Source organism: Mytilus californianus, unplaced genomic scaffold (assembly GCF_021869535.1).
Source record: "Mytilus californianus isolate M0D057914Y unplaced genomic scaffold, xbMytCali1.0.p SCAF_13, whole genome shotgun sequence".
Lineage (NCBI taxonomy): Eukaryota > Metazoa > Mollusca > Bivalvia > Mytilida > Mytilidae > Mytilus > Mytilus californianus.
Window position 1 is genome coordinate 26,901,621 of NW_026262615.1, and position 72,089 is coordinate 26,973,709.

General features: G+C 32.3%; 2 protein-coding genes across 6 annotated transcripts; one reads left to right on the forward strand and one right to left on the reverse strand.

Annotated features, from left to right (window-relative positions):
- Window positions 1-1,633: 1,633 nt before the first annotated feature.
- Window positions 1,634-35,110, reverse strand: LOC127723449 (uncharacterized). Of its 3 annotated transcripts, none has more exons than XM_052230082.1 (11): window positions 34,960-35,110; window positions 27,747-27,842; window positions 25,253-25,305; window positions 23,574-23,640; window positions 16,159-16,226; window positions 14,680-14,719; window positions 11,980-12,696; window positions 11,292-11,416; window positions 10,305-10,370; window positions 9,456-9,570; window positions 1,634-5,009 (listed from the first exon to the last, which is right to left on the reverse strand). In XM_052230082.1, exons 2-11 carry the CDS (start codon window positions 27,814-27,816, stop codon window positions 4,237-4,239), a joined length of 2,094 nt encoding a protein of 697 aa, XP_052086042.1. In that variant the 5' UTR covers window positions 27,817-27,842; window positions 34,960-35,110; the 3' UTR covers window positions 1,634-4,236. The 3 variants fall into 3 exon arrangements, with proteins under 3 accessions (XP_052086042.1, XP_052086043.1, XP_052086044.1); XM_052230083.1 differs by lacking the exon at window positions 34,960-35,110 and adding an exon at window positions 34,876-34,912; XM_052230084.1 differs by lacking the exon at window positions 34,960-35,110 and adding an exon at window positions 34,816-34,882.
- Window positions 35,111-35,284: 174 nt separating this feature from the next.
- On the forward strand, window positions 35,285-50,782 carry LOC127723450 (uncharacterized). Of its 3 annotated transcripts, none has more exons than XM_052230088.1 (8): window positions 35,285-35,364; window positions 41,315-41,584; window positions 43,026-43,165; window positions 44,758-44,862; window positions 45,659-45,766; window positions 46,804-46,936; window positions 47,838-47,913; window positions 49,566-50,782. In XM_052230088.1, the coding sequence occupies exons 2-8, from the start codon at window positions 41,325-41,327 to the stop codon at window positions 50,388-50,390; spliced, it is 1,647 nt and encodes a 548-aa protein (XP_052086048.1). In that variant the 5' UTR covers window positions 35,285-35,364; window positions 41,315-41,324; the 3' UTR covers window positions 50,391-50,782. The 3 variants fall into 3 exon arrangements, with proteins under 3 accessions (XP_052086048.1, XP_052086047.1, XP_052086046.1); XM_052230087.1 differs by having other exon boundaries at window positions 35,289-35,343; XM_052230086.1 differs by lacking the exon at window positions 35,285-35,364 and adding an exon at window positions 39,680-40,145.
- Window positions 50,783-72,089: the final 21,307 nt, after the last annotated feature.

The window sequence follows — 72,089 nt, forward strand, 5'->3', positions numbered from 1 at the left end:
GTCATCTTGCTTTTCTTTTGCCAAGTTGCTCGTCCTGCCATTTTTTTTTTAGTTGTAATCTCGGTCCTGCCTTTTTATTTTTAACTTTATTCGGTCCTGCATTTTTTTTATTAGTTTATCCTGACTTTTTATACATAATTTGTCATCTTGCTTTTCTTTTGCCAAGTTGCTCGTCCTGCCATTTTTTTAAAACTTCTGTCCTGCCTTTTTTCAAATTTCATCCTAGCCCCCATAAAAATCAAATGGTAGCTCCCTTAAATAATAATCAAAATAAGAACTTTGAATTGAACTTTAATCTATGTCAGTCAAGCATATGAATCACCTGTGGGGTCAGGGCCAAATAATTTAAATGGAAATGAAATGTACCAATGATAAAACAACTGCATACCAAATATCATTGACTTCCAGTGGTTCAACTTAAAAATGACCTAATCACACTATTCAATAATTGTTGATTGCCACTAGAAACACTAGGCCTAAGTCTCACCTCTGCAATTTTGTCTTGCTTACTTTTATCCAGGGGCTAGCCTTCTATTAATTATGCACTTCCATTGAGATTGAGTTGATATAATATTTTAACAACCTAGACATGCTTTAAGTAAACTGATAATTTTATTGATGATCAGATGTTAGACATTTTATCTGGATGCTGAATTTCTCGATTAATTGAACCTATATTACCAGTAAATTAGATAAACCAATTCTCGATTTCTATGATTAATAATGGGTTGAGGGTTATCAGGCCATAACCATGGAAAGTGTAACAATGACCTTAATCTTAACTTATCAATCAGCTCTCAAGAAGATTTTTATACATATTTTTCTACTGGACGAAATGTAACCTTGTTCACTCTCAGAAAGCTATTAGGACTAAACTTTCAATAAATAATTCTTGCTATGTTCCAAAAGGCAGCCTGTCTGTACATTATTCTCTTTATGTTAGTTTAGAACTTCCAAAGATACTTCAATTAATATATACTGATTAGACCCGTTACAGCCATCTTTATATTGTATCAAGTTTTAACAGGTTATAAGTATGTCTGTCAAGATTGTTTTAAATTGATTTACACTCAAATTCATACAAGTGGTAACTAATTTACTTGCAACTTGTCAGTTCTATCAAAAATTTTCTGAAGCTAATTAAACATTTGATAGGTTTTGAAATCAGTATTGCCTTGATGAATCAGTTCGATTAAAGTGACTTTGCTCAAGATTTACCCCAGTTCCATCTGTATTATGAGCGATGTTGGTATTTTTTCAATCAGTTTATCATCAATTTACAATAGAACTGACCCATTGCAAAAAAAGTTAACATTGATATGAATACACTTGTACTGGTTCCATAGAGAGTCAAATTTATAATAATAACCAGATGTGGGAACTGAGGGACAGACATTATGAAACAATTACATTAATTACATATGGTGGCTTTCTGGATTCAGGAGTAAATCAGGACTCATTTTCCCTTATATATCAGATCAAATATATTCTGTGTTAAAAAAATCCAATCATATTGCTTATTTTGCCAAATCGTTTTTAATTCAATCATTTTGCCCCAATTCAATTTTTAACAATGAAATTGGCTGGAATAAAGTGAGCTAAATATTGTAAGATATATATAACAACTTGTGTCTACATATTAAATTTTTATTATAAACAATATTGTAAACAATTAATTTCCTTCAAATGAAAAAAAAATTGTTGCATAACATATTATGGCAATACACTGATAACATAATTTTATAAATAAAAAAAAAATGTATTTAATTTTACATCAATGACCCTCATTTATAATCTTAAAGACTTGGACCTTTATGCAAAATTTTCAAGACCAACTTGCATATATTGAATATTCGTCACATTGACCAAAACTTTAGTTTTCAGTAAAGTACCAATCAAGTAGTAAAATATCACTGATCTATTGGTAACACAAATATACAATGTCTGAAACAGAACAAAAGTGGCTCAATAAATTCACAACATTACAATGAATATTAATTTGTTCACAAAAACCATTCATCTATAACTTTTCAAGTACAAAAATGTGACATAAGAATTTAAATTAGAAAAAGAGAAAAAAAAAGTTGGGTTTAAAAAAAAAATTTGGAAAGATTTTTGATTGGCATTATAAAACCCATTTTCATTGTTCTGGCGAATCTCAACCCTTTCCTTATGAAAATTTGTAGAGAAAACCAGAAAAATTATTCAGAGTTCAGTACTCAAATTACAGCATTCCAAGTATCTCTAATATGAAATGCAAAGTATATAAACAGGAAATTTTGACAGTTAGACCAGGTTAAAGGTTATGTCATCCATTGGGGGTTAAAAAAGATAGGAACTGGAAGATTTTAATATATTTGTGTTTAATTCCATCAAAAAATCTGACATCTTTATTTATAACACTCCTTTAATACCAATAGACAATTGTTAAGGTCTGTTAACCTTTAAACTACACATCTGTGATCAGTTTCAAACAAGAATGTGTCCATAGTACACAGACGCCCCACTTGCACTATCATTTTCTATGTTCAGTGGACCGTGAAATTGGGGTCAAACCTCTAATATGGCATTAAAATTAGAAAGATCATATCATAGGGAACATGTGTACTAAGTTTCAAATTGAATGGACTTCAACTTCATCAAAAACTACCTTGACCAAAAACTGAATGGACGAATGGACGAAAAAAAGGACGCACAGACCAAAAAACATAATGCCCCTATGTGGGGTATAAAAATCTGATGACTAAAGACCATCGTAAGTATAATGAATTGTTCATGACTTATGACCAACACGATCAACTTTAGTCATAAGATTTTTTGTGATCACTGTTAATGTTTTAACGTTAAAATGATCCTCTCATATAAACTTAAGGATGTTCGCTCCTCTTGTTTTTGAATTTTTGCCAGATATTTGGAATCCCTGGTTTTATCCATGCAGTTCCTTTAGAAATTTTGCCCACTCACCACTACTTTTTTTTTCATAAATTCTATTACATTTAGTTTAAAAGGCCATATTTGAAAATCTTATAAAATCATTGTTATTTTTTCGTAGTTTTTTGAAAGAAAAAGGGTGCCAATGTTAAATATATAAAAAATCTAGAGAGAATCATTTCCCGCCAAATTTTTAATGGCTTATATCTCGAAAACAAGGACACAGACCCTTCATTAGTTTTTGCTTTTTAAGTTCTATTATTTATATATACTATCAATTTAAAACAGTCTTTTAAAAAGCTTGTTATTTCAAACAGAGGAGCGAACATCCTTAATATAAACATTCTCAGGGTGAACCAGTATTTGGTAAGAGGGGATAGAAATGATAATCTACTCATCAATTCACTGTTGCATTTTGGATAAAAATTTTCAAAAGTGTACATTACCATTGTGATTGGCTATTTATGTTATAAGCCAGGGTTCTCATTAAGGATTTTTGAAGGCAAGTCTTGGGACTCAAATTTTGGCCATGGCAAGTCCAACTGTGAGAAGATGAAATTTTATTGCTATATAATTTATTATTCTGTCTCCACGACAAACTAGAGCATGGAAATGACATCAAATTTAGATTATTTTGAAAATTTTAGTTATTAAATGATGATATTTGTGCTCATTTGATACAACATTTTACAATCTTGATGCATCTTTGGACACACTAGTTCTGAAAATGATGAGTCCAGACAGATTTTCCAGAACTCATGTACTCTCCTTTGTGAGAACCCCGATCAACAGTACAAATGATGTGTTGTAGATTATGAAACAGTTAACTACAAATCTTTCATTCCTTAACACATTATTTTTGTACTTAATAATCTCTTTTACAAATGTTTTAATATAAATAATGCTGTAAAGCCAAAAAAACAAAATGAAAAAACATCTCATTTCATTTATACAAAAATATGTATTAGATTTCTATAAAATAAAAGTCTCTTATTGAAAATCTATCTTGTAAAATGAGAGGTTAAATGTACCTGCCAACCTTTGGAGCTAGTACCAATTATTTTGTCCTGACTAATAAATTCATGAATGGTTGGACTCATTTAAATTAATGCTATCAAATAATATTGATTAAATTGTAAAAAGAAAGTACAAAAACAATTCTACAAAATTTCGATCCAATCACCCCCTCAATAATTTACTTAAGGGGATATCTTCCCCTTAAGAGTATTTAAAATCTGACACTAATTATGTTACAATTGCATCAGATCCCCTCAAAAGTTCAAAAGCTAAATTATAAATTTTTCATCACTTTTTCCTATATACATGATTAATTTGAGTCACATGGATTCCTTTCGGCACATTCAATGAATTATTCAGCACCTCCTGAGTATGAAAACTTCCAATAGGAGCAACTCTAGTTTTAACATCATTCAGATTCAAGGGTACATCGTCTGGTTCATCTAAATCAAATGAATGCTTTTCTTTATGAGAATTGTATGGTTTGGTGGAAGATTTAAAGTATTTCTGATGATGCTGTTCAACTGGTTTTTCTGGTCTCTTATAGTCCTTTGAGTAGAAGTATCTAGTGTTTTGACTATTAGAACTAGGTTCATGACCTTGAGATGTAGCTCCATGACTTCTGCTTGTAGAATCCACACCAGTGGAATGACCACTTGCAAAGTTTTCTTTGTTAGATTTGGAATAATTTTTTTGTGACCTTGGCTCTTGAGGTTGACTTGACTTATAATAAGATGCAGGGTCAAAGTTTGTGGACGACATATCTTTGTAGTAAGTCTTTTTCATGTCTTCCATTGGAGTCTTGGCAAATGGACTTTTGCCTATATCATCATACCACGAAGTGTTATCTTGACCTTTTGAACTTTGACCTTCATCAGTAAGATTATCATAGTTAGAGTATGCATCATCTTGTGAAAATTGGTCATCGTCTATGTTATTCACTTCCATCTTGCTCATCTCCATGGCAACTCGAAGCATTTCTTCTTCATCCTGGTGCGACTGTGGAGCAAGGTGATCAAAAAGGTGAATGTTGTCGTCTGCATGCTCTTGTTTCCTTTTTTCTATAAAAAGAATGAACAAATCATATAAATTCAATGTACTGTCAATCAAAGTATATTTAAGTAATTTAGTGTGGTGAACTACATTTAACTTAGTGTGGTGACCTACATTTAATTTAGTGTGGTGACCTACATTTAATTTAGTGTGGTGACCTACATTTAATTTCATCCTTTCACTGAATGATGTTGCTCATGCTAATATAAGGAAGGTGTGTTGCCTGTGAGAGAGTACAAAGTCTGTATAACTAGAATTGCTATCATTCTTTTTGGTAATCAGATGTGCTAATTTGCAGGAAATAATTTCTCTTTTTAAAATGTTTTAAGATAAACCCTGAAAAAAGCAAAAATTAGGAAGGATTATTGTGCATATATCAAAGAAAATAAATAGTTAGTGATTTTGGATTTACTGGTATATTGGCTCAGTGTTGAAGGCCGTACTTTGACCTATAATTGTTTACTTTTTACAAATTGTGACTTGGATGGAGAGTTGTCTCATTGGCACTCATACCACATCTTCTTATATCTATTTTATATTGACTTTCCTACTGTAATGCATCACTTCATCCTCTACAATAAAATACCAATATTTTACTAATCTGCTTCTATAGGATGTCCTTATATCAATGGCTTTGACTCATCAGTATATTTGAACAGGAGTAACATGATGGTTGTCTTTAACTGAGCAGGAACTGCAGACTCTTCCAGAGCACCTGGAGTGTAACCCGTATTTGATGGGGTCAGTGTTGCTCAATCTTTAGTTTTCTATGTACTGTAGATTCATTTATTTTCCTGGTTATCAATTTTTGTGGATTAAGGATAAAGGAGAGTTTCATGGATATTTGTTTTTTGTGATTTTTCCAAAGTGTACATACATGCCTATAGAAAATTTGTACTTCGTTAAACATTTAAATTTATGATTAGACTATAACCACGAAATCCACGAATAAAAATGAAACAAGAATGTGTCCATAGTACATGGATGCCCCACTCACACTATCATTTCTATGTTCAGTGGACCGTGAAATTGGCGTCAAAACTCTAATTTGGCATTAAAATTAGAAGGTCATATCATTGGAAACATGTGTACTAAGTTTCAAGTTGATTGAACTTCAACTTCATCAAATACTACCTGGACCAAAAACTTGAACCTGAAGCGGGACAGATGGACAAATGGACGGACGGATGGACAAACGAACGGAGGCACAGACAGAAAAACAAAAGGATTTTCTTTTTCTTTTTAATCTTTTCTGTTGGCCAAAGTGTTGCCTTTGCCTTGAAAGGTTTTGATTGCATATTTTTTTCTTCTTATCTGTCTTTTTGAAGCATGGGTCTTCAAAGACAATAAACTATAAGGTAAGGCACATATGTGGTGACATATCTAAACTTTTCATTGAAAGTTTACCTTAGAAACAAGAGGCTTCAAGGAGCCTGAATTGCTGTCCTGGATAAATTTAAAACAATTTAACAAGAATATTTGTGTTAAATGGGAACTGTGTGGGCTGAAATCATCATTAAGAGTAATAATTCCTATAAAGATTGGACCAACGGTTTCAGCCATGTAAATTTATTTGTAGATCTTGTATTGTAATCCTTTTTTCTCATTAAAATTTCTCTCTTTCTTCTACAGGTTTTACCAAAATCACAAAGTGTGACTATGTTAAAAATTATTTTCAAGAGACAAAACTCACACAATGAGTTGAATTACCATTTTTAGCCATATTATCTATTTTTAGATTTTGTCAAAATGAGTAATTTTGCTGTTTGAAGTTCCTCTCTATCTATTAAAGTTCAAGATTAGAGACATAACGCCAAATAATAGTAAAAATTATCATTGATGGCAATAACTTCTATAAGGACTCGACTTACAATTTAGGCAAAACTTGCAAGATTTTTGTTGAATGAAAAATATGAAAAATGTTGTAGGGTGCTAATATAGTTATTTCAATATATTATTAACAGCAGGGGGCCTTGGTTGCCTAGTAATCTAAGAAGTACATCTACTGTATCACTAGCCGTTCAACATTGAGATTGTGAGTTAGGACCACGCACTTGGCAGGTGCCTTTAACTCCTTAATTGACTAGGATTATCAGTTCTCCAGCCAACAATGGATGGTTCTCTCCACCAATAAAAGCCGACCGCAAGATTTTTTCACATGCATGTCTTAACAGGTTCTTGATTCAAAGATTTCTGCTAATTTCATGCAATACATGACATTTAAGTCATATAAATTCTGTTTGTCCTGCAAATCAATTGACATATTCAGTTGATTTCAAATATGCTAAAAAAAAAAAAAAGGACAAACAAATGTAAGTGTTACTGACAGGGTTCTCACTCTTTTTCTAAAACACAAAATTCCAGGCTTTAACCAGGATTTTTCTCAAGGACATTCATCTATTTTCCAGCATTGTATCAGAGACAGAAGTTACTTTTGACTATAGGACATTTATGCTAGGAACAAACAATCTGCCTTTCGTACAAAGAATCATATGTCTTATGTCATTGTCAGTAACTTAGTGCTTCTACAATAGACGAAAAATCCTACTTCAAACAAATTATACAAAAGAATAAAATGCTCCGCTGGGACGCAGCTTGATATGACCGCAGAGTTCCAACCCTGAACAGTTGGGGCAAGTATGGACACAACATTCAAGCTTGATACAGCACTGAATTTGGATTGTAATTAAATATTTGACACAGCATAGGTTTCTCACACAGAATGAAAGTGGTCTAAGAACTTAGAAATTTTTAATTTACCTATTCAAACCATATCATTATTATTTGCTTTTATATATAAATCAGAAATAACCAATTTAAAATGGAAAATTTTAAAGAAAAAAAAGGAAAAAAAAATCCCCCCCCCCAATCTTTTGAACCCCCTTATGATTCATCACCCCCAAACTCAATCCCAGCTTTCCCTTTGTGGTATGGTACCTTGCAGTACAATTTCAGAGAGATCCATACACTTGAACACAAGTTATTGTCTGAAACTAAAAAAATGCTTGTTTTTTGGCCCCTTTTTGGCCCCAAATTCCTAAACGTTTAGGGCAATTACCCCCAAACTCAAACCCAGCTTTCCCTTTGTGATACGGAACCTTGCAGTACAATTTCATAAAGATCCATACACTTACACACAAGTTATTGTCCGGAAACTGGAAAAAATGCTTGTTTTTTTGCCCCTAATTCCTAAAATTTGGAGGCAATTACCCCCAAAATCAATCCCAGCCTTCCCTTTGTGGTATGGTACCTTGCAGTACAATTTCAGAGAGATCCATACATTTGAACACAAGTTATTGTCTGGAAACTAGAAAAATTCTTATTTTTGGCCCCTTTTTGATCCCTTATTCCTATTCTTTTTGGGCAATTACCCCCAAACTCAATTCCAGCTTTCCTTTTGTGATATGGAACCTTGTAGTACAATTTCATAAAGATCCATACACTTAAACACAAGTAATTGTCATGAAACTAGAAAAATGCTTGTTTTTTGCCCCTTTTTGGCCCCTAATTCCTAAAATTTGGAGGCAATTACCCCCAAAATCAATCCCAGCATTCCCTTTGTGATATGGAACTTTGTGATACAATGTCAGAGAGATCCATACACTTACACACAAGTTATTGTCATGAAACTAGAAAACTGCTTGTTTTTTGCCCCTTTTTGGCCCCTAATTCCTAAAATTTGGAGGCAATTACCCCCAAAATAAATCCCAGCATTCCCTTTGTGATATGGAACCTTGTGGTACAATGTAAGAGATCCATACACTTACACACAAGTTATGTCTGGAAGTTATAAAAATGCTTATTTTTGGCCCCTAATTCCTTAACTGTGGGTACCATAACCCCCAAAATCCCCACCTTCCTTTTGTGGTATTGAACCTTATGGTAAAATTTCATTGAGATCCATTCACTTAAACTTAAGTTAGAGTGCGAAAACTAATGTGTTCTCGGACGACAACGACGCCAACGTCATACCAATATACGACCACAAAAATTTTTTTGCGGTCGTATAAAAATACCACAGAGTCAAATTTAAGGGGCTGGTGGGCCCGGGCCCCTTTCTGTATAATTGGAGGCAGAATTATGAGGGAAATTATTCGCATTTTAATACGCTTATTTCAAATACAAGAATTTTTCTAGGATGTTTGTAACTTTTCTGAATTTCAAGGACATTTCCATGCCTGAAACAACTGAAATAATATTCCTGGCTTTTTCCAGTTAAGAAGATTGAGTGGGAATCCTGTTATGATGTAGAGACTTCCTATGTGGTATGGGTTTTGCTCATTGTTGAAGGCCATACAATCACCTATAGTTGCTAACATCTACATCATTTGGTCTCAGCTGGATAGTTGCCTCATTGGCAATCATACAACATCTTCTTATTTTATAAAGTTAAGTGAAATAGGTATTAGGAAGTGCAAATCATTTCAACATGTGTAAATTATTATGAAGACTACCTTGTGTGTCATTAGTAGCAGATGAATTGGAGGATGTTTCATCATCCTCTTCAACTTCCTGTGGAATAGGTTTATGAGACATTTTAACATTTCCACTGTTTGTCTGTGCCATTTCCTGTAAATTATTATGTAATAAATAAATCTGTTGGTATCAAGATTTGTTGATCTAAGAAAATTAAGATAAAAAAAATAGTTTCACCGTACTGCCATTTGCTACTAGAATCAAAAGAGCTAATTTAAGATAGACCTGATTTACTGGATAAACTGCAAATTATAAGCCAAATGATATTCAAACCCCCACCCCCTTTTCCCATGTTTTCCTAGCATTCATAAGTTGCCTTCATTTCCATAGGCTTACATGAGCAATTCATGTGATAAAATTGTGAACAATCCATTTACATTGCATGATTGCTGTTTTTTTCATGGTGGAGCAAAAGTTGACATCTTGGCAAGGGAAAACAAATCAACTGTCTAAACAGGTTGACAATTTTTAGAATCAAAGGATTCTAGTCTTGCCTTTTGTTTTCTTTTTTTTCTGCTCATAAGGGAGATAACTCTAAACACAAATTGACAAAATATTGGACAGAAATTAAAGTGACATTATTTTTGTGTTTTCAAATAGTAATACATTATAACCTTTTTTTTATAGGTTAAACAAGAGTTATACAATTTAAAGTGAGGATATGTGTTGTTTATATGGTTATTATTTCAGTGTACATATTTTGTTTACATTCTAACAGTTATTATATGAAATAAACACTTAAAAATGAAATATTCAATGTCTTATAAAAAAAAAGTTTGTTCTTTAATATGACTCATTCATGTAAACTACCTTAATTTATATTTTACCTTCTCCAGTCTTTCTCTTTCTCTCTTCAGTTTTCTTCTTTGTTTCTTGTTCAATTTTAATGGTACCTGTAACAGAGACTTTGCTTGTATCATACCAATACTTTTTGACTAAAAAATTAGGTTAAATATTTTCATTGTTCTTTCTCCCTTTAAAATATTATTGGGTTGTATTGGAAGGACTCGTTATTTGGACATGCATGTGCTGCTCACATAGATTCCTTCTGGGTATTTTTTCTCAGAAATTGTTGTATTTCCTTAGTTCCCTTCAACTTCACTATTGACTGACTGACATAATAGTGTTCAGTGACAAATATTACATGCACAGTCAGAACATTATTATGTTAGTGTCATATGAATTTATGTGCTGTGTTCGATATAATATAAACTTTTTATTGTCAATAATGCTGCCCAATAACAAGTTGTACAATCAAATTGATTTACATATAATTAATTACATAATACATGTGTAAGACAAACTAGCTAAAAAAAAATGTAAATCATTTCAATTTTTTTATTCCATATATAGGATACATGCCTGACTGGTTTCAATATCTTCATGGTTGTCATAGATACTAAATAGGAAACAATTCCTGACTGGTTTTAATATCTTCACGGTTGTAATGGATACTTAATAGGAAACAATACCTGAGTGGTTTCAATATCTTCATCATGGTTGTCATGGATACTTAATAGGAAACAATACCTGACTGGTTTCAATATCTTCATAGTTGTCATGGATGTTTAATAGGATATAATACATGACTAGTGGTTTCAAAATGTTCATGATTTTCATAGATACTAAATAGGAAACAATATCCGACTGGTTTTAATATCTGCACGGTTGTTATGGATACTTAATAGGAAACAATACCTGACTGGTTTTAACATCATCATCATGGTTGTCATGGATACTTAATAGGAAACAATACCAGACTGATTTTAATGTCTTCAGGGTTTTCATGGATACAACATGACATACAATAATACCTGACTAGTTTCTATATCATCAATGTTGTCATAGATACTATCATTATCTTCTGACCCAGATTCTACCATCTCTGGCATGTCATCTCTTGTCGTCACATTGGAAGTTGCAGGTTTAGTTTGACTGGCTGAAAATACCCATCCAATTTTGATTTATGTTTAAATCTCAACACTCAGAAAGCAAAAGTTTTCAGATTTAAGATTTGTTCAATCCTATACCTCTTATATTCATGGATATAAAAGCAGTTGCATCTAAAATACTTTAACTTGTAAGAACAAACAGGCGTAATGTGATTATTTGGAATACTGATAACACCTACTACACACAGAATCACAATTTTGAAAGGTAAGAAAAATTAACATGTCTTATAAAACAGGTTCATTAAAACCAGCAGTACCAATCTCATTTCATATTTTATAAACAATATCATTGTTTGAAATTCTAAGAAATTTTTCCCAGTTATGTTTTTCCTCCAGACAAATAGAAGTACATATGAAATAACATATAACATGGGGATCACTATATATCATGCTTAGTTATAACCATGGCAACACATGTAGGTAATAGTTGCATTTCTAAATCTTTAAGTTTCAGCAATGATGTTCCACATATAGTCACGTTTTATACTTCTGTATTAATAGGCCGATTCTAAGACTGGAGTTCAATATCCAATACTACCATGCATCTTACCTGGTTTATTTGCTTTCTTTTGCTTTTTTCTTTCTTTCCTGGAAGTGATCACAGTCTGAGGTTTAGTTTTGGATTTTCCCTCTTTACTGTCATTATTTTGTGTAGGAGTAGAATGTACCTTAGAGGTACCAGAACTTTGGGTACCAGTAGAAAATTGATCGTTTAAATTTCCTGAGCCATAAGAGGCTTTATTTGGAGTATGCATGGAGGAATTCTGGGAAGTTGTTGGTCTCCTGTTATGATAATCACTTGTGTCAGAGGATCTTCTTGGGTTAAACCTAGAAGAAGTTCTATGTACATTATCTGATGTTGGAATATGTGTATGACTATTATCTGAGTGGAATTGACTTTGTCTATTGTTGAAATGTGCTGATCTGGACAGGAAAGGATCCTGGTGTTGTTGTGATCTGGACAGGAAGGGATCCTGGTGGTGTTGTGATCTGGACAGGAAGGGATCATGATGTTGTTGTGGTCTCCGTGTATTCCTCCTTCTCCTAGAATGTCCCTTATTGCCTGATTTTATCACAGTTATTCTTCCATTTTGCATAATGACAATTTCCTCTCCATCGTCACTATCATCGTAATCGTCAAAGCCATGCATACCACTGAATGGGTCCATAAAAAATTGCTGGAATGGACTCTGGTGGAATGGACTGGAAACGTGATGGCCAAAAAGTCCGCCAAATGGTGAAGGAGAAGGTCGAGCTAATCCAAAGTCTGTAAAATAAACCAAAATATTTCAGAAAGTATCATTAACAAGACCAATATAAAGTCTGGACCTGTATTGCTGCATGCAATTGATTAAGGATACATGTATACTTAAGTATAACTGATAATTCCCTAAAATCATGGAAGCTAAGAAAAGTTTGAGGAAAATTTTCCTTGTACAATGAGTATTGTCAAATTTCAAACTATTGGCAAAAAGGAAGTGGCTACACGGCAGATGTAAAAATCCCTAATTGGCTACAACACAGACCAAATATTAAATCATTCCCTCCTAAAGAAGTCAAGAAAACATTGACAAAAGTTTTCTACCCAAGGACATTCAGACGGACAGACAGAGTCATGCAGTTCCTAGACCTGCTTTCGTCATTGGCAAGGCAGGAACATAATGTACCAATAGATCCATGTAAATATAAAAAAGAAGATGTGGTATGATTGCCAATGAGACAACTCTCCACAAGAAACCAAATGACACAGAAATTAACAACTGTCTATCACTGGGACATTTTAATCCATGATTTTTCATATGGAATTAAAAATATAGCAGTCAATATCCTTTCGTTACTTGATTATCAAATAACATGTTAGTTTTGACTTTAAACTTTGAAATAACCTTGTATCATTGTACATTTGACATTTATTTTCAAATAATCAACTAACATGACAAAATATTTATAAAGCCATGCAAGCTTTCAATGACAACTTGGAAACTGCCTCAACATTTTCAGAATAAGAAATTTCACATTAAACTTTTCATTTATATAATATACAGCTGTGTTTAACTTCAATTCCAGAATTGATGCTATCTTAAAATGATAAAATCTTTGATATAGCTAGAAAGATCTTGTAAATAAGTCTTATAAACTGTTAACACAGAGATATATATGTCTCGCCTATTTGTTATTTTGATAATGCAAATGTTGAAATTAAAAAAGAAATACTTTAACATGTAAGTAATGCAAATATTCAAAGTCAATGTCCCATGACTGAAGGTACAGGGCTAAACAATCTCCATGGAAATGAGATGTGCCAATGTTAATACAAAGTTCTGCAAACCAAATACCATTGACTTTTCATAAGTTGTTCCCTTTAAACAAACCTAAACACAAACATTAACTTGCAAACTATGTAGAAGTTTCAAAGTCAATGAACCATAATTAGGGGGTGGGGTTATATAATCTCCATAGAAATGAAACTTGCCAATGCCTATACATTTGCATACCGAATATCATTGACTTAACATTAGTGGTTCATCTTAAACTGACCTAATCACAAACTAATACATGTAAACTAAGCAAAAGTTTCAAAGTCAATAGACCATGACTGAGGGGTAAGGACCAAATATTCTCCATGGAAATGAGATGTGCTAATGCTTATACAACTGCATATCAGTTATCATTGACCTACCACTAACGGTTCTCCTTAAACTGACCTAATCACAAACTAATACATGAAAACTAAGCAAAAGTTTCAAAGTCAATAGACCATGAATGAGGGGGCGGGGCCAAATAATCTCCATGGAAATGAGATGTGCCAATGCTTATACAACTGCATACCAAATATCATTGACCTACCACTAGTGGTTCCCAATAAACTGACCTAATCACAAACTAATACATGTAAACTAAGCAAAGTTTCAAAGTCAATAGACCTTGACTGAGGGGGCGGGGCCAAATAATCTGCATGGTAATGAGATGTGTCAATGCTAATACAACTGCATACTAAATATCATTGACCTGCCACTAGTGGTTCACCATGAACTAGACCTAATCACAAACTAATACATTGTTGACGCCGCCGCCGACGCCGGAAACAACATACCTATGTCTAGCTTTTTGACTCCGTCAAGGCGAGACAATAAGGAAAGTACCAACATTGGTCAGGAACAAGTGACAACTTTATTTACTTCAAACTTCTAAATATAATAATAAATTGCTGCCTTTAAAATTACACCTTTAAAGTAAACTATATACTCACCACCCATCATCCATGGAAACAGTCTCGTCAAAATATTAATCTATAAATAGAAATGATGTAATTCAGTCATAACTTTACATTGCTCAAATATCAATTGTGATATTTTTTTTACACTTTAAGATTCCTTCCCTAAATGATATTTTTATTTACATATTTATGAATTCAAACAATTCACCAATGCTAATTGGCTTACATGAGGAGGTACAGAGACAGCCAACACTTTAAAAATAACCCTTGAAACATATTGTATCAGATACATGTGTTGCTACTTAACTGTTAATTTGACTTCTGCGGATTCATTTATTTTTGTGGATTGAAGAAAAATTATATTTTCGTTAATACCTGATTTTGTGGTTTTGCCAAACTTTGCATAAAATGCTATGAAAAATTTATACTTCATTGGCATTTAAATTGGTTCATCTATACCCAGGCAATCCATGAAATAGGTAGCCCACTCTTAATAATGAATCCACAGTCCCCCTTGAACCATTTAATGAACATAGGGCTACTTGTCTGTCAATTTTACTATGTATAAAAGTAAGAAGATGTGGTATAATTGCCAATGAGATGACTCTCCACCAGAGACCTAATGGCATATTAGGTCACTGTACGGCCTCCAACAATGAGCAAACCCATACCGGATACACTTTTTTACTATAGACATTGCTTAATGGGATATCTTAGCCATTTAAACCTCAATCTATCTGGGTGTGTTACATTCCCGTCACAATGGCCACTAAAATGTCAACCTGACTGATCATACTGCTATAGATATAACTTATCTACCAACAAGGCTACTGAAATATTAATCTGACTGTTTGGCTATTGATACTAATAATGCAAGGGCTAAGATACTGTGGATTCATTTATCTTCGTGGATACCAATTTTTATGGATTAGGGAAAAATTGAAGTTTCATGGATACTTGATTTCTTGGATTTGACAAATTCTGCATACACGCCTATGGGAAATTTGAAAGTCATTGAACTTTTAAATTTGTGGTTCCCCTTAGGAAACGAAATCCATGAAAATTAATATCCCACTATTAAAAATGAATCCACGGTATTATGTTTAATATCCACCTTAAACAATAATTTCCTTTCCATTTCCCTAATCAATGAATTGTACTGGGCCTTCAATTGTAAAAATTCCATTTTACTTTTGAAAATTAGTTGTTTTCGCTGGAGTCAGGATCAATCTGATTAATTTTATAACAATATCACTGTATCTTGATTTTGAAATATATACAAGAAAATTTATGACAAACTTGATTTTGAATCATTAATATATATATGTGTTGTAACTGCCTCTTGTGGACCCGTGAATTGCAAATAAAATTACATAGATACTACATGTCCATCAAAAGCATAAACAGATATTCTCAATATAATTTACTGGGACTTCAGCATGGCCAGTAAAATGTCCATCTGATTAGGTGTAAACCTCTGTAAACCTGTGTGCTATTATAAATATAACTTACTGGAACATCATGTCCACCAGCATGGCCAGTAAATTGTCCATCTTCTTGAAAACCAACTGCACTTGGTCCTGAATATCATATCAAGCATATAATTAGTACTTAATTTTCATAAAAATTACATGATATAAGTTCTATTAATACCTGCAAAATTAAAAAAAAAAGTTTACTCTAATATGTTTCTCCATGGCTTTGACCTAACTGGGCATGGCTTAAGCTGCTTTGTTCAATTAAAAAAAGGTCGATGTTGTTTTTTTTATAGATAATGTATTATTTATCAAAATCAGAGGAGTTGCCAAACTGTTGGTGCTGTGTGCAAAACATTTCAGGTCACATGTTAAGATTTCAGGGTTTCTTGATCAATTTGAAATATCAGAAAGATTGGTTTAAGTTTTTTTTATCAATTCAAATCTTTTGCAATCACAGAAAATATTACAGGTTTTGACATTGAAAGAGTTCATAATGATCAAAAATCAATTTTCACATTCACAACAAATGTTCAAATTATTATTGATTTATTTTGGGCCAATTTTATCAATAAAGAAACTGTCTCTCAATGGCAGGTATTTTAAGTCAATCTCTGTGAAAATATAAGGTACTCATTGTTATTAACAATACAAAATATTGAAACTAATATAAGTAAAAAATAGAATATTGTTTCAATAGATTGAAAATATAAAAAGTCTGCTGAAGTTGCCATTCACTGCTGAATAATAAGCCATCCAAAAAACAAAAATAGAATGGAAATTAGAAATTCCTAAAGTCTGTTCATTTCTTAATTATATATACCTTGGGCAAAAAAGCCCTTGTTTTGTGTATTTGAGCTTTATGTTTCAAATCTTTAAGATACTATTTAACAAATACCAAATGTCCAAGTGATTTTCACACAAACAAATACTTTTAATTACAAAAGATCATTGGGATCTTTCAATGATATATAAAGACATATTAGCATGTCACTATCAAATGGTCCTTCATCCTCGGCATGAAAATTATGGAAAAATAAAGACAGCTACATGTTATGGTTTTGAAATGCAAGCAAAAATTTTTAAATTTCTGACAAGACGTGTTTGTGGATTTTTCATATGAAATTTTGAGGAATGATAAATATTAATCAGTACCAAAAATATCATAAGTAAAAAGTAATTCACAATATTTTACCAGATGTTAAAAATGTCTTTTGTTCTTCTGTGATTTTGTGTTGCTATGATCATTGAGATAAATCCAACATCTCCAATGTATTCATATTCAGATTTGTTTTTGATTTTCAGAAATAAAGGATTTATGAGTAAAACACTTTAATCCATAAAATGCAAAATTTACACACAAGAGTATTATTAAGTTATACAAATGTATTAATTTCTTAGTGTAGTATTCCCTTAGTTTATTGTGCATGAGATTAAAAATATTGGTTATTTAACTTCAACTAAACAAAAATTTCCTGAATAACACAACCACCAACCCAATAAAACCACTGTCTTTACCAACACAATCATTTTTGGACCAGACCTTAGTTAAATTTGAAGTCAAAACAAAAGTTAACAATAACTTATATTGACCTTACTAATCAAAATTAACCTAAAACATTAAAGGTATTTCTCAGTTTACAGTTTGAATCATTACCCCCTGTATAACTAACTTAAAGTCAAACATTATTTGTAGAATTACCCTTAGTGAGGTATTTGTAGAAATTACTCTCAGCAATGTATTTCTCCTTACTCTCAAGGAGGTATTTGTTGAAGTCACTTTTAGTGGGGTATTTGTTTAACTTGTTTTCAGTGGGGTATTTGTTTGAATCATTTTCAGTGGAGTATTTGTTGGACTCACTTTCAGTGGGGTATTGCTTGGACCAGGCATGGGGTAATGCAAATTTGTAATTGTAATTCAGGGTAATGCATTACATTTTTCCAAGTAATTGCATGTATTGTGTAATGCAACAATTTTTGCATTACATGTAATTGTAATTTAATGCATTACTTCAGCAAAAAGTTGTGTAATTTCATGCATTACATTGCATTACATTGCATTACATTGCATTACATGGCATTACTTTTTTCCACATACTATATATCTTTAATAGATTGTTGGAGATTTAATTAAAGCAGAATATAAGATTTCTTGATTAGCTAAGAACATAATCAATTGAATATTGATTTTCTATTTTCTATTTATTTTTCATCCTTTACATAAATCACTAGAGGGAATTTGATGATTAATCCTTGCCCCAGGTAGATCTTGAAAAACATTGGTATAAATACTAGAATAACCAAATTACAATTCTAAATGAATAACACACCACTGTATATCAGATTGAGTTGGGTTTTTTTATTTCATTTTATTTCATACATTTTCATACATTTTCCTTCATAAAAAGATTGATATTTGTGAGCATTACTGTATCGTTGTCAAAAGATTAATGAATACCTTGTCATGATTGAATAACAGATAATTGAACACTGTCATAAAGCACTAATTAGTTTGTTTTACAATCAATATTTTCACCATTTTGACACTTGGTCAGAAATTAAGCTCTATGTTTATTATATAATTAGGAAAGAAATTCTCAGTAAATATTTTGATTGAAATTAAAAAAAACAAATGTATATTTATAAGAGTAAAGTTAACATTAAGTTAAAATAAGTATCAAACTTTATCTCTGTAATTTCTTTTAGAGAAAACACAGAGATGTATACCTTTAAACATAGAATGCGCATGAAGGATGAAACCTTCGAATCCCTTATGATGTTAAAATGTAATAGTCGTATTGAATAGACTTTTTACATGTATACTTGAATTCAATGCATGGAACAGTTACTGCCAGGCCTCTACATTAACTTTTTTTTCAACTTGTCCAGTAGGACAAGTACATACCAAAATTTACTTGTCCGAATAAAATTGTAACTTGTCCAAAAAAAATCTTAATAATAACCTTTTTTTGCATTTTAAGTTGATTCCAGGAACAAAATGAATTAAAACAATATAACCAGTCAGAGCTCTGACATAAACAAGTCAGAATAAAATGACTTCCATAGGTCAGATATAATTTGATGTAAGTGTTGTCTCCCTTCTTGCACTCAACAGAATATGACTTGTACAGGTCAGTTTATGTCAGACTTTAATTTATCATAAAATGACTTCCACAGGTCAGATTTTGCACAAAATATTGTGACTTAATATCTTCATATTCTAATAAGATTTATGCCCCTTTTTAATGCATTTTGACTTCGAGAGGTCATTTTTGTTCTGATTTGAAGCAGTCATTACTACCACTTTGTTATCAATCTCCATAAAAATATGGTGATTACTAGTTTCGAATTAAAGAGTTTTAAAAAGTGGGGCTCATCTGACATCATACCTTCTCCTTTCCAGAATCTAAACATAATATATTTATCTCATCACTTTCATTTATTTCAAAATACAAAGAAAAACCAGGTGAGAAAAAATGGATCATACAATTTTCTGAATATCAAAAGATTTACAAAATACAATATTGGATACATTACATGACAATACTTCAAATCTTCCAAGGAAAAACAAGACACTTATTCATGATAAGACTATGTTAATAAAAGATATATTCTCATCCACTTTAAGCTAAATGTATTAAGAGCAAAACATTTATTATTTTAATATTTCATTGAGGTAAATACTGTTGTGCAAACTGACTCAAACAAGTCACATTATGTTCTGACTTACTAAACGTATTACAACTTTTAAGTCTAGTATTGTCATATTGATTTAAAAATGTATAGGTAAGCCAGATAAAAGACTGAGGAAATTAGGTCCCTATAAGTCACAATAATGAGGACTATAAAAAAGTTTATTTGGTATATTCAATATTAAATGTATTTTGTTTTAAACAGGTCAAATCATGTTCTGACTTAAAAGAGTCAGTCCAAAACTAAAATAAATTTATTGAAATATTTAAGCCGGGCATTGCCATATGATATTAAATGAATGTATGGGAACATCAGATAAAAGACACAGGAAATATATGTTAAGATCCCCTAAAATAAATAACCATTTGACTTAATTGTTTCTAAAAATTTATCAAATAATAAACTCGAAAATGGCAGATTCAGAAGCAGTCTGAAAGCAAGGACTTTCTTGGATTAAAGGAAGTACACCTAGCTTTGATTGGAAATTTTGTTCTGTAAACTGACTTTAACAGGTCAAATCATGTTCTGACCTCAAAGAGTCAGTCAAAACTAAACTTATTACAACTTTTAAGTCTAGTATTGTCATATTGATTTAAAAATGTATGGGAGAGCCAGATAAAAAACAGAGGAAATAAGGTCCCCTAAAGTCACAATAATGAGGATTATATAAAAAAGTTTATTTGGTATATTCAATATTTAAATGTATTTTGTTTTAAACAGGTCAAATTATGTTCTGACTTCAAAGAGTCAGTCAAAAACTATACTTTAACTAATTATTGCAACTTCTAAGTCTGGCATTGTCATATGCATTTAAGAATGTATGGGAAAAACAGATAAAAAGACACCCAATAATAAAGTCACAATAATGAGGGCTTTAAAAAAGTTTTTTGGTAAATGTAATATTCAAATGTATTTTGTTTACAAGTTTCATCAAATTATCTTAAAATTTTATTCTATTTCTGTATTTTCATGACTTTTTCTTTTCTGTTAAGTTAACACATGGAACTTTTGGTTGTAAAAATTATTATTTTAAAGACCATTTGACTGAATTGTTTCTAAAAAAACTTATCAATTAACATGATTCCACATGACAGGAGGGGGTGGGGGTGACCCCAAGGGACTTCCCCTATACTTCATTTGATTTGTTTCATTGTCCTATTCAAGAAAATATATGGTTTAGGGGTGGGGATCTCGACCGTTTACAAGTTTTCAAACAGGAGGGGTAGGGGTGACCCCCAGGGACCTCCCCAACATATCATTTGATTTGTTAAATTGTCCCATACAAGAATATATATGGTTTAGGGGTGGGGATCTCTACCGTTTACAAAATATAAGAACATTTGCAAATGGCAGGGGGTGGGGGTAAACCTGGAGAATAGCCCGGTATATTTCATTCAAATAAATTTGACATTATAAAGAGGAATAGAGAAATGACAGGGATAGGGGTGATCCCTGGAGACTTGCCCTACATTTCATTTGATTTGTTTTATCATGTCCCATGATCATAAATGAAGACCAGGTGTGTGCATCGCTTATTGTTCTCAAGTTATAACTTTAAAAATAAAAAAAAATAAACCCTTGGGTTCTTTAGTTAAACCCCTCCCTTCCTTTTTCTTTTATTAAAATTTTTCCCATTTTCGTTTCATTATCATCATATCAATATTCGCAATGATAGTTTTTCTCATAGGGAGAAACGAATCAGAAAGGTTAAAAAATCAGTTCGTTATTGAGTTTAAAAATAGAAAAATCACGTGACGATGTTCAGCTCGAAGCAATAATTTTACTTTTTAAATTGCACTGACTGGTTAATAATGTTAATATTGTTTAAGACAACACGAGTTATCTCCCGAAAATAACAATTCATTATCATAACAACATTTTCTGACCTGAACAAGTCAGAATTGTCAAACACCAGGTCATCTAAAAGACCACGCGTCCGTATTTACAGGTCGCGCGCCTTCATGAAACAGCAAAAAAATCACTTGCAAGGAACTTCTTTATAGGCAAAAAATATAAAAATGCCCATGAAAATACGGAGGTAATATGAATTACCTTTATAAAAATGCCCACAATGACCTAGATTTTCACTAAAAATCGTAAATAATCAATATAATATTCAATGACTTCTCGTTCGAGACACTTCCAAAACAACGACTCTCAAACACGTGATCTCTTGCAAAAAACCACGTGATCGTATGTGTCGTAGATCGGCGGCAAATTCAAAATAACTTCTGGTTTGACGGACTCGAGTGAAAACTGCGCAAAACAAAAATTGACGCGTACAGGTCAGAATTTCAAAACACTTTCTGACTTGAAGAAGTCATTTTATTCTGACTTGTTTATGTCAGAGCTCTGACTGATAACAGAAGTTAGTTTTATATCTTTTGATACACTTTTCAAAAATATGAGTCAAGAACAACTGAATCTAGTCATGTCACAGGACTTTAAGGTTCTAGTTTTCATCAATGCCAAAGTCTCATCAGACTCTGCACATGAGGCACTGTCTGATAGGCCTGTCAATGTACACTCATTGGATTTGTATCCTGTTTTTTTAAGCTGAAAAAAAGTTTATTCAAATGCAATCAATAAAAAAAAGAAGATGAGGTATGATTGCCAATAAGATCACTCTCTGCTAGAGACCAAATGACACAGAAATTAACAACTATAGGTCACAGTATTGCAAGTATTGTTTTTTTTCTACATATGATCAAATCTGATTTTGTGAAATTTATGGTAAATAATTTCTTCATTTTTATTTAAAAAATATTTTTGTTTAAAAATTACTGGTTTGGTATTTATTATAAAGCAACAGAATCAAGGTAGGAAAACGAGGTACGGAAATTTCTCCTGCATTGCCAAACTGTCTATTTATCATGTCTATTAAATATGTCTCCTACGGTGCCAAACTGTCTATTAAACTTGGAGCCAAATTGTTCCAAGCTGGAGACGAACTGTCTTGTAAAGTTATCCATCTACAAAGCGCATGGCTGATTCGGATCAGTAAGACTGGTTTCTGATAATAGTATGCCTTTTACCTGTTAAAAAGTACCTGACAAAGAACCAGTTTAAATTATCGATTGCAAGTAAACATGTCAAATTAATACTTGTTTTTATCTTCTTTTCTTGTTTTTTGTTTAAAATTACTTTGTTCATCAAAGTTGGATTAAATTTATTTTATGCAGAATAAATTTACTTGTCCCATCGGACAAGCTTGATATAGCTTTTACTTGTCTGACCTTTTTTTCCTCTGGTACCGGACAATCGGACAAGCGTTATTGTCGAGCCCTGACTGCATATACTAGAATCTTTTGTGACTTCATGTTGTTTTCAAAATGTTTTTTTCTTTTCACTTGATAATAAAATTTACAAATGTAATGTGTAATTCAATGCATTATTTTGCAAAAGTAATTGTAATGTAATGCATTACTTTGATAAATGCATGTAATTGTAATTGTAATTTAATGCATGGTTTTGTCAAAGTAATTGTAATACAATGCATTACATTGCAATGTAATTCGCCCCATGCCTGGTTTGGACTCACTTTTAGTGGGGTATTTGTTGGTCTCACTTTCAGTGGGGTATTTGTTGGTCTCACTTTCAGTGGGGTATTTGTTGGTCTCACTTTTAGTGGGGTATTGTTTGGACTCACTTTCAGTGGGGTATTTGTTGGTCTCACTTTCAGTGGGGTATTGTTTGGACTTACTTTCAGTGGAGTATTTTTTGGACTCATTTTTTTGTGAGGTTTTTTGTAGAACTTACCCTCGATAAGGTATTTGTGTGCATAACCTATCTCCTGAAACTTTTCTTTTGCATCCTCACTTTGATTCTGCAAATAAAGGACAAAGAAAATTGTTTACCTTAAATGCCTATCCCAAGCCAGGAGCCTGTAATTCTATGGTTGTTATTGGTTGCTGTCTGTCATTAATGTTTTTCATTTATAGTTGTTGTATAAATCAGGCCTTTGTTTTTTGTTTTTTTCTTCAATTTACATTTTGTCATCTGAGGCCTTTTATAGATGATTATAAGGTATTGGTTTTGGTCAATTTTTCTCATAAGCAATTATACCAAAATCTCCTTTTTTGATATTATTACAATTTCTGAATGTCATTTCATTTGTTGCTCAAAACCTAATGGCAAATACAGTTAACTATCCCAACAAACCGAATTGACTTGAAATTTTGCATGAGTCAAAATATTTCTGTGGTTTTGACATTGAAATACAGTAATTTATATGGATTTGTTCTGTTTCAGTCAAATTCCAATGAGTCAACATTTTGCATGACTCAAACTAAATCTGCTGTCCAAGAGTATAATAAACAATGTAAATTTTGTTCAAAATGTTGAAATTTTTCTCCTATTTTTGCCTTATTGACAATGCAACTTAATCTGGTAATCTATATTTCTGTTTAAATAACACTTTCTTAGACAGTTAGACATGTTGGACAGCTGCCTTAGTCAACCACAGTTAAATAAAATCATCTTTTTAACAGCAAAGTGATTATTCTTATTATCATGCTTTGAAAGGTCATGTGTATAATGTTATGCTTAGGTCACAAAAAACTAGAAGTGTTTAATAAAACATCACCCTACATTGTAATTTTCGTTTCAAAGTGGCACTTTAGTCTAAAATTTACTATCTTGATGTAAAAAGTGACTTAGATTGATAACCTCTAGTACAAAGTAGGATTCTAATATGACGTGCTTCTTTCGCTTTGTAAACAACACCGTGATAAAATTCTCCAACAAATCTATGGCTTCAGTGAATTATTTCTTAATTAGACCAACCTGATAGGCAATACTGATTTTACCTCGTGCAAATTTGAGTTATCTCCCTTTGATTGTTTTTACATGCACTCCTCTTGAGTCAAACTTTTGATTGACTTGAAATGTTATCACTGTCCTTCCATTTTGAATTAACAAGAGTAAACTGTATTACAATTGTATAGAATAAAGGGCTTATTTTTTGGTTGATTAGTTAAAATTTGTAATAATCTTGGTATACTACAGCCCACAAGGATTTGGCTTTTCCACATGCCCATTTCCACTCACAAGATTTACAGAAATTTTGAATTTCAATGGCTTTTTAATTTTTCAAAGGTATTTTTTCTATGATCAATTCTTATAACAAACGAAAGACTTAACATGCCCACTATCTATAAGTTCTGGCCATTCCCAATAAGGACAGGTCTCGAAATCTGACTGACCCCCTGATATTTTGGATTGGTTTGACTAAATTTTAGATAAATTTTCACAATTTTTCAATGCCAATTCCACATTTGTCATGCTCATAAACTTCCAGACCATCATAAATTTTCCTTTGCCTGACCAGATGTCTGGCATCTATTTGTATCAATTTTTGAGAAGACTGGACAGGTTGAAATTACATAATTCACATGAACTGTAGAATATTTCGGTACCTACTCTTTTGGTAGACTTACCTTATCAGGGTGAAAAATTAATGCCATACGTCTGTAAGCTTTCTTGATGTCATCTGAAAATAAAAACAAGAAAGTATGCAAATGTGATAGATTACACACACTGATAGTCAGGTGACTACACTCATTCAGGTGAATACACACAGTCCTGTGACTACACACATTCAGGTGAATACACACAGTCATGTTGATTGAATAAATGTTAATTTCTTAAATGTTTAGTGGCAAAATATCTTAAGCATATTCGTGTCAAGAACAAATTAACAATATATTTGAGGGAAGGGGATTCATGTGTTTTGACTTCAAGAAGGTTGCAGATGGTATGAGAACATTTATGTACTTTGACTACGAGAAAGGGTAGATAATATAAAAATTTGCATGTACTTGTAGTTAATTAAATAAATTAAGTAAATATTTGATCTGCAATTATTGAATCTTTCAATAATGAGCAAAGTTGTCATCAGAAACAACATTTTAGAATTTGAAAATAATTTTCTAATGGATCACAAGTTAATACACAGAACAACATGAAAAGCAATTTTCAATCAATAAAAGACCATAACTCATAAACAGCAAATACATAAATCTCTAAAAAAATCAAACAAATATTCATTTAGTGTCGAGATGAAGAATTCTTTTTTGCATTTGGTCTGAGCCTTTGTGGATTTTCCAGAAGTTTTACTGTATACCTTATTTTTTCTGTATTATACTTATATAGATATAAGAAGATGTGGTATGAGTGCCAATGAGACAACTCTCCATCCAAGTCAAAATTTATAAAAGTAAACCATTATAGGTCACAGTACGGTCTTCAACACGGAGCTTTGGCTCACACCAAACAGTAAGCTATAAAGGGCCCCCAAAATTACTAGTGTAAAACCATTCAAACGGGAAAACCAACGGTCTAATCTATATAAAAAACGAGAAACGAGAAACACTTGTGAACCACATCAACAAACGACAACTACTGAACATCAGATTCCTGACTTAGGACAGGTGCAAACAAATGCAGCGGGTTTAAACGTTTTAATGGTACCAAACCTTCACCCTTTTTCTGAAACAATAGTGTAACATCACAACATAGAAAGACACACTATAAAATATCAACTGAAATAGCTTAACTCAATCAAAGGATATATTAACACCATTGAACATACACTGAACAAATAAATTTGACCTATGATACAATGTAAATACAAAATAAATAAACTAAGGGAAGAATAATAAAAGTAACATGTTATATCGGTATGAAATGTTAAACAATTAAAGAAAAACAATCTGCTCGAACAAAAATATCAGCCGTTTGCAATAACTTTAAACACAGGTAAATGAAAATAATTTTGTTGTTAGGTATACGTATACAGTTCCAATAAAGAAAGGAAATATTTTTATAAAATAAATAATTTTGATGTTCATAGTACGAAGTGAAAATTTATAGTAATACCAAACACTTATAAAAGCTGGTATATAGACCAGATATAACCCTGAATAACATTAAATAACAAAAAAGCAATACAATTAGTATCAACAGGTCAAATGAACAAGAAAGTACGATTAGAGAGTACTCGCAGTTACTGACAGCATGTGACAGCTAGTTAAAAGCCAAAACAATTAATAATAAAAAATCATGCATCAGAGACTAAAATCAACTAAACACATCCCAGGAATTTAGTATTTTAACGTCATGGACAGTCAAAGAAGACATGACTAGTGCAATGCCAAAAATAAATGTATCGACAGACAGTAGGATAATTAGGAGTTTAACCTCTTTATAGATCAAAACGAACGTGGGTGTGTGTTTATACATCCTGTTTGAAAAGAATACAAATTTAGTTATGTTCTAATTTGTTGATGACAAAATCGATATTAGTGCCAATGTAAACTATATTCAAAGATCTAATTACAACATTGGTAAGATAACCTTTACTAATAAGTTTGTTTAAAGGTTCAATGAGTTTACACGGATCACATAGTGATTTCTGCGCTTTAAGTACAATATTACCGTAAAATTTAATATGCGTCCATACCAATTTTAAGCAAATTAAGTCGTCTCGCAGGCCTCTAGATTTTTTTGAAAATTTAGTGTTCACCCAAAGGACCGGTTTGGCCACAGCATAACAATTTCAAGTTTATTTACAATTTACACAGTGTGTATATGTTAAGTATGTTTAAATGAACATATGTTCTCATAGTTTAGGACTTTACTCATTATAGGTTGAAAAATACAGGCAAAGTTTAGATGTTTATGAAGTGTCCTATATTTTGACTTTAGTGGAACCTTAATGTGATAATGCGATTGGTTGAGATTCTCAATAATAAGAACTTGCATTCTGATATCTGTATGCAGATCTTCTTGAAATTGCAATAATTAATCTTGCATTTTTTTCATTCTTCTAATATTACAAAAATAAATGCACACATTAATTTCTGAATTTACAGTATTCAAGATGATTTATATTCAAGATAGTTTTATTCTATGTAAAACACCATAATTTACCATCTGTAGCATCTTCTTGTACTCCCAATACTTCCAAACATCTTCTCCTCTCCCTCGCTCTACTACTCATTGTGGTTAATTACAGATCTGATGTAACTGTAAAAATAACAGATATATTATACATACATATTTTTAAAAAGAGTTAATATGAATCAATTCTGCTAAATCAATAGAAATTTTGTCAAGCTCAACAGCTCAATAAATATGATAAATGAGTTGAAAGTTTAAAGCAAATCTAAATGAGTCATGGAAGTTCCATCTTCACTAGCCAAGGGTTACGACCTGTCCCCCTCCAGTGGCTAGACCATAACCCTTGGCTAGCTAAGATGTGCAAGTTCTAATATGATATAACCAAGAAGAAATCATGTGTTCCCAATCCACCACAATCATCGAAGATCTACACTTGTTACAATGTCTGCCGCATCCTTAAATTGAACCTAGAGGGTGTGAAATTGAACTTATATGCAAAGGTCTGACATGTAGCATGTGAAGGCAATTTTAAATCTGATATCTTAGTTAATGCCAGTCATTGGAGTGAAAAATTATTATGATGGTAAATTTGGTTTGAAGAAGTGTCACATTTTGTCTTGTCAGGGCATTTTATAGCTTAAACAAGGAATTATTTGAATCTGGAATAATTTTGATTTCTGGAAAATTGATAAGAAATGTATACCGGTAATGAAAACTAACCCAATTTAGGAGGGTTTGCCATACTATATGGTATGGGTTTTACTCATTGATAAAATCTGTACAGTGACCTAAAGTTGCTTACATCCCCATCCTCTGGTCTCTGGTAGATAGTTGTTTCATTGGCAATCAGACCACATTTCATTATTTCTACATCAAGTTTAGATAATGCACACATCTACATTTTGTATATTACAACAAAATTCAAAATGTTTTGCCATCAATTTGAACTGGCATGCATGACTGGTGTGCTAACATCATTTGTTTTACCCAAAAAAAACCACAGAGAGTGAATGCAATAATCCAGCTGTGAGAAAATCATGCAAATTGAAAAGACAGAGCATGTTGTACTAATTCATGATAGAAAATCAATATGCCTGCATGAACATAATGTCATTCAAAAGCTTATCCTTATTACTGTTTTTCATCTCAGTCACAATGAGGCTTTCAGATCAGAGCAAAAACTGTCACCTCACTGAAAATTCAAGACATCTAGCACTGATTTCAGCAGAGTTTTTTGAGATGTTGATCATGCTACAACTGTACATTAAAAAACAATCTATTTTTCAATATATAAAATGAAGTAGCACCAAAAAGAGAAATTATGTCAAATATAAATATGCATATGAGATTTTGAGTTGGTGCAGAATCCTTAGTTGAACTCGTACTTGAGGTTGATATTTTAAGTTATTTCATATGAAGATCCTGAATATATAAACGATTTCTTAAACAACTCTGTTTTGGCACTTGCAATTTCTGGTTAGACGTTTTCCTCAAACAATATTGGTTATATACTCCTCAACCCTCCCACCACCACCAATACATTTGTTAAAAAATCATATTTGAAAATTTCTGACTAAGCAGTTTTATGCTATTAAAATGGGACTGTAACATAATTAAGATTCTGAAAAAGTTAAACAACATTTAACATTTTGACTCTGGACTGTTTGTCAAGGAATTCTTTTGAAATACAACTTGAATTCTTATGAAATACAACTTGTCAGTGATCTATGGCTGTAGAATTTAGAGAATACAGTTTTAGGACAAATTGGCACATGTCTCTGGAAGACTTTTCAGCACAAAGACAAATTGACACCATTTATTTCAATTATTCAATATTCAAACAGTAATTAACTTTAATAATAAATATTGAAACAGGAGAGCATGATATCCTTTTCAATTTTTTTTACTGTACCAGCCAAGATTTGATCCAGAGCCCCTAGCACTGCCACAGTAAACAACAGCTCTACCAACTGAACTACAGGGGCGTGTTTTTTTGTTCTTCGGTAGTGAGCCAGAAGAGGTCCACTTCTGTTTTTTTGAATAGGGAAGATCTTCTGGCTCTCTTCCACCTCTTCTTTTTTGATAGGTAGTTTAGACGGCAGAGGCACATAACAAACATGGCGTCGTTTAGTCTAAATGACATTAATAAATTTATGAATGCAGATATATTAGAATGTGAGCTGTGTTATAAACGTGTTTATGGTATGACAGTCTTAGTAGGACATCCCTGTAGGACGATAAGCTGGATAAATATAAGAACTACACGGACAATAACAGTTCAGGGACGACTATTTGATATTCTAGGGAAGGAATTTTGATTGATTGGTGTTAAACGCTACTTTCAACACTACGTTGGGCTATTCCGTGGTGGTCAGTTTAAATTTATAGATGAAGGATGGGGAAGGGAAGAGGGCATTATTAACTTTTTTAATCTGTCGCTAATTATGCCTATTATTCAGCTCTTACCAGGCAACCATATTCATATATGAAATCCTCCTGTCCCCCACCCCAATAAATGAATAAATATCAAATGGTTTTTCTTCTTATTTAACACAAGGTTAAATTGATTGATTGTTTGTTGCTAATTTTTAACGCCCAGTGACAAATATGTCATGCCTGTTCAGGACTCGGTTCAGGAAAACACGAGTTTAAAAGTCGGGTATATAATATAAAAACGAAGAGATGTATGATTGCTAATGAGGCAACTATCCACCGGAGTTCAAATATGAAGTGGATGTAAGAAATTATAGGCAATCGTAATTAAGGCCTTCAACAATGACAAAACCCGATACTGTATTAAAAGTCGTCTATAAAAGGCCCGACGTGAAAAGTGTGAGAAACAATTCAAACGAAAAAACTAACGGCCTAATTATACATAACAAAATAATTTACAAAATATCAAATATGAGTCGAGGCATGAACCAACGACAACCACTAAGCTATAGGCTCCTGACTTGGGATAGGCACACAAAGAATATGGCAGGGTTGATATAAAAACGAAGATTGCCAATGAGACAAGAGACCAAATGACACAGCAATTAACAGCTGTAGGTCACCGTACGGCCTTCAATAATAAGCAATGCCCATAATGCATAGTCAGATATAAAAGGCTCCGCAATCACAAATGTAAAACAATTCAAACGAGAAAACTAACGGTCTGATTAATGTACAAAAAAATGAACGAAAAACAAATATGTAACACAGCAACAAACGACAACCATTAAATTACAGGCTCCTGACTTGGGACAAGCACATACATACAGAATGTGGCGGGGTTAAACATGTTAGCGAGATCCGGCCCAACCCGCCCCCTAACCTGGGACAGTGGTGTAACAGTACAAGAACATGTTTGTGAGCGCTCAACCCTTCCCGAAGCTGGGACAATGGTGTAACAGTACAATATAAGAATAACCTGCACAAATCAACTGCAATTAGATTAACTCAAAAGATCGGTACGAGACACAAATCAAAGCACTGTAAGCGCAGTTAAGGCAGTTAACCAAAAATCAAGGCAAACGTAATTATGAAAACTGTGGCAGTGTTGCTTCAATTTTTTTTTAAGATTTGAAAGAACAAACATTAAACATTCGTATATTGTACATTTATGTTCATTATTTATGTTCATTAAATGAATTGATTATTTATGGCAAATTAATTAATATTTCATCAAGGTTTTCAAAAGCAACTCATATATCAATGTAAATGACCCCCATCTTCACCCCCAAGTGCATGATGTTACTCCATACCAAGTTTAAAATAAAATGACAGGTGATTATAAAACAGTAGGTCAAACATTCTCGGGCTTTACACTGCTTGAAAGATTTATATGTTTTCTTTAAAATGAGCCATAAATGAAAATTATTATAGGCCCAGAAATAATTTAATAAATAATTAAAGTAAATTCAATCAACCTAGACTCATTTTTTGCATCAATAAAATTTTATAATAAACAAGAAATAATTGTAACAGGATGCCGTTACGAAGTCTCCCAAACAAAGCCCCCATAATTCGTCATTCCCATGGTCTCCTGACATTGGGCAAAGTCCAGTTCATATTGGTTTGGTCTAGTAAAGTGATATGCATATGTGACACATAGGAGATTGACCCTGTATGTCATTCAAATCTTTTTGAAATGATGAACAGGAATAAATATGGTTTAGGTGTGGGTATCTCGACCGTTTACAAGTTCTCAAACAGGAGGGGATGGGGTGACCCCAGGGACTCCCCATATATTTCATTTGATTTGTTATATTGTCCCATACATGAATTTATATGGTTAAGGGGTGGGGATCTTGACTGTTTACAAGTTCTCAAACAAGAGGGGGTGGGGTGTCCCCATGGACTCCCCCTATATTTCATTTGATTTGTTTTATTGTCCCATACATGAATATATATGGTTTAGGGGTGGGGATCTCGACCATTTCCAAGTTCTCAAGCAGAAGGGGGTGGGGTGACCCGAGGAACTCCCCATATATTTCATTTGATTTGTTATATTGTCCCATACATGAATATATATGGTTAAGAGGTGGGGATCTTGACTGTTTACAAGTTCTCAAACAGGAGGGGGTGGGGTGTCCCCAGGGACTCCCCCTATATTTCATTTGATTTGTTTTATTGTCCCATACATGAATGTATATGGTTTAGGGGTGGGGATCTCAACTATTTCCAAGTTCTCAAACAAGAGGGGTTGGGGTGACCCAAGGGACTCCCCATATATTTCATTTGATTTGTTATATTGTTCCATACATGAATATATATGGTTTAGGGGAGGGGATCTCGACCGTTTACAAGTTCTCAAACAGGAAGGGACGGGGTGACCCCAGGGACTCCCCCTATATTTCATTTGATTTGTTTTAATGTCCCATACATGATTATATATGGTTTAGGGGTGGGGATCTCGACCATTTCCAAGTTCTCAAACAAGAGGGGGTGGGACAACACCGGGGACTCCCCCAAATTATTTTCATTTGATTTCTTTTATTGTCCCATACAAGTATATATATTATTTAGGGGTGGGAATCTCGACGGTTTACAAGATAAAGGTACATTTTCAAATTGACGGGGGTTGGGATGACCCCCAGGGACTCACCCGAAATTTTGGTTGATTTTTTTTATTGTCCTGTTCTCATTACTGAAGACTGCATGTGTCTATCACTTACTGTTTTCGAGAAATATTCATTTGAAAATTTAATAAAATAAAATCCCATAGGGTTCTATAGTAAACCCCTCCCTTCTTCAGGCCCCTCCAAATACCCCTAAATAGACCCCAATGCACAAACAAAAGATTATTGGCTCCGCTAGACATGTTAGTCTAATATTTTATGAAACCCTAAGTAAATCTGACAAACGGTCAAAGTTGTCTTCTTAGACGGTTTGAGTGGATTCGGTCCGACTTGTCTCGGGGACGAGTTGTCCACATTACTTAAAAAATCCCATTAACGTCGATTTCCGCATCTGTTTCATGACCTCGTTTCATTCATAAAATAACAACAACCTTATTTGGCAAGAAAAGTTAAAAATTACCGCCCACTTATATAACTTTATTTCCTCTATCATAGAGATTTGTTGTACATGAACAATATTCCTGCTCTTTTTGCTATTTGGGAAATATAAACGACTTGTAATTACCGATTTTCGGCGATGAAATATTTCATACAATTGTTCTTTGACATCGTAGCCAAAAGCACAGGGGATAATAAACTACGTACGGATTTCTATTGAGCACTACATCCTATGTGCATCTTCAAAAGTTTTGGGTAGTTCGACGATCATTTAAGGTTTTTCTGGTCATATTTTTTGTATCCCAGAAATAAAAGTATTAAAAAAATGTCCAATTAGTTATAAATAACATAATAGCCAGCTAGATAATAACAATGGCACGTATTTCAGCATCTATTGGGTAGAACACAAATCTAGGGTGCTCGCATAAGGCAGCTTAACTGCCTAAAAAAACAAAAAAAAACTTACATGACGACAATAGACACAAAGCACCGAAATAAAAGTATTTGCAATTACTGGAAGTTTGTTCAAAGCTAATAACTACTTATATTGAAATAAATCTTGTTCTCCCAGACTGAAGTATCAATCAGTACACAACCAACGGATTTATTAAAAATAAAAAAGAAAAAAAAACAGTCTGAGAAATGTCTGGTATACATTGTATACTTGCATATTGATACATATACAATGAAAATTTTTGAAAAGTGGTGGTCCGAAGGTTTAGACCATCGAAATTTTGCAATAGAAAGAATAGTTAGGACCAGAAGATTTTCTTCAAGGACCACGAGAGAAAAATGATTTCGAGAACTTTCCGATATCTTTGCTTTATACAAAAATAATCCAGTTTGGTTACTTTAAAAAAATTGGATAGACAAGATGTCCTTTTTGATCATATTCGAGACAAACATTGACGAATTTTTGTGCAGTTTAAGATTATTCTTAAAAATCAAATAATGGGGGTTTAAGCCAGATTTGTCTAGCAAAATTGATTTAGAGGAAAGAACAAAGAAAAATGTCACGAACAGAGCACACTTTTACAGTCATGTCTACCGGATGTATTTTAATTTTCTATAAAATCATCGTAAACTTCATTTATGTCATTCAAAATAACAAAAATCTGATAAATTCGACGGCAAATTGAATTTTTGTTTTATTGATCTTCCGTAGAATATCTCCAGAAGAGGTCCAGATTCATTTTTTTGGACTCTTCACCAGAAGACATTCTGGAGATGTGCAGAAGAGACCAATAAAACACGCCCCAGGAGTACTCAACAAGCTCAGGTAATGGATCCTAGAGCAGTTATATATCTACAATGTAAGGCCTAAGGGGAAGCAACTCTACATGGGAATTAGTCTTAGATGTAACAGTCTAGAAAACAACAAAATACAAGGTGCCAATTAGTCCTGGTCCCTAATTGTCCAAAACTGGTGCCGTTTTTTTAATTTTTTGGAACTGAATGTTGTAGTGAATTGTTTCCAGCAGTACAACTTGGATACAGGGAAAGTTTTAGTCTTTAGAAATCAATAAGATTTCATGTCTTATAATTTTTTAACTTCCTTTATAAATTCTATGAAAAATTCAATTAAATGTAAGTATTACTGTGATTAAAGACATGTAGGGCATTCCGACATAACGAATGTAGAGAAGATCCTCAGCTACCTGATCATTATCTGGAAAATAGTGAAACCGAAAGTAAGTATGAGCATGCGTACTATCTAATTACGAGAATACTGTTTTGCATACATTTCAGGTAGCCGATTATCAAAACTGTTGGTTTTTAAGAGGATATGAGAGTGGATTTATCGCCTGTCGACTCATTTAAGATTTGAAATGAGAGATAGCGTCAAAACATTGGTTTTTCCTCACACCACTTCTCTCTCTTCGGCGATGGTTCATTTTTCAAACTACTTTAAGAAACGAATCTAATCAGTCTTTTACTTTTGTAATTTTTTTCTCACTTTGAAATTTTTAATATACATTTTTTCATTATATACTAAATTTTTCACTAAGGTACTTTATGTTTCCGTAAAAACTTCTAATAAATAATATAATTCGTTTTCCAATTTAATCTTACGAAATTAACAAGTGATGGGAAAGACAATGTAGCAGATAAAGACTAATTTTCCCGTAATTCTGCTTTTGTTCTACGTAAAGAAATATGTCTTCCTGTCTCATGTTTCAATGTTTACCTTCTAATTACCATGACTGTCATTTTTAGTGTATTTGCACTCTCACTTTTGATTTAAACTTGGTAATTCCAATCGAGAAATTTATGACTGAATTTTCACATTGTTTTCCTTCTTTCAATTTTGTTGTTGTCGTGTTAGATCCAACACAACTTGTGGGAGCATGATCGTCTCGAGTACCGGAGGCCTCTGGACTGCTCCCAGGTTGGGTAAAATCAAAATCTCGAATGAGTATTCACTGCTTCTCTGGTAAACCTGACATTTGGAAGTAATACTAATAGAAAAGTACATGTATTTACATTTGTAAAGACCCTTTAACGACTAATAACTTAAAGGTTCACACTTTTACATTGTTCGAACATCATCTGCATAGCGTTCAGGTATGGTCATTACAACATTCATGTATAGTATTCATTCAAGGTTCGGTCATCATCCTCGCATCATAATGATGATCATTCATTTAGCATATAGTAAATGTTATCGTTTAGCGTATGGTATATAGTATCGTTTAGCATATGATATATCTAATCAATAAATGTTTTGTTTAGTGGATAGTTTATGGTATTGTTCTGGGGCCTTGGTGGCAGAGTGTCTCAGTTTAGCCTTAACTACTGTATCACTAGCCTGTCAACACTGAGGTTGTGAGTTTGAATCCTGCATGTGGCAGGTGCACTAGACTCCAATCTTAATTAACAAGGATTGTCAGTTTTCCTACCAAAGGTGTGTGGTTATCTCATAGGACTGCGTCTTCCTCCACCAATAAAAATTAACAGACACGAAATAGCAAATTAGTGCTGAAAGTGGTGTTAAACACCAATCTATCAATATGATATTGTTCAGCATTTGTATAAGGTATGGTCTATGGTATTGTTGATCTTACAGTTCGGTTGATTGGTTGTATTTATAAGTTAGATCACAAATTTTCTTAAGTGTGATTACCAAAAGCAAAACATTTTGGCAAATTCAAATAGAAAAACGATTAATTCTTATATATACCATGTACTCTAGACGAAATGATGTATGCTAAACAATACCATGTATGCTGAGAGAGCATTTATGGTGTAGTTTATAGTAGTGTTTATGGTACATGGTGTTGTTTGTACATTATTTGTTCAGCATGCAAATGGCATCCGTACAAAGTTTTCATTCAGATTAATCATACCAGTACATCATTTGATTCTTTATTCTTATAACTCCACAAATACTAACTGTTATTCATGTACTAACATTGACTAACATGACTAAAATAGCACAATAATAAAATGATTTATTCCATATTGGTATAATTATACCCCACACAGCATCACAACTCCTCTGAAACCACACTACAGAATTTCATGAAACTTTGTAGATAATAAGGACATACTCAGCATGTAGATGTGCATATCAACAGGAAATTATTATTCAATTTTTTTTCTAACAGTTATGCCCTTTGAATTTAAATTTTTGGCCTAAATATACTACTGCAATAGTTTTTATCATCACAACTCCTTTGAAACCACACAACAGAATTTCTTGAAACTTTGTAGATGATACATTCTATGAAGATGTAAATATAAAAATAAGAAGATGTGGTATGATTGCCAATGTGCATATCCACAAGAAAGTATGTAGGAGTTGTGAGTCTTTGAACTCAGGAATCTGGTGAGATAGTGTTAACCCAGTGACAATGTGGGGGCATGGGGTATGTGAGCCTGCTCACAAAGGTTCTTTCATTTAAGTATATTTTTCTATTTGAATTGGATTTTGAATAAAGCAGCATATTTACCTGAAGAAAGCCTTAAGGGATATTCATAGCGCTAAACTTTGCATGTTTTTACATCATGTACATGTAGTGTTATGGTAAAATGTTTGAATATAGAAAAAAACAATTTCTGTCTTTTGTTTCGGTAGATATTTGGTTTTATTTACTTTTGAAAAGCTGATATTCACTCCGGCCATTGGCCTCAGTGAATATCAGTTTTTGATTCAGCCATGCTGGATCTATGTGATCACTCCAGATTTTGAGATGGTGCAGAATTCTTAGTTGAAGACATATAATGAAACTAATTATGTGTTTTTATGACTTGCAGAAACTTTATACACCATTTTAATCATCTACTGCCAACTTTTGACAAGTTATTTGTCCTTAAATTAAAAAAATATCAGTTGAACAGCTACTTTATTTTCAATATACACTTGCATATATAGTTCCTTTGTATAAAATCAAAATTTATGATAAATTACTATTTATGAATTAAAATAAAAAAGTAATATATATCAAATTTAATCAGTTGATAAGAATTATGAAAGTATTTTTATCAGTATCTTATGCAAGTGTAAGTTATTGAATAAAATTTGGTACAAGATATGTATTAGTATCAAAGTTGATTCCCACTCTTTTTAGCTCACCTGGCCCAAAGGGCCATGTGAGCTTATGCCAGCACTTGGCATCCGTTGGTCATCGTCGTCTGTCGTCATAAACTATTTCAAGAATCTTCTCCTCTGAAACTATTGTGCCAAATACCTTCAAACTTTAACTGAATGTTCCTTAGGGTATCTAGTTTATAAATTATATCCGAAGTTTTGATCCATCAACAAACATGGCCGTCATGGCTTAAAATAGAACATAGTGGTCAAATACAGTTTTTGGCTTATATCTCAAAAACTACAGCAGTTAGAGCAAAAGTGAAAGGGAGTTAAAGTGATTAATGGGTCATGATCTATCTGTTATGAAATTTTCAAACAAGTTCGACAGCCCATTGTTGGGTTACTGTTGGATCTAGTTTATTTTTATTAAATTTTACTGTTTTTGGTTATTTTCTTTAATATTATAATAGATAGAGAGAAAGTATAAATGGCAATAAATGTTCAGCTATGTAAGATCTACAAATAAGTCCACATGATCAAAATAGTCAATTGACCCCTTAAGGAGTTATTGCTCTTAAAACATTTTTTTTACATTTTTTGTGAAAGTCTTAATTACTTTTTCAAAAATCTTCTTCTCTGAAACTACTTGGCCAAATACTTAAAAACTTTATTTTCCTTAGGGTATTTAGTTTATAGATTGTATTCAGGGATTTGAACCATTCAAAAACATGGTAGCAGGTTAGTAAAATAGAACATAGCGGTAAAATGAAGTTTTTGGCTTTCATCTCAAAAACTAAAACAGTAAGAGCAAAACTGACATAGGTGAAAGTATTAAACAGGTTTAGATTGACCTGTCATTTAATCTTCAGACCAATAGGACAACTTATTGTTGGGTTACTGTCCAGAAATAGTTAATTTTTTGGAAATTTTACAGTTTTGGGTTATGTATTATTTTTAATAACATTAAAGAAAGAGAGAAAGTGTAAATGACAAAATTGTTCAACAAAGTAAGATCATCAAATAAGTCAAATGCCTGAAACTGAACTTACAGGTGAGCTATATCAGGCTCTCACGAGCCTCTTGTTTTAAATGCTATTATTCCATTTCTTTCCATAGGCAAGTAAGAGTACTGATACACAACTGCCATTATTTACAAACAATTTTACTCAAAGGTGGTAGTATTAATTGGAATCACCTCCACTTTAATGCCAATCTTAATTGACCACAGTTAATATCCCTTGTATGACATAATTGAATACACCCTTTATTATACAGCTCAATTTATATCTTACATGTCTTAATACACTATTTATTGTCAAATTTTGACCTGAATCATGTCAATAGCATACCTATAATCACTTTGATCTACATAAAATTATTCTGTAAATTATGTCTCAAAGATGATAAAGTATTAAAAAGATGCATTTTTTTGAAAGGAAAAGACAAAAAACAAAATATGTATAAAAAATTGCAAGCAGGGTGTATTTAGTTGTAAAATCAGTTTTATAATCATCTGATATTAGTCAATGATTTAGATTAATTTAAGTTTCAATTTTAATTAATTTGCTTGAAACAATAAACAAATATATATAAATCTAACCTGACATTTTTTGCAATCAAATTTATTTGTGTTTCCCATTATATTGCTATTTAACAGTGCTACATGTAGGTATTTGTGCATGTATTTGAATTCAGGGGGAAAAGAATGAACACCAATTGAAAAAGAAATTAGTTATTTAATTTTTGTTGTCGAAAAAGTGTGTTTTCAATCCTCTTTCTGGAAATTATCAAGTCAAACTTTTAAAAAAAAAAATATGCTACAACTTCCGTTGAAGATTTCTTTTTTCAATATTCATGTCAAAATTATTTAATTGAAATAAGAAGATATTAAAAATCAGTGCCCCTTCTAAAAATTGAAATATCAAAAGAATTTGTATCAATATTGAGAAATTGTCCATCTTTTGGGCAATTGAATACAATTTGTTTAGTAACATTATGGAAATGAAATAAAACTGTTCATCTTCAGTATCACAAATTTTTATCAAAAATCATTAAATGATCATAACATGAGTTAGAAAAATTGCATACCTATGTTTAAACATAGAAATCTCCCAAAAGTAACCATTTACAAGTAAATTTAGGGAGACAAGCTTGTTCATCAACTGAAAAAACACCAATTATCTTTCTGAATTTTATGCCAGAGAACATGATTTGAAATTATGCACACAACTCTTCCTGTCTTTCCATCAGTGATTTTGATTTACTCTGATTGTCAGTAATACCTTAGAAGATTTTGATTACTCTGATTGTCAGTAATACCTTAGAAGAAGTACATTTATTTATGAGAGTTTCATGAGCTAAAAGGGGTGATTTCAAAAAGGAAAAATAACACTGGTAATATTTTAGTGAAATAATATTGAAAATGATGTTCAATTCTTGTGTTGTCTGTTTTTTTTTTTAACTTAGGATTTTAGATTCTCCCTTTGTTTCTACTCTGTAAAAAGATTTGAGTGTTAAACACAAGACTTTAGCTGTAATGGTTGTCTGTAAATGTCTCACAGAAGCTTGTATAAAGAAACAAATATTGAAATGAGATTAAAAAAAAATGTCTGACTACCTGTAACTAAAAAATGGCTGGATCACAGCACTGAAGATTGAATAAAATAGAATAGAAATTTTTTTTCAAGTCGGGGATACATGAAACATTACAAACATAAGCTCTGTAGAGCTTTTTGCCGACATTCATAACAATTACAACACATACAATATTAAGACATATAAGACATATATAACATACACATTAGACATACTTTTCTACATTGGCTAGAGGTATAGGGGGAGGGTTGAGATCTCATAAACATGTTTAACCCAGCCGCATTTTTGCGCCTGTCCCAAGTCAAGAGCCTCTAGCCTTTGTTAGTCTTGTATTATTTTTAATTTTAGTTTCTTATGTACAATTTGGAGTTTAGTATGGCGTTCATTATCACTGAACTAGTATATATATTTGTTTAGGGGCCAGCTGAAGGACGCCTCCGGGTGCGGGAATTTCTCGCTGCATTGAAGACCTGTTGGTGACCTTCTGCTGTTGTCTGTTCTATGGTCGGGTTGTTGTCTCTTTGACACATTCCCCATTTCCATTCTCAATTTTATACAAAGTAAAACAGCTATATTGCATAAGCAAAAATGTTCATATGTTTTGGAGTTTAGTGTGACGTCCACTTTCACTGAACCAATATACAATTTTATTTAGGGGCCAGCTGAGGACCACCTCCGGGTGTGGGATTTTCTCGCTGCATTGAGGACCCATTGGTGGCCTTCAGCTGTTATCTGCTCTTTGGTCGGGTTGTTGTCTCTTTGACATATTCCCCATTTCCATTCTCAATTTTATATCTCATGTACATGTATATATAAAAAAAGACATGCTTTGATTTTCAAAAGTGATTAAACCAAACATCTACCTGATCAATGTAATTTATTGTATAATATTGCTCTAACATGTCAAATCTTCTGCATAAAAGGATATTACTGTAATCATTCAATTTTATCTTTCTTTTTTTCTTCAGAAAATTGACAATGTTTAAGGCATTAGACAAAGTGAACTATAACACACTGAACCTCAACAAACCTAAGGAACCAGTCAAAGAGATAATTAAACCAATTTCATTGGTACAGATAAGTTGTCGAGTGATCAATAGATGTGATGGATTAACCAATCATGCGATACGTTGTGTACCAATACACTTAGCAGCAGATTTACTCAGGGCAGCAATAGAGAAGGCACAACCTAATGCTATCAGTGCTATCATATCAAACTGGCCACATACAGAATTATGGTAGGTTTGTCAAACTTGTGTTGTTGGGTTGCTTTTTTGTTGACATTTATAAAAGGGGACAGTAGTTCAAATCTGGTAAATTGATTAGAATGCAACAAATCAAGGTTACAAACAAGCACTGTCACATGTTACTGTTCTTGGGAGTTGACCTCTTGACCTTCAGATACAATTTACCTGATTTATGTTAGAACTATCTCTAGAAAAGTTTGCACACATAAAGAACTCATCAAAGATAATAGGCTTGTAATAATGTAAGCAAGATATCTACATCAGATACATCAGTGCTACTAAAATCATACTAGGCTTGTAATAATGTAAGTAAGATATCTACATCAGATACATCAGTGCTACTCAAATCAAAACAGTGAGAATGCCATATCATGAAAAGCTTTGAAAAGCATTTTTACAAGAAGTTGTACCAAATCTGGCCAAGCTTGATATATTTGTAGTACTTAAATTCTTAGTTGTTAATTTCTGTGTCATTTGGTCTCCTGTGGAGAGTTGTCTCGTTTGCAATCATACCACATCTTCTTATTTTTATATAATAATATTTATCTCTTCTATGAAATATGTTGTGCATTATAAAAAAAATTAAAAAAAAAACCCACTATGATGAGTCAATAGAGAACATAGTTTACAGTCCATAAAAAGATGTGCACATAAATTTAGAGGAAAAAAAAGGCATTCCAAATATAAATGGATTAGCAGGTAATTATAATGATAGCTTACTGCTATGTTTCAATAAAATAATTAATTAACTAAATAAAATTCCAAGGTTTATCTAGTTTAATTATCTGACTCGCATGGTTTTTCTACCCCTAGACATAGATTGCCTTAGTCATATTTGGCACGCGGCGTAAACTAATCACCAATCAATCAATCATATGTGGCACAACTTTTCAGAATATTGGGTTTTTAAAGCTCTTCAACTCCCAGTTTGATTTGGCCTCCAAACTGTTCACATGTTATTACTATTGTAAACATATTACTTAGGCATTCACTTTTGACTAAAATGGAAACATATAATTTTAGCTGTAATTGTTTTATTTCAGTTGTACACATAACTCTTTAGAGGTTCTCACATTTTACTTCAGTTACACACATATATCTTCTTTAGTAGTTAAACTTCTTACATTTTACTTAAGTTGTACACATATTACTTCAGTTTATTACTTCAGTTGTACAAATATTACTTCAGTTGTACACATATTACTTCAGTTGTACACATATTACTTCAGTTGTACACATATTACTTCAGTTGTACACATATTACTTCAGCTGTTCATATTTTACTATAGTTGTTCTAATATATCTTTTACTGTTCATATTTTACTACAATTGTTCATGTACTATGGTTATTCAGCTGTTTACACTTTACTGCAGCTGTACAGTTTTTTTTTACTGTGAGATGCAAAATACATTGAAGTTACTTCTATTTCAGTTTTAAGGATATATTACCACCCAAGCATCATGATATTTTTGAAGAGGAAATGGGGCATGATTTGGTAGTGTTCAGAGGTGTGATCAACAGAACTAAATATTGTAAACTGAAATCTATTGACTTCAGAGGACTTAAATTGAGTAAGTTCCTTGAAAAAGTTTCAAAAAAGTTGATATCATTATCTTAATAAATATTAAAAAAATCTATTCTATAAGCATGATAAGGTACAATCAACAGTTTCACAGAAAATCCCAATCTAATTAAAAACCAATCTTGCATCGCTCCCATCTCCCACGAAACATAACAAAAATCAGGATCAATTCAATGAGAGATTCATTTTTTGTCGAGCCTTCGACTTTAGTCGAAAAAGCGAGACATAGCGATCCTACATTCCGTCGGCGTCGTTGTCGTCGGCGGCGTCCACAAATATTCACTCTGTGGTTAAAGTTTTTGAAATTTTAATAACTTTCTTAAACTATCCTGGATTTCTACCAAACTTGGATAGAAGCTTGTTTATGATCATAAGATAGTATCCAGAAGTAAATTTTGTAAAAATAAAATTCCATTTTTTCCGTATTTTACTTATAAATGGACTTAGTTTTTCTGCCGGGAAATATTACATTCACTCTGTAGTTAAAGTTTTTAAAATTTTAATAACTTTCTTAAACTATCCTGGATTTGTACCAAACTTGGACAGAAGCTTGTTTATGATCATAAGATAGTATCCAGAAGTAAATTTTGTAAAAAAATAAATCCATTTTTTCCTTATTTTACTTTTAAATGGACTTAGATTTTCTGTCAGGAAACAACACATTCACTCTGTGGTTAAAGTTTTTAAAATTTTAATAACTTTCTTAAACTATCCTGGATTTGTACCAAACTTGGACAGAAGCTTGTTTATGATCAAAAGCTAGTATCTAGAAGGACATTTTGTAAAAAAATAAATTCATTTTTTCTGTATTTTACTTTTAAATGGACTTAGATTTTCTGCCAGGAAACAACACATTCACTCTGTGGTTAAAGTTTTTAAAATTTTAATAACTTTCTTATACTATTTTGGATTTGTACCAAACTTGGACAGAAGCTTGTTTATGATCAAATGGTAGTATCCAGAAGGAAATTTTGTTTTCTTCCAGTTAACATTACATTCAGTCTGCAGTTAAAGTTTTTAAACATTTATTAGATTCATAAACTATCCTGGATTTTTACCGAACTTGGACAGAAGCTTCTTACAATCAAAAGACAGTATCAAGAGGAATATTTTTATTGATTTACTTCCTGATTTTTGTTGAGCCTGCGATTAACAGAAAAAGTAGGCGAGACACTGGGTTCCGCGGAACCCTTACGAATTTTAATTAGATTGAGATAATACTAGAGTATTCGTTATTGTATTTGATAGTAAGAATTAATAAGTTTGCTTTTAGCATGTTTAGTTAAAACAGAATTGAATTATCAGAATGATTTTAAAAATTAAAATAGATATAAATGGTTTTAGGGGATATACATGTAGGGTACACTGAAATTAGATTTTTTAAAGACCAGATATAACTGGGAAAAAGATTAGCAGAGGCCCAGAAACCTAGTCTACTAAAGTTTGGCCATAAAATTTTAGCTAATAAGTTCCTAGTGCTTATCTTTCATATTGTGGAAAATTGGGTCCTAGATGGATAATGTTAGTCTTTTTTTCTTCTGTGTAGATGTTTAAATAAAATAGTATTTACTTATTTTATAGATGGAACATTCTGCAAGCTGATTGTACAGATGTGGCCTATTTTGTCATTAAAGAAATCACAACAAAAAACAAAGAATTTAGTGAAAACAATAGTCAAAAATGCTGGTAACGATTTTTATAAGAGCTTCAATTTTGGCAGACAACTGTTGATATAACAGCAACTCAATTACATGTACACCAAAAACCAGAAAACATCTATCTGTGGCAAACCAAAAATAGTTATGTTTGGAAAAAATATAATGATACATTTTGGCATATTATAAACCAAAATCATTGAATAATAGATAAAAAGGAATTACATCAACCAACAATAAGCAAAGTAATACTGAGTTTTAACATAAGGTCAAACTAGTATATAAAGGTCACCCATGGGATCAGAGAAACCTGACCTTATATTATAAAATGAGATGACTTTTAAATTGATGTTCAAAATGCATAGGTATAACCACAGCTATACAAGGGAAGTTTTCGCTTTATAGCAAGTTTGTGTGTATACAATGCTTGTAGTTCATGATTGCCTATGAAATAAAAGTTCCAATTCTGTAAAAAACAATTGGGACATTAAGTAAACAAAAATACCCCACTTGACCTACAAAAAAAATTATATATAGTTTCACTCATCTATCTTAAATTTACTTAGAATTTGATTCATGTAATAAAATGGAAGTACATTGTAAGTGCTTTTCCGTTACAAGCCATAGTTGTAAAAATTACATGTTTCATTTTGCTAGAAAAAAAAATCCATACCTTTTGAAAATAAAATATCAGGATTTAAAATATTTTGCAAAATTAAAGTAAAGCAATGCATCTATAAATTTAATATATTTTTGGTTGGAAAAGAAGTAATGATTTTATAATACATTTTAGGTGTGAAAAGAGGTAATGATTTAATATATTTTAGGTGTGAAAAGAAGTCGTTTGACAGATGAAATTTTGCCAAAGATGTTGGAAGATCTGCTGTGTCATGAGATGGTGAAAAATTCCACATTCTCTATATACATTCCTAAAGGTAGATAATTCCACATTCTCTATATACATTCCTAAAGGTAGATAATCATAGTGTTTAATGTCAGGGCTTTTCCAGAATTAATTGAATGGAGGGGTGGGAAGGCATTTTTATTAAAATTTGATGTGTGGGGGTTAATTTAGACAGGTAGCCTTAACAATTATTGGAAATAATCAATTAAAATGTTATGCATGACGGGTTTAAATAAAAAGTGCCTTCTTACCCCCCTTTCCCCCCTACATTTATTTCTAGAATAGCCCTGAATGGAAATTTTGCCTTAGGGCTATTCCTGAAAAAAGGGTACAGGGGAGTTGGAAAGCTTTTTATTTTATGCCACCATGCTTAAAATAATTTTAATTGATTACTCCCTAAAATTATTCAGGCTATCTTTCAAAAATAATCATTATCATGGTGTTTGATGAATGAAATATTTGTCTGGGGTTGTTCAAGAAATAAATATTAAGGTGGTCAGAAAGTTCTTTTTATTTAACACCACCATGCATAGAATTTTAATTGATTACTCCCTAAAATTATTTGGGCTATATTTCAAAAATAATCACCATCATGGTGTTAGATGAATGAAATATTCGTCTTGGGGTTGTTCCAGAAATAAATATTTAGGCGGTCTGAAAGCTCTTTTTTTATTTTACACCATGCATAAAAATGTGATTGTTTCCTTTAATTGTTCAGGCTATATTTCAAAAACAATCATCATCCATCAAATTTTAATTAAAGTGCCTTCCCACCCCTCATACAATCAATTATTTAACAACCCTTAGTTGTTCCGGATAAATTTTGTAAAAGTTGTGTTTTTTTTAAATATGCATATACCCTCAATAATATTTTTGCTTAGAAAATTTGTTATAGAACATAAGTTTTCAATGTCCTCTTGGTTACTTAAGACTCATTTTTAATACACCATATCATTTCTCTTCCATCAATTTACAGAACTAAACAAATTGAAAATTAACTTTGTGGCACTTGAATAAAATGTGATATGTTTTGACAGAGCAATTGTAAATTTGATCTCTTTATTTCAGGTGAGAAAATGACTGTAAAGATGGACAACTTACAGTTTTCTACAAACAGAACATTCTTTATGGACTACCTCATATGTAATGGACTAAGATCAATTACACCTTTATCTATTTCTGTGTCTAATATTTGTATCAAGTAAGTGACATTTTGGTTAGCATAGTGCTTGCCTTAGGGCCTTTTAGCATCATGGTAATGTGATGACAATCTGATTAAATACAGATCCTAAGTCCACTCATTGCTTGCAAGGATCTGAAAACTTTTCCATTCTACTGTTTTAAAGACCTTTCGGGATCCTCTGGTTTTGTCATAATGATACACCCCTTCCAAATTTTATAGGCAGGAATTTCATTGGCTGATGTAATAATTACCAGAACAGAAAGTAAAACGTATTGTTGTCAGATCCTTGTAAGCAAAGCTTAGATACAGGATCTGTATTCATCCAGATTGATGTGATGCTATACTGTAAATTCAGAAATTATTGCGTGCATTTATTATTGCGATTTTTCAAAAATAGACAAGAATGCGATTTTAATTATTGGGATTTCAGAAAAATCTACATACAGATCTATGTTTTAGTTATCAAAATGCGAGTTCTTATTATTGCGATACTCACCTAGTCGCATTATTCACATTAATAAAAACCTCGCAATAATTTCTGAATTTACAATATTAGTTAGATAAGATTCACAACTAAGCAAACATAACTGATAGCAATTAAGGTGAAATTAAAAATCAATAAGGCTTATTATTTTTTTAACCTAAAGAACCTCTAGTTTCTTTTTAAATTTTTCTCCGATGATAAATGTTGCATGCCACATCTTTTGAAATTTTATTCAGTACCTATAAATGGACACATGGGGGAAAGGGGAAAGCAACACTGAATTCATAAATAGCATAACAAAAAACAGCAATGACTTCTGACATAGTTTCAGAATATATTTAAAAGCTTTTTTGTGTCCTCTTAACTTATTGAATTGAGTTGATTAAGGTAGTCCTAATAATCTAATATTGCTATGTTTATACATTTCTTTTGCAGGTCTGATTTAATGATTGGAGATGATGTAATGGACTGCTTAGCCCCTTTTATTGTCTTGAGAGGCTTGGATCCAGAGGTTTGTCTTAAAATTAATATCCCAACTTGACCTTAGAGGTTTCAGCCTAGAGATTTGTCTTAAAATGCACAATTTATTTTATCCAAAATAGATAGTCCTGTTTGTTGTCCTTGGAGGGTTTCAACAGAGGTTTGTCTTAAAATAATTACCCCTTGAATTGTCTTGAGAGTTTTAGACTCTGCAATATTTCTACAAACAAAATGCCCAATTTAAAAATATTATCTTCAGTGGCTTGAATCCATAGGTTTTCATTAAATTAAATAGCCCCATTTTAATATTGTTTAGGGAGTCTAAACAAGAACTCAGAGGTTTGACTTCAAATATAAAGCCCCTTACATTGTCTTGATAGGCTTGGACCCACAGATTTGACTTCAGGTCAAGAAACAGCAAATGGGCTATGTCATGATTTTTCCTAAAATGTTACATACAAGTTTTGCTTGTTGAATTATATCTGAAAATAGAAAAAAAAGCCTTTAAGTCTTTTATTTTCTGAAATATAACTGATTGAATTCTTTCAGAAAAGGTGAACATTTGTGTAGAAAGCACATAAAATTGGCGAAATATGTTCATAACTTTGTCTTAAAACCATCAAATCTCCTTTTTCAAATCCATAGATTTTTCTTAAAAACTATATCTTGTTTATACATAAATTTCTGTTTTGATGATATAAAATAATCATTGGAAATAATGTAGTGGACATTTTTAACCCAATTTATTGTCTTATTTGGGCTAAATAGAAGCATTTGACCTCAGAAGAACAATTTTTGTCAATCATGTTAGTTGAGATACTTTTTTATTGGTTGACATCAGTGTTTGAGATACACATATAGAATGTATTTTTGTGATTTTACCAAAAGAGATATATAACCACACTACAATAACTTATCAAGGAAGGTTATGAGAAAGATGCATTTAAATGATTAGTTTTTTTACTACACAGGTTCTTTGGTTGTCCTCATAAATAATTATTTAACTGTTATAGTTACAAATTGTTTAATACAGGGTCCCAGTTTCGTTAATACTATAGGGACATTTTAACTCAATTATTGGTCAACAATATCTTCTAATGTTAATCTAATATTATTACTGGTGTGATTCGACATTAAGCATCGTTCTGATTTCTGTGGATTCAGTATTACTAGTGGGATACCAATTTTCGTTAAGTTTGTGGGTAAAAATTAACCACTAATTCAATAGTTCAAGGAAGTGTTAAATGTCTATTTGCTTTTATGTATTCTTCGGCAAAACCATTAAATCAAATATCCACGAAAATTAAATTTTTCTTCAATCAAAGAAAATGGGAGGCCAAGAAATTAAATGAATCCACAGTATGCATAAAACAGTTGCCACTGGACATTAAGTGAACAAAAATCAATCAAAAGAAGCCATTGGATTTGACTTTTGAATCTATTAAAGCGTAATGTAAATAACAGAAAGTATGAAGTAAGCAGCAATAAAGCAGTAACTAAATAGCACAAAAACCAGAAGATTTCTAAAGTCTTAGAAACAGTCTTGGCAATCACACCACATTTTCTTTTTTATATTGAACAAAAAACAAATGTCTGTACAATATTTTTAGGTCTAAATCACCCAGGGTGGAGTCTAACCCAATCATATAAACCAACAAAACAATTTATTATTTTATTTTTTAGAACATTGAAGGAATCGAGCTGAAGCAACTTGAAGAGGGAATTTTCTTCCTTGTAGCATCAGACCTTCAGAAATTTAAAAACGTTCGTGCATTAGATCTTCAGGACTGTAATATTTATTTACAGGAAGGTCGAACGAGAAGTAGAACTGCATTACGAAATAAAATAGTGGAAACTTTAAACTGTTTCCCAAACTTAATTCGATTGGATCTAAGCTTCAATTACCTTCTTGGTTGTCTTGGTGAGATATTAACAGCATTAAAACAACCCCTGGAATTTCTCAGTTTAAGGGGCTGTGACTTGAATGAAAACGACCTGTCATGTTTGACAAAGTCTCAACATGCAAATCACTTAAAGGAACTAAATTTAAGTAAAGTGTGCCAATTTTCTATCTATGACAATGATAGGATATCGCCTATGTTTTTGTTAAAGATCACAAAACATTTTTCAAGTGTAAAAATTCTTAGTCTAGCTCAGAATCATTTACCAGATGCTTCAGTGTCGGAATTTTGTCATATTTTACGCCATGATTTGGAATTCCTTAAAGTTCTAGACATTGCAGGGAATATATTGACAGAAGAGAATTTAACGGACATTACGAAAGCTCTAGCTCACATCAAATCGATGCAGAAATTCCGTCTGACTTGTACAAACAATTTATTAGAAGATGCTATGGGACCTCTTGATGGTGGAAATAATCAAGAAGATCTGAAGAAAAAATTTTGTGGCGTTCTATCCTGTCTGGGTCGTGATGATATAATCGTGGACATTGTCCGTCTTTCTTATGCAATATTTGTCGACTTGGTTGATATAATGGACCCAGAGTGAAAAAGTCAGTCTGTTCATATGCAATATTTATACAGTTGGTTGATATAATGGAACCAGAGCAGATTAAATATGTAAAAGATAGGTCGGAATGTATTGAGATGTCATTTCTTAGTAAATGTGAATACAACATTTCGTTTGACAATGGTGAGGATGCAAATATGGTTTGATTTGTCAATAATATACATGTGCAATTATTCGATCTATTATAAAGTGAGAATTTTTGGATTATTCACAGTTGACATTTATTTGAAAATAGGACATTTGACATGCAGAACCATCGTTTCTAATATGAGGCAGAAAAACATCGGAATAAAACAGTGCAAACAATGTCAGTTGAATTAGGAGTTTATAAATAATGTTCAACTTTTGGTGCATTAAATATTGTTTTCTTTTGAGAGTTTTTGAAAAAGGGGAATTAGTTAATCTAATTAGTTCCAGCTTAAAAATATTGGACAGTATGAATACTGGTTTGACCCCTCCACATGTTGTGCCTGTACCATTTTAAGGCTTTGTTTCAATATCAATTTTCTATTTTTCTCGGAAGAGGCAGTTGTTGGTGCTGGGTGTTGTCTGTTGTAATGGCTAATGTTCTTACTTAAACAAAACAAAAAAAAACAAAAAACTGGTCAACCTATATAGCTACCTTAAGAAACTATTTTCATTTTTTTTGTTAAGGATGTTTGCTACTCTTGTTGTTTACTTTTTGTCAGATATTCAGAATCCTCTAGTCTTATCTATATAGTGTCAATAACAAAATTGCCCGCTAACCCCTACTTACTTTTTATAACTTTATTACATATATGATATAGTTTAAAAAGCCATTTTTGAAAATCTTTAAAATAAATGGATGAAAATTCATGAGAAAATCATTTCCCGCCAAAATTTCAAATATATTTGATTATATCTCAAAAACAAGGACACGGGCCTATAATTTTTTTCTGCTTTTTAAGTTCATTTATTTATATTCTATCAATTTAAAACAGTCTTTTAAAGGGCTTGTTATTTTGAAACAGAGAAGCAAACATCCTCAAGATAAGTGTAGTGTCATGGCTGTGATTTTCACACGATATTAGACATGTTAGAATAAGGTGATATAGTATGCTTGCCATAGAGACAACTATTTACCATAGTCATGATGGTCCAAAGATGTGGATTTTAGCAACTATAGGTGACTGTACAACCTTTAACAATGAAGAAAAACACACACAACATACTCAGCTTTAGAAAGCCTGATTTATGATGAAACAACAAAAGAAAAAGATGAGTTTAGTTAATGACATACATCAACCAATATCTAAAGGCTCCTGACTTGGGAGAGGCTCACAAAGGATATGACATGTTTGTGATTGTTCAACCCTTCCCCTAAAATGGTCCATTGTAATTTTCACTTGAAAATATGTTTTTGTTCTCACCTGTCTTTGGAGTGCATAGAGCTTTTGCCATCACTTACATGTAGCACCTCTCCTCTTTTTTTAGCTCACCTGGGCCATAAGGCCAGCAGGTCGAGCTTTTACCACACTTGGCGTCCATCTGTCGTTGTCCCTTAACTTTTACAAAAATCTTCTCTGAAATTACTGGGAAAAATTTAACCAAGTTTAGCCACAATCATTTCCGGTTGGTCATAGTTAAAAAAAACTATACAATAGAACAACAATATTTTCTGTTAAGTTACATTACTGTCTGTACATCTCAGTTTGTCAGCCATTTTCAGGCCCTACCCACCAGATCATGGTCCAGCTACTGAGTTAATAAGCAATGTTGTTGTCCATTAGATTGTCTGTTTCTGAATTTTATGCAGAAAGGCGATATATATCTCTGTGTGAACAGTTTATTATCAATTGTATGGATTTTTGCCTATTATCTTGAAAACTGTCATTGATAAAAAGAAACTTAAAATTGTCAAAAAAAAAATCAGCAAGACAAGATCTACAAATAAGTCAACATGGTCGAAATTGTCATTACACTCCTTATTGAAGTTATTGCCCTTTAATGACGATTTCTACCAATTTTTTGTGTTATTTCCTATTATCTTGAAAACCTTAATAGATAGATAGAAACTTTAAATGCAAAAATGATAAACAAGAAGAGATCTAATAGTAAGTCAATATTGCTGAAATGGTCAGTCAACTCTTTATAGGAGTTGGTGCCAATTTTTACAATATTTTGGCATTTTTGCCTATTTTTTTTTAAACTATATTAGACAGATAGAAACTTTTAAAAGCAAAGCAAAAATGATCAGCAAGACGAGATCTTCAAAAAGGTAAGCATAGATGAAATTGTCAGTTGTATAAAGGAGTTATTGTCCTTCAATGGCGATTTTTAACCCTTTTCTGTGTTTTGGACGAAAACTTAAAGATAGAGAGAAACTGTAAACAGAAAAAAAAGATCAGCAATTAAAGATTAACAATAAAAAATAAATATATTCTATTCTTCAATGTTGGAGTGTCCATTGTTGAAAATGCACATAGACTTAGGTGAGCGACATGAGTTTTCATAAAAAAAATTCTTTGGACATTTTGACTTTCTCGAACTCATATTTCTGAATCAACTTCAGAATGTGAAAATTTTAAATTGACTCTTTTTATGCATCTGATCTTTTTCTATGAATAAAGTGGCAGTATAAAATTAATTTCCATAAGACATGTGAGAGTTATGCAGCTTTTGACAATGAATTGAAAGAGTGGCCATTGTCCTTTGATGATTTACTTCAGTAACTTTTTTTAGCTCAGCAGACCTTTGAAACAAATAAATTCAATTACCCAATATACAAATTTCCTACGAAAATGATATAAAAGATTTGTTCAGTATTTGAATTATTATTAGAAGGAGTGGACAAACTGGTTTTCCTATGTCTGTGCAATTGTCCAACATGTCCAATAAAAATTTTATGTAACTTTTTCTCAGGGACTACAAATCAGAACTTCTTTAAATCTAATAGCTAGCTTCATGTGAGCATTTTTTTAAAAATGGGAATGCTTTTAAGGTTCATCATAACAAATGAACAAAAATGGCTGTATTTACACCTCAAAAACTACTCTGTGTACATACTAACCTGTCCAGTTGAAAAAGTTTTAAGGCCTGGTATCCACTAAATATATAAAAGTTAAATGCATTTTGTGTTTCAGAAAGATAAAATCGTTGTTTGGATTTTGATGAGCATTTTTTTCTGTTCCTGCAGAAGGTGTAAAAATAAACTAAGTTGGGTTAAATCTTTGAGATGCTCCCTCTCAGGTTACAACTGTATTGTATTGTATTGCTTGTCCTTGATTGACATGGACAATAGAAGGAAATAGATATCTACACAATAGGTGAGTTAAAGGGTGTAACTGAGTGGACAGTATCATATGTAATTCAGGTGTTTGTTTATTTTAACCAGTGGCGGATCCAGAGGGGGGCGTAGAGGGCGTACGCCCCCCCTTTGCTTGCACTTTTTTTTTTTTTTTTTTGTAAAATGATTAATCGGACTAGACTTCGTGAACTTTGCCATTTCCCGTGTATTTAATTTTTATGCGACAATTCTGTACTTATAAAGATATTTTCGTTCGTATTTACTGTAATATATTATTGATTATGTCAAAGTCATGTGATTCTCTACGGTGGAGTTGACCAGTTCGTCGAAAAAACGTCACTTAGTCATTTTGAAATTCAAATTACAGTAACACATTGCTTAGGCTGAGGATGACAAGCATGACGCCTTCAAAGCGACAAAGAAAGTGAGCAAGAACGTATTGACTTCTATTTCACAATTCCACCCAACAGAAAGTAATACTCTATTACACTCTCATGAAAAAAAAAGTTCCACAGCAATATTATTTACCTACGAAAACATGTTTAACCCCACACGCCCCAGCCCATTAATAACATTGCTGAATAGTGATCCTCAGTCAGTAAGCTCTAGATATAGATTTAAAGTCTAAGGTACGGACCATTTGATCTGAGGGGGCAGTCTGAGATATTTTAGAGAAAAAATTCTGACCCTGATTTTTGCCTCAAACAAAAATTCTGGCCGTATCTGGATTGAAAACAATAATCTTGTCCACTTTTTTGCTATTAGAAAAAAATATTTTCAACAGAATTATTTAGCATTAAATGAACATGATGAATAAAAAACGGGCGTCATTTTTTTTGGGGGGGGTTGCATGTGAATCCCATATCTGACCGGAATGTCTGTTTCGCCGAACTGATATACTGAATACTTTTTTTCAAGGCCCGACTGCAACCTGCCTGCTGGGTGTGGCCTATATGTCTCCATGTGTCGACCGTCATTCACAACTTCATTGTCATTTCCGACTAATTCGTAGCCTTTGGTTGATTTGGAACCCCTCACTTCCCTTGTTGGGTAAAACATTTCAACCAAACACTTGGATGACAATTGCTTGTTTGTCTTTCTTCGTGTCGGTCGTATTGTAAATTTCATTGAAAAGCCATATATCTTGTTTACAACAAGAAACCTGTGAGGTTATGCTAACTAACCATACAACAAACGAGAATTTTCCATGTCCATTTTTTACTGACAAATCCCACATCAAATATATTAATTAGTACATAGCTTTGGATCCATCCAATCATTTCATAATAGACAATTGACGGCACCAAAAATGTCCAACCCCTACACTTTAACTATAAAATGCATTTAACACTTATTTTATGTTTTTTAGCCAAAAAAAGATCCCAAAAAAATTTTCGCCTCGCTCCGCTCGGCGAACTTTAATACTACGCCCCCCTTACAAAAATCCTGGATCCGCCCCTGCACAGGGTCCAGATAGCCTGACTCGGAACACAAACAACATCAGACAACACAGGGTTCAGATAGCCTCACTCGGAACACAAAAAACATCAGACAACACAGGGTTCAGATAGCCTCACTCGGAACACAAAAAACATCAGACAACACAGGGTCCAGATAGCCTGACTCGGAACACAAACAACATCAGACAACACTGTGTCCAGATAGCCTGACTCGGAACACAAACAACATCAGACAACATAGGGTTCAGACAGCCTGACTCGGTACACAAACAACATCAGACAACACAGGGTCCAGATAGCCTGACTCGGTACACAAACAACAACAGACAACACAGGGTTCAGATAGCCTGACTCGGAACTCAAACGACAACATGGCCCAAATCGTCAGTCAACTCCTTATAAGAGTTATTGCCCTTAAATAATGATTTTTTTTTACCATGTTTTGCCTTTTATCTTGAAAACTATATTAGAAAGATAGAAATGTTAAATTGCAAAAATTATCAACAAGACAAAATCTACAAAATATATCAACATTACTGAATTTGTCTGTTAACACTTTATGGAGTTATAGCTCTTCAACGATGATTTTTACTAAACATTGGCTATTGTTAAAGATGCAGGTGAGCGACACAGTTCATTAGAACCACTTGTTATTTTATGCTTTTACTTTTATATCATGCAGGATGTTAGTATCTTTACTGTGGTTGGGCTTATCATCAAGACTTTATTTCTGCAAACGACATCAAGATGAGCTTTGGCCTTTCTTTGTGAAACTATTCATAGGGGATCACGGATAACTCTTCAAACAGATTTCAAGAAGCTCTTTTAAGTTATGCCGGATTTAAGGTACTTTAAATTCAAGATAAATGATAGGAAGAGGAACTTTGTCATGTTCGTCTGCAGGGATGGCAGTAGCATAAGCAAGATTTATATTTCAAACACCAAAAAGACATCGATACTTCATATTTTGAATACATATGCCTCAGTATCGACATAATGTATAACCGTCAATGTTCAAAGCTGTATAGTAATACTATTTAGTTATCTTTTAATTTATCGAAATACAATCAATGTTTGTACCGATAAAACCCAATTTTCAAAGATCTTTTTACAGTGTTAAATTGATAACCATTTAGAATAAATGTATTCAAAAGTTCAATAAGCTTACACGGATCATACCTCAATTTACGGAATCTACAAACAACATCCCCGTAAAAATTAGGTGATATCAAACTTGTAGTAAGATTTCTACAGGTATAACCAAACTTTCAAACCAAATCTTTGCGTATCTTTTATAGTATTTAATAAAACCCTGACTTAAACTCATTGATTGATTGATTGATTGATTGATTGATTGATTGCTGATTGCTTTCCTAAGCAATCTCAGTCCTGCTTAACCTTGTCATATCAAAAGTGTACAACTCAATCATACGTTTTATACAATGTAAAACTAAAACAATGTGATCAGATTGGTTGGTCAGGAGGAATGAAAGCAACAAACATTGTCTATAATAGTTCTCAAAAATGTTTACTTGCATTTTCGACAGGCTAAATGTGAATAAAAGTCACGAAAACGTGTTAATTTCATTGCGCAAAAGCTAATACAGACAAGCTTATATGTTAGATTGCTACATAAAAGTAGCACCACTTGCCAAAAGGATTTGGTTTTTTCTTTAGGTCCTTTTTGGTTATATAGCTCTTCAACTGTTTCTGTTCTTTTAATACATCCTTGGATTTCAAATATTCGGCTTTGAACGTTCCTGATGAAGGTAATTCCAGAAAAGCGTTTCGGACGCATGAAATTTATAACGTGTTGTTTTTTTGGCCATCTACTCATTATTGAATTTAATGTCTCGTATTTGCTCGGCAAAAAGAAATGACGCTAGTTTGGTGAAACTGCAAAACTGATAATATAAAAGAAGAGCTAAACACTAATAGAATAAAGATTGATTATGGTTTCTCGTTTTTTTCTGATGTTCAGGTCAAAAGGAACCACTGATGATAAGTCCAAGTTATATTTATATATATAAACGAAATCAGAATAAGTTTTTAGTTTACGAAAAACATATATATTTTTGATGTCGCAAGTACTTATCGCAGAAATGAAAAATTTATCTTTGGATTATGCTAAGTCAGCAAACTAATCAAATCAAGTTTTTATTGACCTCGATTTGATATCCGACGATAAGTATTACTTTTTTTAATTAATAAATTTTTAAACAATCAAGTTTTTATTGACCTCGATTTGAAATCCGTCTATAAGTATTACTTTTTCTAATTAATATATTTTTAAACAATCAAATTTTTATTGACCTCGATTTGAAATCCGACGAAAGTTTTTAATTACGTGGAATTTGAAAAATGCCCTCTGAATTTTCTTTATTTGAGGATTTAAAACCAACTGCCAAGATTCATTTCCTGATACCTTTCCTGATGTTACAATATTGAATAACACACAAATCATGTATTGGCTTTTACGTGGATGACGTAATCAAACGGACTATTATATATATTTTATACTTCAATCAGATCACTTTATTTTTCAAAAAAGTATTGTTGTTTTCCAACAATTATGAGGGATATAATTTATGGTATCATTTACGTATTTCTTACTTTATTATTACAATCGAATTTAGGTAAGTAATGTATATATCAACATCATTTGTTTCATAAAACAAATTTATCATGCTATGGCCAAACTCGTTGACAGTACGTCTGAATTACCCCCAAAAATTGTAAAATTAACAACACATTTTAATACCTTGATGATAATTTTGCTCTAAATAATCAATCAAAATAACACTTTATTAATTTCGTGAATCCAAAGCGCTCTTCTGGATAAATTATCATCAGGAAAGTCCAAACTCAAACATATATAAGTCAAGGATGTGTATAAGATGAAAACACACGAAAAGCTCTAAGACCAAAAATGAACCTAAGAATAGCTATAGATAAAAAAGAATTTTCTTATTATACTGCGAAATATATCCATGGGAACTTACTTTGAAAAAACTAATATAAACAGCAGTACTTGTCTTTTACTAGGTTTGAACATGGGGAAACTCTATACAAAATAATTACAACAAAACAGACGGTTTTTAGTTTTCTATTCTTAATTTCCCATTTTTCCTTTGGTATTTCTTACGATCTGTATATTTACTAACTTGTGCTCAATGCTCGCGTCTGAAGTGACTCTTTAGATTTCACTGAACGTAGTTTACGTATAAATGTCATGGATTTCGTCACCATTAATCACCAAAAACCCTTTACTAAATTTTGACATAGAAGCATTTGGTTTTGACGTTTAGCTATATATGTAGAACCTTAATACAAACGGGATTTCACATCATATTTTAACGGTGATATTGTTTATAGAGCCCGTAAAATTAGATACAATCCACGAAAACGTATTGATCCTTTCATTAAAAAGTATAACAAAAATACCGAACTCCGAGACAAATCAAATAGGGGAAATAGATAAAAACTGACAAAATCAAACACTACCAATCAACTTTTTCTTAAAGGTTAAAAAATTAACTATGTATGTAATTGGATCTTTAAATATTACATTAATCGGTACTAAATTTGTTATTAAATTTAATGATTTGAAATATGAAATTAAAGCAAACTTAATGTGTGTTTTTATACAGTTATGAATTTATATTATCCTACATCCTGTCGATACTTCTATTTTAGCGTTGCACAAAGTCATATTTTTCTCACACCATTTATGACACTTAATCAGTTAGATATATGCTGATTCCTATTTAAGTATAGTTAATCTATTAGTTGTAATTGGCTATGAACTACATTTCAGTATCTTCGAGTACTCTTAGATCGGTCATTGGTGACTTTTGTCTTTTTGTCATTTTATTAGGGTTTTTTTGTGCCTCGTGTCGACCCTTTCCAACTGATATATACAATTTATTTTAATGTTGTGCTCTTATACCATTGTCCATGTTAGGGAGAGGGCTGAGCGTTCAAACATATGTTTAAACCCGACACATTCCGTATGTACCTGTCCCAAAATCGAGGCTAAAGATACCAGAAGGACATTCAAACTCATAAGTCGAAAATAAACTGACAACGCCATGGCTAAAAAAGAAAAAGACCGACAGACAAACAGTAGTACACAAAACACAACACAGAAAACTACAGACTGAGCAACACGAACCCCACCAAAAACTGGGAGTGATCTCAGGTGCTCCGGAAGGGGATGCAGATCCTGCTCCACATGTGGCACCCGTCGTGTTGCTTATGTTAGTACAAACCCGGTAATAAGTCATATTCTGGAAAAGGGGGGACGAGATTGTAGTTACGACATTAGGAATCCGCTATCATCTGTTATATTCCATAACGGTCAACCAACTCGTGATGGCGTATAGCGGAAAGTAAAGTTAAAGTATAAGTCAGGAGTCGTTAATTTAGTGGTTGTCGATGGTTGTAATCTGTCAAATTTGTTTATTTGTTTGAATTGTGTGATATTTTGTCATGTCGGGCCTGTTATAGCTTACTTTACGGTATTGAATTTCCTCATTGCCGAAGGCCGTACGGTGACCTAACGTTGGTTACATCCACGTATTTTTTTTTCTCTCTGTCGGATGATTGTCTCATCGGCAATCATACCGTATCTCCTTGTATTTACCTTCTCTGTTAGACCTCTTAACTGCTGTGTCAAATCTTGAACCTCGTCAGTGGTTGTCTTATGTCATATCTTTTTATTCATGGTGTTGACATATCTTTCTAGTCTTTGTTAATTTCATTCATTACTTTAAGGAGGATTTAAAGATTGACGTATTGTATTGACACTTGTCTATTATTCTGGTAACCCGACCGACTATATTTATCCCTGCCGACCCTTATTTTTTATGGCGTCTATAAAAAGAACAACCTAACTTACCGACCCTAATTTTGAGGGAGATTGACACAGATTTTTTAAAGCCTGATCCATATCATCCATTTGAACTTATTAAACATTTACAATTACTCTTGATAAAAACGAACAATTCTTGAACATCATTAATGCCAATATTATTTTTAGGTTGTACTCAGTGGATATTTAAGGAACTATTTCCCTCAAAACAATGGAATCCATCGAGCACACCATTTTATCTTTTCATACAGCCATTGACCTCTTTGGAGGAATGTTCAATAATATGTACAGGAAACCCTAGATGTAGGGCAGTTTTCATTCACGAGAACACATGTTTTGGATTATCATCGTTAACACCAAACTCAAAACTGATTTCAACCGTGCGGACATTTATCAAACAGCCACAGGACGGTATGTATCTTTTAGATATAAATCCGGCAAACGTTTCATTTTTTTCAATAATAAAAATAAAAATGAACTTTGACCCAAACAATAATTACCACTATCTTCATGTCATAGGTATTTAAAAATGGGTCACACAGAATGCAAACATGTTTACAATGGAATTTCCACACGGACGCTTCAAATTGAGAAGGATTTCTTTTCTTTTAATTTTATCACGATGAAAAACTGATGATTTGAATAAAGGAAGCTTGTTTCGTTAGAATATGAATCCGCTTTCTTTTCTTCTACATTAGATGTTAACAATTTTAATTTGTATTTACAAAACCTCTTTATGTCCTATCTTAGGACCTCCGTCTGATCTCATTTTTACTTTAAAGGGGTTCCTGTTGCTTTTGTTTTAGTTTTCAGTGTTTATATTTTGTGCTTTATTATTTTCGATGTCTGTGTTGTATTTACCTGTATTAGTCTTGGCTATCCGTTGTCCTTAAAAACATGCCTTGAATTCTTTTTACATGCAGTCAAATTTTAGTTTAGAATATACGTGACCGATGGTATATATATATATATATATATATATATATATATATATATATGGTAACATTTTAGGGAAAGATAAGAGACATAGTAACTATCCCCTATTTGTTGAGCCTTATATGCTATGACTTGATCAAGTGAAGAACTTGCATACTACAACGTTTTTGTCTATTTTCAAACCTAATCCTTTTTAGTATTCTACATTGTCACCTTTTTTGCAAAGTTGATAAAGTTGGATACACGAAAATTTGTCCATAACGCAGATTCCATTTAAAATCAGTGCCATAATCACGTGTGGCGGTTGTTATTTTTTTTATCATTTTATTCTTATGCATATAATGCAGTGAAAAAATCCATGTCCCTGCTTCCATTTTACCCATTTTTATCAATTTATTTCTTTAATCAACTGATCATAACGGCATTAGTTTTGTTTATTAGTTATGTTTACCCACAGAATGTGACAACCGATGGTTTGTTTATCCTTTATTTTATCCATAAAATGGGATTACCTAGCGTTTATTTATCATTTATTTTATCGCTAAAATGGAAATAGAGAGGTTTGACAGCAAAGAGATATTTTGGTTACACTAAATAAAGAAAATAAGCGTTGCAAAACAAACAATAGAATCAGCAGTGACAAGATTAACACAAAAACACTACTTCTGTGAATATTTGTGATCTGGACCATGGTTATTTGCAATTATTTTAGTTCTACATGTGCGGATATAAAATAAGGAGATGTGGTATGATTACAAATGCGATAACTATCCATCAGTAACCAAGGAACGCGGATGTATCCAACAATTGATCACAATACGGCCTGCAACAATGCGAAAAAAAAACTGTTACCGTACATTAGGCTATAAAAGGCCTCGGCATGATAAAATGTGAAACATTTTAAACTAGAAAAACTAACAGCCTGATTTATACTAAAGCAGTTAACGAAAAACAAATATATGACAGACAACAGCTAACGATATTTACTGAATTACGGGCCCCTGTCTTGGGAGAGGCACACAAAGAGTGTTGCGTGGTTAAACTACAATAATCAGCTGGAAAAGCCATGATGATACTTTTTAGACGAAACGCGCGTCTGGCGTCAAACTATCATGCTGGTATCTTTGATGAGTTTATTTGAAAGACTTAAGATATTGCCAAATTTGGCATTTTACTAAAATCGCTGACATTTATAGTTGCATAATCTCGAAAAACGATGTAATTCAAACCAAAATCTACAATGTTTAATCAAAGAACATAGATTCACATTCTGCAAATCATAGTGAATTTGAGATGCGTTTGATTAAAGGAAAATTTTGGTACTTGGATGTGATCTTCTCCTTTTTTCACAATGTATTTTATCGAAATTTTGTGATGAAAGAGGTTCTGTTCCTACTTTGTATCATCCACAGACATGTGATAACAAAAGCTTTGTTTATCTTTTCATTGCCCTCGTAATGAGAAGATAGAGATTTTGCTTATACTTTTGTACGAAAAGCGTGTCTGATGTACAAATTAATAAGCCTGGTATATGTGTTGAGTCTAGCAACCAGCATTAAACACTGCTGTGTTGACATGCTATATTATTAATATGTCTTTTGTAAATTTTACAATTATTTTTTACTAATATGATTTATAATAAACATTTCTTAAATTGTCCTTTTAAAAATTTATGGGTTATTAAGAAAACTAAGGTTTCAACTACCTTGTTGATATCAGACATGTCAGATGGATTTGGTTATTATTCTAAAACTCTTTTGGTCATATAGCTCTTCAGGTGTTTTGCTTCTTACACATCCGTCGATTTCAAATATTCGACTTCGAGCGTTCCCCATGAAGGTAAACTCAGAAAAGCGGTTCGGACGAATGCAATTTACAAAAGTGTTGTTTGCATTTTTATTGTTTATAAAACTTTAAAATCATTCGAAATTCTAAGGTTTTCTACTTCCAGGCATATAAGAACTTATCCAGATTTTGCACAATTTTATAGCAACTTGCTTTTCACTCTTCAACTTCCTTATTGATTGAGCCTTCTAACTGACTTGATTCGTGTGCCAATGAATACCCTTGTGGTGAAGAAACGCACGTGTTGCGTACAAAATTATAAGCATAGGCTGGTATCTTTGATGGGATTTGAATAACATGATGAACAATGACTTTATCTATCTCTTTTATAAACATACCATTATAGCAGAAAAGTTTAAAGCCAGTTTAGATTTATCCACAGAATTTGACGGAGACTAGTTGGAAAGACTTCCATACAATTTGATGACAGTGGATGTAGTTTGTGAAGCATGAATTGTGATTAGAACTGATTATCATGTGATATTTTGTTTTACAGAATGTAATGGTTGGGACTTTGTTTACTATAACGGACTATGCGTGCTGGTTAGTGCTATTGAGTTGGACTGGTTTGAAGCAAGAACATATTGTGAAAACAAGAATGGTAACTTACTGGTTCTAGATTCGGAACAAAAGGTCAACGAAACCAAAGAGTTCTTAAAAACTTACTGTAAGTTAGGATAAATGCTAATATGCATTGATTTAGGAACAAGTAATCATTACAACGATAATCCTTTCATACTAACCTTTAAGACGCAATTTGTTTTGATGCCCACTCACAACTTTTAACTTTATAATTATTCACCTTTGCTATTTCAAAGAGGTCATTTGGTCAGGAAATGTTTGTCGGCACCAACATGTAAGATATATTTCGTAGCTCGATTTTATTCCTAAAAAAAGTTTGCTGCACGCCAATTTGGTAACGTTTTTTTAACAAACAAATGTTACATTCCAAATTTGTTTCATTGATATAATTCAAAGATTGTACTTAGATTTTGAGAGATAGATTAACAATACTGCCACTAGCTATTATATGACGCCTTTATCAGAAAGCTCAGTTTTGTTGCTTTCTGTCCTTTTTATACATACAATTGTTGATTGAACCTTTGTAATCTTCCTACGTTTTATGGGAAGTATTGATGTAATGCTTATTCATCCTATATCGTTTCTGTTCTAGTTTACAAAATTGAGCCCTGAAACACGCCACACTGTTAAAAGATATTGTAGACGGGTATTTCGTCTTAAGTAGTTTGCCAAATATGTTCGCAAAATCTAGTAATATGAACAAGCAATGACATGCATGATAGACACAATGTAAAAAAAAAAACTGTTTATTTTGGTTAAACTTGAATGAGTTTGTTAATGATGTACATTCATTCACACTTTACCGGAAGATTTGAATTAAAATTTGATAATGACTTGTAACATTTTTCGGTTTCTAGAATTCTTTTTCATTATCTGTTATCAATGTAAAGTGTATGGTATAATTAACGAGACTGTACATAAGTTATTATTATATCGTATTGTGTTATCATAGATTTATTGATTGTTGGTTGATTAGCTTCCAGTGGCAAATATTTTATGCATATTCAGAACGAGAACAAATTAACGAAAGCTGTTTTTTAATATACCTCATTTGAAAATGAATGTTCGTTTGAAGAAATAGATAGTAAAAAAAATATGTAGTGTGGAAATCAAAAATATATAAATTTTGTTTTGGATCGCTATATTAGATCATTTTATGTTGTTTTAGATCGGTATATTAGATCATTTTATGTTGGAGCATCTGACGAGAAAAAGGAAGGAGACTGGAAATGGATCACCAAGACAACGATATCTGGTTATTTAAATTTCAGCTCAGGACAACCTAACAACAGTGATGTTAATCATCCTAATAACGTAGCAAATTGTGGGGTTGTTTTTTCTAGGAGTGAATTAGGTTTATACGATGTATTCTGTTACGGGAAGAGAAAATTTATTTGTGAAATGTAATTATAATCAACATGATGTTTTCAAATGATAATCATATACCAGACATCTGCTGAATTTCTGATTTATCAATCGGTAATTGTCTTGTATTTCCTTTCGTCTCTCAAAAAAGCCAGGTTAATAACTTCAAACTTTTTCCTTTGTACATATTAAGTGATACAGATTAAACGTACTCTGAACTGAATATCTCATACCGTTAATCATGCTCCAATGTATGAAGTCTCATCACTAATTGTGATATATCAGTCGATAACGATAGGAGTGTCGTCAGTGAAATAGAAGCTGTTGTCACTTACGATTAATCTGATTTCATCTCGATTATTTCGAAGTTCCTATAGTTAAATTGTTCCCAAGCATGATGTATTGGTGATTTGACCAATTTGATTTGTTTCTTTATTTCTTTACGTTGTCGATACTTCTACGTGATATGTTTCTCGATGCCTGAATATATTGTAATTTTACGGATGCCGTCACGAGTGGGTTGACGGTTCATAGATGAGGATGGATTTGTTCCAATTGTCGTACCACGGTACTCTTTTATTCGAATGTGGTAGCACCGAATGAAACTAATCAACGAATATCTTGCCGACAAAGAAATTTGTGTTACACTGTTTCAAAGACACGTTCAAAGAAGAACGTTATTATTAGTTATATAGTGTGCTAGTTACCTAATACCATATATATCGTATTAGGTCACTAACACACTATGTAACGAATTTATTTTACCGACTATCTTTACATGTGGTATTTAGACTAGTGGCCTATCAAGTGATCAAGTCTTCAATACCGTTTGTATAAAGAACCTAATTCCATTGGTTTATACAAAAACAAATGCCAACAATAACAACTTATTAGCTTTAAATGTTTTATGAATTTATTTCAATCGTTCATCATCAATTTCTTCCTCTGTTGAAACCTTTAAGATTTTTCCTCAACACGGTGTTGTTTTTATAAAGGGACGTAACAGTACTACTAACCTAGTATTGAAATAAGCCCCTCCTACTAACCTAATATGGAATATACACGGTCTCCACGCGGTTGCTTTTAACTTATCATTGTCCTAGAAATGTATAGGAGGCAAGATACATAATGATATGCACGTATGTTGCTATGTGTATTGCTGTAGGTGTGTATAAAAGTCGTTTATATCGATGTAGATATGAACTAATGTTGTCACGTATATCATAATAGATACATGTTAATTTTGTTTTCACACATCAGTGTCCAAGGTTAGGTGAAGTTTGAGCGCTTACAAACATTTTAACCCTGTTTTGCGCCTGTTGGTTTCTGTGTGTCATATATGTGTTTTGTTTATTGTTTGAGTATAAATAAGTCCGTTGGTTTTATCGTCGTTAAGATTGATTTACATTTTGTTATGTTGATGTACTTTATAGCAGAATGAGATATTAGTTTTGATCATTGTTGAAGGTCGTACAATGACCATTGATGCTTGTATCAACATTGTTTAGTCTCTGTTGGATATTTGTTTCATTGGTAATCATACCATATCCCTCAAGTCGTAAATCAACAGAACAGCTATATTGTCATATGCATTGCCATAGCCAAGTTTTAATTTGTGCATTGGTAAGGTTAAATCTATGTACTTATGTGTTATTGTTTTGTTGTTATGTTTATGATTATATTTTTGATAAATCAAAATTTTGATAAAAAAAGTAGAAGAGTACTCAAAGTTACTGAAAGCTATTCCAAAGCCAATCACAACTAGTAAATACATTATTTTCCTAGGCTAAATATCAGTCAGTGCACATCCAACATATTTAGCGTAAAGACGACATCAACAATATGAGAAACACACAAACTTGTGCAATGCCAAAATGTAAAAATCAATATAGTTAGAATGTAGAATTATGAGTATTCATAACCGTTCATACATATCAATATATATTCAGTAATATTTGATTTTATCAAAAATTAAAATCAATGTTAAATCCAATAAAAAAAATATTTTAGATTTTGCTACGGTACATGTATTAATGTCGACCCGAACGGCCTCGCTGCCTTGGAGCCTATGCGACTCCCTAAGATTTTGTTTTAAATCTTCATTTGAATCTTCTAAATTATTTGATGAGATTTTATAATCAACTACTGTTTCCTCTTATTCATTAGGGATATCGGCTGATGGCCCACAAAGAACTTCCACTGCCATTGCAGTCCATAAAGAGACGCTTATGTCCTAGATTTTGTTGTATATACTTTTTTTAAATTCCCTTATACTTTATACGTAATATTGACGGATGACCTCAGTTTTGTGCTCTTACAATAAAAGAACTTTAAAAATTTAGATGTGTTATGAGTTTGTACATGTTTTATATGCAATAAAATTGATTACATCGTCTCGGTCCTTTTCAATCTTTGTACTTATGCGTTTAGTATGGTCATCTGTAAGAGCACATTAGCCTCGGCTTATATTATTAACATATGTTATGTTCAAATTTACTTTCTCCTTAAGGTAAGTCAAAATTTTAATGTTCATTCTTAACTAAACTGAGTTAAGATGTACATGAAAGACAGACAATAGCACTATAATTTTGATAGGCGTTAACAAATCTCCATTTTTATGATTTGATAATACTCAAATTTGACAAAATCAATGAAAACAATCATATTATTTAGTTATGTATTTCTCTGTGCTGAGTGTTCTTGCGTTTGTTTGTACTGTATTCCTGTCACGTAGTGTTGTCATTTTTAGTGGTATTTTAACAATGCCATATAAACATGATAAAAGGGAGGTTTGGGGTGTTCCCCTTATAGTTGATGTGTTTCCCTCGGTTTTAGTTTGTTACCCGGATTTGTTTTTGCTAAATCGAATTATGACTTTTGAACAGCGGTATACTACTGTTGCCTGTATTTGTGAAATTCATGCGACTGTATCTGGAACATTTGATTGGAAATGCGCATTAATGTCGTTATATGTTTTTTTTTTATTTTAAAGCAATAATGATTTGCATTTAAGCTACAATCGGAAGACTTTAGACAATATCCCAGGATTTAATAACATTCAGTAGAAATTGTCACAACTTCTTTGTATCTAACAGACTGTATAAAAATTTACATCCGGTAGAATTTTGGTTTTGGCTCCAAATTTCCTTTCGATTTTTTTTTCGACTCAACACATTTGTTCTAGAGGTTGTTGATGTGTAAATAGGAGCAATTAACTTATAAACTGAAGATTTGTTTGGTGGAAAGGTCAGTTGAAAAGGATTGAAGGGTTATGGAGCCTTCTTTTAAGGTATATTATAACTATGGTTCCTAGAGTCTGGACATACAGCAAAATGTCATTGTATACCAAATTATTACTTTCAATCGGCTCTTAATCTCTTTAGAAGAAGTATATTTATTTGAAATTGGCGTAAAATATGCACTTTTTTTAAATGCATGACGGGTGATGCGTGCATCCTCAGTGATTTTCCTCAGTCTTTGTTTGAGACTAACGAAACTTTATGGGAACTTTGATATAAATGCAGAGAGAGAGAGAGAGAGAGAGAGAGAGAGAGAGACTTTCTGTCATAATCATTTTATACCATTGGTCAATAATTTTATTCAAGTAAATATCAACCTCGATATCTGCGCGACGAAAATGTTGAATTACATGGAGCCTTACGAATGCAATATCGTTTTTTTATTTGTTCTTATATACCACTGTTTAAATTAATTTTGCGATTTTACAATACAGCGTAACACACAACAAAATGTATCAGAGTTAATTCTGAAGGAGCATTTTATCAGGTTTATTAGTTTTCATAAGTATACGTTAATATATAACACCACGGCAGTTAATTGTATAGTTGAGAAAGCATTGTTTGAATCCACACAGTCATGCGGGAAATATTAATTGATATAATATGCATATAATTTGCTCTTTACATACTACTGATTGCAGGTAAATATATGTAATGACGTTACTTATGATTATGTAATTTCTTTTCGATTCAGAAAATTATAAAACTTTTTGTGTTTACCAATTATTCTATATTCCGCAGGGTTCTACTTCCGTTACTTGGTCTGGCTGTACATTTCATAACCCTTGATTCCAACACCTGTTATATGTATATAGATATAGGAAGATGTGGTATGAGTGCCAATGAGACAAATCTCCATCCAAGTTACAATTTATAAAAGTAAACCATTATAGGTCAAGGTACGGCCTTCAACACGGAGCATTGGCTCACACCGAACAGCAAGCTATAAAGGGCCCCCAAAAATTACTAGTGTAAAACCATTCAAACGGAAAAACCAACGGTCTAATCTATATAAAAACGAGAAACGAGAAACACGTATGAACTACATAAACAGGCGACAACTACTGTAATCAGATTCCTGACTTAGGACAGGAGCAAACATTTGCAGCGGGATTAAACGTTTTAATGGTACCAAACCTTCTCCCTTTTCTGAAACAATAGTATAACATCACAACATAGAAAAAAACACACTATAAAATATCAATTGGAAGGCTTAACTCAATCAAAAAAACGTAAATAAACACACAATGAACGAATAAATTTGACCTGTGACACCTGAATGCAAATACACAGTTAATAAAAAATTAAAAGGGATAAACAATTAAAGTCAAAAGTAAATAAACAGGTTTAAACAAAGTTAAAGTATGATATCACTGTGAAATGTCAAATAATTTTTAGAAAATCATCACTTTTGAAGAAACCTGCGTCATATTATACACAGGTAAATGAAAATAATTTTGGCTTGTCTTCAATTTAAATGATTGCATCGGCGAGGCTAGCATTACTTAATAAGTTCTATAATCGGATTGGCGTAACATTATTAATAGTATTTGCATTCATTTATAACTTTGAGATTCTGAATTTGGTCTGCTTTACTTTACAACTATAGTTTCTTAACCAGGGTTGGCGTACTTCAATGTAATTCTGATTCCGCAGATTCTTTACGCTTTATATAAAGTAATGTCATAGAAGGGTTAAATTGTACGTTATAATAACTACAATTCTACAACATAGTTTGACTGTAATTTATAAATCCAATCCTTTAACTAAATTTGGCTGTACTTCATGAATCCAATTGTAGAACTTTGTTTGGATGTACTTTCTAAATTATATTGTTAACTTTGTTTGGATGTACTTTCTAAATTATATTGGTTAACTTTGTTTGGCTGTTCTTTATAAATCCAATTCTTTAACATGATTTGCCTGTACTTTATAAATCCAATCCTAAAACATTGTTTGTTGGTAAAATTCTAATTCTATAAATTGAATAAGCTGTACTTAATAAATCTAATTATATTACTTGGTTTAGTTGTACTTTTTATATCCAACTATAGAACTTGGCTTGGCTATACTTGATAAATTCAAGCAAATAAATTGCATTGGCTGTAATCAATAAATACAATTCTACAACTTCATTTTGCTGTATTTAAAGGTGCCTGTAATTTCGTAGAGGGGATTTTGCTTGAACTTAAAACTGTGATTCCATAGGCTTGGTTGGTTTTACGTTTTTAGTTTGCCTCAGTAAGGTGTTTGGCTTTACCTTGTAACACTGATTCCAAAGACTAGTTGGGCTTACTTATTCATTTTACTTTACTTTATAACTTTGTTTCAATATGTGGTATTGGCTTTCCTTTCATGCAATACTGATTCTAAATGGCGGGATCAACTTTTACTTAAACTCTAATTCCATGGGCGGATTTGGATTTACTGTATATCTCTTATTAAAAATGCTTTATATTATTATTCAGATCATATATCCTGTTTTGTATGGGAATTGGAAGGGTTGACATTATTATATTACTCTAATCATACTGGCGTTAGATTTACATTATGAACATGATTTGTTTCAATTTCTAACCCTGATTCCTTAGGCGGTTGACTTTACTTAAAACCTCAGATTCCATAGGCAGTTTACTTTACTTAGAACCTCAAATTCCAGAGGCAATTGACTTACTTAAAACCTCAGATTCCTTAGGCGGTTGGCCTCACTCAGAAACTCAGATTCCATAGGCGGTTTGCTTTACTTAGAACCTTACATTCCATAGGCAGTTGGCTTTGCCTAAAACCTTAGATTTTATAGCCTGGTTTAGCTTAACTAAATGTAACTTTGATTCCATCAATGGGTAACGCTTTTCATTAATGTGTTACCATAGCGTTGTTTGACAATGGTGCTGTTTAAAAGAAATATGCCATGACAAAAAACTGACATTTAATAGGAAACAGAATAATCTGTCTGCTTCTATAACCGGATTTGGTTAAATAATTTTTTTGTTTGTTACTCTCGTCTGTTATTTTTTTACAGCTTTAGTTTCTAGAACGTGTCCTTACGTGTTATTTGAAAGACATTATATGTCGGAACAAGTACTTGATGTACCAATTTTATTTAGGTTTAAAACATTCACAGAAAATTAGTCTTCAATAATTAAAGCAAATCTATTAAGTAGAGTGTTTGTTACTCTACAATCAGTGAATGCAAGGACGATAACAGACATTTAGTATTGAAAATAACATCATGTGCATATACATGATATAGACATAAGACGATATAAATTCTAAATGGTTACTCGCTGTATGATCACTCTCTGTTTCAATAATGGAATTACCACAAAAAATGTTTAAGAGGGAAAATAATTACATAATTGTAAACAATATTATACAGATAATAGATGCTTGAAATTGCTGAAATCAAGTTCAATGTCCTTAAAACACGAAAATTACACTTTATAAATTCATTCCTGCTTATAAGTAAAAGTGGGCCAAACAATACCAAAGGGACACTCAAACTCATAGGTCGAAAATAAACTGACAACGCCATGGCAAAAAGAGAAAGTTTATACATAACGTGAAATCATATACTAGCGAAACAGATCCACGAGTTATGATTACTGTTTTTATATGAACAGGGTATTTTGGCGTTTCATTGACATTATACATTATAAGAGTTATTTTTACGTAATTTACTGATGTCCCTATTCGGCCTTCATTTCACAAACTTAAGCAAACGGCCTTCGGCGTTAATACTTGAAACTCCTCAAAAACATCTGTTACTTTAATAGACAATTTTAAACAAATGTGTATGAATAACTTTCTCTGAATTAATACAATAAACATGATAAAGGAGGCATAAATCATTTGCTATACTAACATCGTACCAAATACCACAGTTATGAAAATCTAATTCTTGTCTTGGTATAATGATACATTTTACCTCAGACAAACTTGTCATTAGCTGTGATGGAAAAAAGCTATTTCAGAAGAAGCGTTACAACCTAAAAACCTTGATGCTGAATAAATATTTCAACTTTAATATGAAATAAGGCCTATAAGGTT

What these genes read in the sequence shown, in the direction of transcription:
- LOC127723450 (XM_052230088.1), top strand. Translation starts at nt 41,325, where the DNA reads ATGTTTAAGGCATTAGACAAAGTGAACTATAACACACTGAACCTCAAC. An exon ending in CTTCAGAGGACTTAAATTGA is followed by an intron (nt 43,166 to 44,757) that starts GTAAGTTCCTTG and finishes CTTATTTTATAG; the next exon opens with ATGGAACATTCTGCAAGCTG. An exon ending in CTCTATATACATTCCTAAAG is followed by an intron (nt 45,767 to 46,803) that starts GTAGATAATTCC and finishes TCTTTATTTCAG; the next exon opens with GTGAGAAAATGACTGTAAAG.
- LOC127723449 (XM_052230082.1), bottom strand. Translation starts at nt 27,816, where the DNA reads ATGAGTAGTAGAGCGAGGGAGAGGAGAAGATGTTTGGAAGTATTGGGA. An exon ending in GTTTCCATGGATGATGGGTG is followed by an intron (nt 12,697 to 14,679) that starts GTGAGTATATAG and finishes TTTATTTTACAG; the next exon opens with ACTTTGGATTAGCTCGACCT. An exon ending in AAAGAGAAAGACTGGAGAAG is followed by an intron (nt 9,571 to 10,304) that starts GTAAAATATAAA and finishes AATAATTTACAG; the next exon opens with GAAATGGCACAGACAAACAG.